The sequence below is a fragment of the Mobula hypostoma genome, chromosome 6 (genome assembly GCF_963921235.1).
Source record: "Mobula hypostoma chromosome 6, sMobHyp1.1, whole genome shotgun sequence".
Taxonomy (NCBI): domain Eukaryota; kingdom Metazoa; phylum Chordata; class Chondrichthyes; order Myliobatiformes; family Myliobatidae; genus Mobula; species Mobula hypostoma.
In genome coordinates, this window is record NC_086102.1 from 123,641,404 (window position 1) to 123,713,492 (window position 72,089).

The window sequence follows — 72,089 nt, forward strand, 5'->3', positions numbered from 1 at the left end:
ATCCACAATCACACCCTCCCCACAGTCATTCCAATAAATCCACAATCACACCCTCCCCACGGTCATCCCAATAATTCCATAATCACACCCTCCCCACCGTCATTCCAATAAATCCACAATCACACCCTCCTCACCATCATCCCAATAAATCCACAATCACACCCTCCCCACTGTCATTCCAACAAATCCACAATCACACCCTCCCCACCGTCATCCTAATACATCCACAATCACACCCTCCACACCGTCATCCCAATAAATCCACAATCACACCCTCCCCATCGTCATCCCAATAAATCCACAATCACACCCTCCCCACCTCAGTCCCAATAGATCCACAATCACACCCTCCGCACCGTCATCCCAATAAATCTAGAATCACACCCTCCCCACCGTCATCCTAATACATCCACAAACACACCCTCCCCACCGTCATCTCAATAAATCCACAATCACACCCTCCCCACCGTGATCCCAATACATCCATAATCACTCCCTTCCCACCGTCATCCCAATAAATCCCCAATCACACCCACCACACCGCCATCCCAATAAATCCACATTCACACCCTTCCCACCGTCATCCCAATAAATCCTCAATCACACCCTCCCCACCATAATCCCAATAAATCCACAATAACACCCTCCTCACCGTCGTCCCAATAAATCCACAATCACACCATCCCCACCGACATCCCATTAAATCCACAATCACACCCTCACCACAGTCATCCCAATACATCCACGATCACACCCTCCCCACGGTCATCCCAATAATTCCATAATCACACCTTCCCCACCGTCATTCCAACAAATCCACAATCACACCCTCCCCACCGTCATCCTAATGCATCCACAATCACACCCTCCCCACGGTCATCCCAATAAATCCACAATCACACCCTCCCCACAGTCATTCCAATAAATCCACAATCACACACTCCCCACAGTCATCCCAATACATCCACAATCACACCCTCCCCACCGCCATCCCAATAAATCCACAATCACACCCTCCCCACCGTCATCCCAATAAATCCACAATCACACCCTCACCACTGTCATCCCAATAGATCCACGATCACACCCTCCCCACGGTCATTCCAATAATTCCATAATCACACCCTCCCCAACGTCATTCCAACAAATCCACAATCACAGCCTCCCCACCGTCATCCTAATACATCCACAATCACACCCTCCACACCGTCATCCCAATAAATCCCCAATCATACACTCCCCAACGCCATCCCAATAAATCCACAATCACACCCTCCCCACCGTCATCCTAATGCATCCACAATCACACCCTCCCCACGGTCATCCCAATAAATCCACAATCACACCCTCCCCACAGTCATTCCAATAAATACACAATCACACCCTCCAGACCGTCATCCCAATAAATACCCAATCACACCCTCCCCAACGCCATCCCAATAAATCCACAATCACACCCTCCCCATTGTCAACCCAATAAATCCAGAATCACACCCTCCCCACCGTCATCCCAATAAATCCAGAATCACACCCTCCCCACCGCGATCCCAATACATCCACAATCACACCATCCCCACAGTCATCCCAGTAAATCCACAATCACACCCTCCCCACCGTCATCCCAATACATCCAACATCACACCCTCCCCACGGTCATCCCAATAATTCCATAATCACACCCTCCCACCGTCATCCCAATAAATCCACAATCACACCCTCCTCACCGTCATCCCAATAAATCCACAATCGCACCCTCCCCACCGTCATTCCAACAAATCCACAATCACACCGACACCACCGTCATCCTAATGCATCCACAATCACACCCTACCCACGGTCATCCCAATAAATCCACAATCACACCCTCCCCACAGTCATTCCAATAAATCCACAATCACACCCTCCCCACGGTCATCGCAATAATTCCATAATCACACCCTCCCCACCGTCATTCCAATAAATCCACAATAACACCCTCCTCACCGTCATCCCAATAAATCCACAATCACACCCACCCCACCGACATCCCATTAAATCCACAATCACACTCTCACCACCGTCATCCCAATATATCCACGATCACACCCTCCCCACGGTCATCCCAATAATTCCATAATCACACCCTCCCCACAGTCATTCCAACAAATCCACAATCACACACTCCCCACCGTCATCCCAATACATCCACAATCACACCCTCCACACCGTCATCCCAATAAATCCCCAATCAAACCCTCCCCACCGCCATCCCAATAAATCCACAATCACACCCTCCCCACCGTCATCCTAATGCATCCACAATCACACCCACCACACCGCCATCCCAATAAATCCACAATCACACCCTTCCCACCGTCATCCCAATAAATCCACAATCACACCCACCACACCGCCATCCCAATAAATCCACAATCACACCCTTCCCACCGTCATCCCAATAAATCCACAATCACACCCTCCACACTTCAGTCCCAATAAATCCACAATCACACCCTCCGCACCGTCATCCCAATAAATCCACAATCACACCCTCACCACCGTCATCCCAATAGATCCACGATCACACCCTCCCCACGGTCATTCCAATAATTCCATAATCACACCCTCCCCAACGTCATTCCAATAAATACACAATCACACACTCCCCACCATCATCCGAATACATCCACAATCACACCCTCCACACCGTCATCCCAATAAATACCCAATCACACCCTCCCCACCGCCATCCCAATAAATCCACAATCATACCCTCCCCATCGTCAACCCAATAAATCCAGAATGACACCCTCCCCACCGTCATCCCAATAAATCCAGAATCACACCCTCCCCGCCGCGATCCCAATACATCCACAATCACACCATCCCCACCGTCATCCCAATAAATCCCCAATCACACCCTCCCCACCTCAGTCCCAATAGATCCACAATCAAACCCTCCACACCGTCATCCCAATAAATCCACAATCACACCCTGCCCGCCGCCATCCCAAAACATCCACAATCACACTCTCCCCACCGTCATTCCAATACATCCACAATTACAAACTCCCGGCCGTCATCCCAATAAATCCACAATCAGACCCTCACCGCCATCATCCCAATAAATCCGCAATATCACCCACCCCACCGTCATCCCAATAAATCCCCAATCACACCCACCACACCGCCATCCCAATAAATCCGCAATAACACCCTCCACAGCGTCATCCCAATAAATCCACAATCACACCCTCCCCACCGTCACCCCAATAAATCCACAATAACACCCCCTTCACCGTCGTCCCAATAAATCCACAATCACACCCTCCCCACAGTCATCCCATTAAATCCACAATCACACCGTCCGCACCGTCATCCCAATACATCCACGATCACACACTACCCACGGTCATCCCAATAATTCCATAATCACACCCTCCCCACAGTCATTCCAATAAATACACAATAACACACTCCCCACCGTCTTCCCAATACATCCACAGTCACACCCTCCACACCGTCATCCCAATAAATACCCAATCACACCCTCCCCACCGCCATCCCAATAAATCCACAATCACACCCTCCCCATCGTCAACCCATAAATCCAGAATCACACCCTCTCCACCTCAGTCCCAATAGATCCACAATCACACCCTCACCACCGTCATCCCAATAAATCCACAATCACACCCTCCCCGCCGCGATCCCAATACATCCACAATCGGACTCTCACCGCCATCATCCCAATAAATCCGCAATATCACCCACCCCACCGTCATCCCAATAAATCCCCAATCACACGCACCACACCGCCATCCCAATATATCCACAATCACACCCATCCCACTGTCATCCCAATAAATCCGCAATAACACCCTCCACACCGTCATCCCAATAAATCCACAATCACACCCTCCCCATCGTCATCCCAATAAATCGACAATCACACCCTCCCCACCTCAGTCCAAATAGATCCACAATCACACCCTCCGCACCGTCATCCCAATAAATCTAGAATCACACCCTCCCCACCGTCATCCCAATACATCCACAATCATACCTTTCCCACTGTCATCCCAATGAATCCCCAAGCACACCCACCACACCGCCATCCCAATAAATCCACAATCACACCCTTCCCACCGTCATCCCAATACATCCACAATCACACCCTCCACACCGTCATCCCAAGAAATCCACAATCACACCCTCCCCACAGTCATTCCAATAAATCCACAATCACACCGTCCCCACCGTCATCCCAATAAATCCACAATCACACCCTCCCCACCGTAATCCCAATACATCCACAATCACACCCTCCACACCGACATCCCAATAAATCCCAAACCGCCCCCCACCGCCATCCCAATAAATCCACAATCACACCCTTCCCACCGTCATCCCAATAAATCCACAATCACACCCTCACCACTGTCATCCCAATAGATCCACGATCACACCCTCCCCACGGTCATTCCAATAATTCCATAATCACACCCTCCCCAACGTCATTCCAACAAATCCACAATCACAGCCTCCCCACCGTCATCCTAATACATCCACAATCACACCCTCCACACCGTCATCCCAATAAATCCCCAATCATACACTCCCCAACGCCATCCCAATAAATCCACAATCACACCCTCCCCACCGTCATCCTAATGCATCCACAATCACACCCTCCCCACGGTCATCCCAATAAATCCACAATCACACCCTCCCCACAGTCATTCCAATAAATACACAATCACACCCTCCAGACCGTCATCCCAATAAATACCCAATCACACCCTCCCCAACGCCATCCCAATAAATCCACAATCACACCCTCCCCATTGTCAACCCAATAAATCCAGAATCACACCCTCCCCACCGTCATCCCAATAAATCCAGAATCACACCATCCCCGCCGCGATCCCAATACATCCACAATCACACCATCCCCACAGTCATCCCAGTAAATCCACAATCACACCCTCCCCACCATCATCCCAATACATCCAACATCACACCCTCCCCACGGTCATCCCAATAATTCCATAATCACACCCTCCACACCGTCATCCCAATAAATCCACAATCACACCCTCCTCACCGTCATCCCAATAAATTCACAATCGCACCCTCCCCACCGTCATTCCAACAAATCCACAATCACACCGACACCACCGTCATCCTAATGCATCCACAATCACACCCTCCCCACGGTCATCCCAGTAAATCCACAATCACACCCTCCCCACAGTCATTTCAATAAATCCACAATCACACACTCCCCACCGTCATCCCAATACATCCACAATCACACCCTCCACACCGTCATCCCAATAAATCCCCAATCAAACCCTCCCCACCGCCATCCCAATAAATCCACAATCACACCCTCCCCACCGTCATCCTAATGCATCCACAATCACACCCACCACACCGCCATCCCAATAAATCCACAATCACACCCTTCCCACCGTCATCCCAATAAATCCACAATCACACCCACCACACCGCCATCCCAATAAATCCACAATCACACCCTTCCCACCGTCATCCCAATAAATCCACAATCACACCCTCCACACCTCAGTCCCAATAAATCCACAATCACACCCTCCCCACCGTCATCCCAATAAATCCACAATCACACCCTCACCACCATCATCCCAATAGATCCACGATCACACCCTCCCCACGGTCATTCCAATAATTCCATAATCACACCCTCCCCAACGTCATTCCAACAAATCCACAATCACAGCCTCCCCACCGTCATCCTAATACATCCACAATCACACCCTCCACACCGTCCTCCCAATAAATCCCCAATCATACACTCCCCAACGCCATCCCAATAAATCCACAATCACACCCTCCCCACCGTCATCCTAATGCATCCACAATCACACCCTCCCCACGGTCATCCCAATAAATCCACAATCACACCCTCCCCACAGTCATTCCAATAAATACACAATCACACACTCCCCACCATCATCCGAATACATCCACAATCACACCCTCCACACCGTCATCCCAATAAATACCCAATCACACCCTCCCCACCGCCATCCCAATAAATCCACAATCACACCCTCCCCATCGTCAACCCAATAAATCCAGAATGACACCCTCCCCACCGTCATCCCAATAAATCCAGAATCACACCCTCCCCGCCGCGATCACAATACATCCACAATCACACCATCCCCAACGTCATCCCAATAAATCCCCAATCACACCCTCCCCACCTCAGTCCCAATAGATCCACAATCAAACCCTCCACACCGTCATCCAAATAAATCCACAATCACAACCTGCCCGCCGCCATCCCAAAACATCCACAATCACACTCTCCCCACCGTCATTCCAATACATCCACAATTACAAACTCCCGGCCGTCATCCCAATAAATCCACAATCAGACCCTCACCGCCATCATCCCAATAAATCCGCAATATCACCCACCCCACCGTCATCCCAATAAATCCCCAATCACACCTACCACACCGCCATCCCAATATATCCACAATCACACCCATCCCACCGTCATCCCAATAAATCCGCAATAACACCCTCCACAGCGTCATCCCAATAAATCCACAATCACACCCTCCCCACCGTCATCCCAATAAATCCACAATAACACCCCCTTCACCGTCGTCCCAATAAATCCACAATCACACCCTCCCCACAGTCATCCCATTAAATCCACAATCACACCCTCCCCACCGTCATCCCAATACATCCACGATCACACACTACCCACGGTCATCCCAATAATTCCATGATCACACCCTCCCCAACGTCATTCCAACAAATCCACAATCACACCCTCCCCACCGTCATCCTAATACATCCACAATCACACCCTCCACACCGTCATCCCAATAAATCCCCAATCATGCACTCCCCAACACCATCCCAATAAATCCACAATCACACCCTCCCCACCGTCATCCTAATGCACCCACAATCACACCCACCCCACGGTGATCCCAATAAATCCACAATCACACCCTCCCCACAGTCATTCCAATAAATACACAATCACACACTCCCCACCGTCATCCCAATACATCCACAGTCACACCCTCCACACCGTCATCCCAATAAATACCCAATCACACCCTCCCCACCGCCATCCCAATAAATCCACAATCACACCCTCCCCATCGTCAACCCAATAAATCCAGAATCACACCCTCTCCACCTCAGTCCCAATAGATCCACAATCACACCCTCACCACCGTCATCCCAATAAATCCAGAATCACACCCTCCCCGCCGCGATCCCAATACATCCACAATCGGACTCTCACCGCCATCATCCCAATAAATCCGCAATATCACCCACCCCACCGTCATCCCAATAAATCCCCAATCACACGCACCACACCGCCATCCCAATATATCCACAATCACACCCATCCCACTGTCATCCCAATAAATCCGCAATAACACCCTCCACACCGTCATCCCAATAAATCCACAATCACACCCTCCCCATCGTCATCCCAATAAATCGACAATCACACCCTCCCCACCTCAGTCCCAATAGATCCACAATCACACCCTCCGCACCGTCATCCCAATAAATCTAGAATCACACCCTCCCCACCGTCATCCCAATACATCCACAATCATACCTTTCCCACTGTCATCCCAATGAATCCCCAAGCACACCCACCACACCGCCATCCCAATAAATCCACAATCACACCCTTCCCACCGTCATCCCAATACATCCACAATCACACCCTCCACACCGTCATCCCAATAAATCCACAATCACACCCTCCCCACAGTCATTCCAATAAATCCACAATCACACCGTCCCCACCGTCATCCCAATAAATCCACAATCACACCCTCCCCACCGTCATCCCAATACATCCACAATCACACCCTCCACACCGACATCCCAATAAATCCCAATCCGCCCCCACCGCCATCCCAATAAATCCACAATCACACCCTCCCCATCGTCATCCCAATAAATCCACAATCACACCCTCTCCACCTCAGTCCCAATAGATCCACAATCACACCCTCCCCACCGTCATCTCAATAAATCCACAATCACACCCTCCCCACCGTCATCCCAATAAATCCACAATCACACCCTCCCCACCGTCATCCCAATATATCCACAATAACACCCCCTTCACCGTCGTCCCAATAAATCCACAATCACACCCTCCCCACAGTCATCCCATTAAATCCACAATCACACCCTCCCCACCGTCATCCCAATACATCCACGATCACACACTACCCACGGTCATCCCAATAATTCCATGATCACACCCTCCCCAACGTCATTCCAACAAATCCACAATCACACCCTCCCCACCGTCATCCTAATACATCCACAATCACACCCTCCACACCGTCATCCCAATAAATCCCCAATCATGCACTCCCCAACACCATCCCAATAAATCCACAATCACACCCTCCCCACCGTCATCCTAATGCACCCACAATCACACCCACCCCACGGTGATCCCAATAAATCCACAATCACACCCTCCCCACAGTCATTCCAATAAATACACAATCACACACTCCCCACCGTCATCCCAATACATCCACAGTCACACCCTCCACACCGTCATCCCAATAAATACCCAATCACACCCTCCCCACCGCCATCCCAATAAATCCACAATCACACCCTCCCCATCGTCAACCCAATAAATCCAGAATCACACCCTCTCCACCTCAGTCCCAATAGATCCACAATCACACCCTCACCACCGTCATCCCAATAAATCCAGAATCACACCCTCCCCGCCGCGATCCCAATACATCCACAATCGGACTCTCACCGCCATCATCCCAATAAATCCGCAATATCACCCACCCCACCGTCATCCCAATAAATCCCCAATCACACGCACCACACCGCCATCCCAATATATCCACAATCACACCCATCCCACTGTCATCCCAATAAATCCGCAATAACACCCTCCACACCGTCATCCCAATAAATCCACAATCACACCCTCCCCATCGTCATCCCAATAAATCGACAATCACACCCTCCCCACCTCAGTCCCAATAGATCCACAATCACACCCTCCGCACCGTCATCCCAATAAATCTAGAATCACACCCTCCCCACCGTCATCCCAATACATCCACAATCATACCTTTCCCACTGTCATCCCAATGAATCCCCAAGCACACCCACCACACCGCCATCCCAATAAATCCACAATCACACCCTTCCCACCGTCATCCCAATACATCCACAATCACACCCTCCACACCGTCATCCCAATAAATCCACAATCACACCCTCCCCACAGTCATTCCAATAAATCCACAATCACACCGTCCCCACCGTCATCCCAATAAATCCACAATCACACCCTCCCCACCGTCATCCCAATACATCCACAATCACACCCTCCACACCGACATCCCAATAAATCCCAATCCGCCCCCACCGCCATCCCAATAAATCCACAATCACACCCTCCCCATCGTCATCCCAATAAATCCACAATCACACCCTCTCCACCTCAGTCCCAATAGATCCACAATCACACCCTCCCCACCGTCATCTCAATAAATCCACAATCACACCCTCCCCACCGTCATCCCAATAAATCCACAATCACACCCTCCCCACCGTCATCCCAATATATCCACAATAACACCCCCTTCACCGTCGTCCCAATAAATCCACAATCACACCCTCCCCACAGTCATCCCATTAAATCCACAATCACACACTCCCCACCGTCATGCCAATACATCCAACATCACACCCTCCCCACGGTCATCCCAATAATTCCATAATCACACCCTCCCCACCGTCATTCCAATAAATCCACAATCACACCCTCCTCACCGTCATCCCAATAAATCCACAATCACACCCTCCCCACCGTCATCCCAATACATCCACAATCACACCATCCCCACCGTCATCCTAATAAATCCACAATCACACCCTCTCCATCGTCATCCCAATACATCCACAATCACACCTTCCCCACAGTCATCCCAATAAATCCACAATCACACCCTCCCCATCGTCATCCCAATAAATCCACAATCACACCCTCCCCACCTCAGTCCCAATAGATCCACAATCACACCCTCCGCACCGTCATCCCAATAAATCTAGAATCACACCCTCCCACCGTCATCCCAATACATCCACAATCACACCCTTCCCACCGTCATCCCAATGAATCCCCAAGCACACCCACCACACCGCCATCCCAATAAATCCACAATCACACCCTTCCCACCGTCATCCCAATACATCCACAATCACACCCTCCACACCATCATCCCAATCAATCCAGAATCACACCCTCCCCACCGTCATCCTAATGCACCCACAATCACACCCTCCCCACGGTCATCCCAATAAATCCACAATCACACCCTCCCCACAGTCATTCCAATAAATACACAATCACACACTCCCCACCGTCATCCCAATACATCCACAGTCACACCCTCCACACCATCATCCCAATAAATACCCAATCACACCCTCCCCACCGCCATCCCAATAAATCCACAATCACACCCTCCCCATCGTCAACCCAATAAATCCAGAATCACACCCTCTCCACCTCAGTCCCAATAGATCCACCATCACACCCTCACCACCGTCATCCCAATAAATCCAGAATCACACCCTCCCCGCCGCGATCCCAATACATCCACAATCGGACTCTCAACGCCATTATCCCAATAAATCCGCAATATCACCCACCCCACCGTCATCCCAATAAATCCCCAATCACACGCACCACACCGCCATCCCAATATATCCACAATCACACCCATCCCACCGTCATCCCAATAAATCCGCAATAACACCCTCCACACAGTCATCCCAATAAATCCACAATCACACCCTCCCCATCGTCATCCCAATAAATCTACAATCACACCCTCCCCACCTCAGTCCCAATAGATCCACAATCACACCCTCCGCACCGTCATCCCAATAAATCTAGAATCACACCCTCCCCACCGTCATCCCAATACATCCACAATCATACCTTTCCCACTGTCATCCCAATGAATCCCCAAGCACACCCACCACACCGCCATCCCAATAAATCCACAATCACACCCTTCCCACCGTCATCCCAATACATCCACAATCACACCCTCCACACCGTCATCCCAATAAATCCACAATCACACCCTCCCCACAGTCATTCCAATAAATCCACAATCACACCGTCCCCACCGTCATCCCAATAAATCCACAATCACACCCTCCCCACCGTGATCCCAATACATCCACAATCACTCCCTTCCCACCATCATCCCAATAAATCCCCAATCACACCCACCACACCTCCATCCCAATAAATCCACAATCACACCCTCCCCACCGTCATCCCAATAAATCCACAATCACACCGTCCCCACCGTCATCCCAATAAATCCACAATCACACCCTCCCCATCGTCATCCCAATAAATCCACAATCAAACCCTCCCCACCTCAGTCTCAATAGATCCACAATCACACCCTCCGCACCGTCATCCCAATAAATCTAGAATCACACCCTCCCCACCGTCATCCCAATACATCCACAATCATACCCTTCCCACCGTCATCCCAATGAATCCCCAAGCACACACACCACACCGCCATCCCAATAAATCCACAATCACACCCTTCCCACGGTCATCCCAATACATCCACAATCACACCTTCCACACCGTCATCCCAATAAATCCACAATCACACCCTCCCCACAGTCATTCCAATAAATCCACAATCACACCGTCCCCACCGTCATCCCAATAAATCCACAATCACACACTCGCCACCGTCATCCCAAACCATCCACAATCACACCCTCCACACCGACATCCCAATAAATCCCCAAACCCCACCCCACCGCCATCCCAATAAATCCACAATCACGCCCTCCCCATCGTCATCCCAATAAATCCAAAATCACACCCTCTCCACCTCAGTCCCAATAGATCCACAATCACACCCTCCCCACCGTCATCTCAATAAATCCACAATCACACCCTCCCCACCGTCATCCCAATATATCCACAATCACACCCACCACACCGCCATCCCAATAAATCCACAATCACACCCTTCCCACCGTCATCCCAATAAATCCGCAATAACACCCTCCCCACCGTCATCCCAATAAATCCACAATCACACCCTCCCCATCGTCATCCCAATAAATCCACAATAACACCCCCTTCACCGCCATCCCAATAAATCCAAAATCACACCCTTCCCACCGTCATCCCAATAAATCCAGAATCACACCCTCCCCACCGTCATCCCAATACATCCACAATCACACCCACCACACCGCCATCCCAGTAAATCCACAATCACACCCTTCCCACCGTCATCTCAATAAATCCGCAATAACACCCTCCCCACCGTCATCCCAATACATCCACAATCACACCCTCCCCACCGTCATCCCAATAAATCCACAATAACACCCTCCTCACCGTCGTCCCAATAAATCCACAATCACACCCTCCCCACAGTCATCCCATTAAATCCACAATCACACCCTCCCCACCGTCATCCCAATACATCCACGATCACACCCTCCCCACGGTCATCCCAATAATTCCATAATCCCACCCTCCCCACCGTCATTCCAATAAATCCACAATTTCACCCTCCTCACCGTCATCCCAATAAATCCACAATCACACCCACCCGACCGTCATCCCAATAAATCCACAATCACACACTCCCCACGGTCATCCCAATAATTCCATAATCACACCCTCCCCACCGTCATTCCAATAAATCCACAATCACACCCTCCTCACCGTCATCCCAATAAATCCACAATCACACCCTCCCCACCGTCATCCCAATAAATCCCCAATCACACCCTCCCCACCTCAGTCCCAATAGATCCACAATCACACCCTCACCACCGTCATCCCAATGAATCCAGAATCACACCCTCCCCACCGCCATCCCAATACATCCACAATCACACCCTCCCCACCGTCATCTCAATAAATCCACAATCACACCCTCCCCACCGTCATCCCAATATATCCACAATCACACCCTTCCCAGCGTCATCCCAATTAATCCCCAATCAACCCACCACACCGCCATCCCAATAAATCCACAATCACACCCTTCCCACCGTCATCCCAATAATCCCCAATCACACCCACCACACCGCCATCCCAATAAATCTAGAATCACACCCTCCCCACCGTCATCCTAATACATCCACAAACACACCCTCCCCACCGTCATCTCAATAAATCCACAATCACACCCTCCCCACCGTGATCCCAAGAAATCCACAATCACTCCCTTCCCACCGTCATCCCAATAAATCCCCAATCACACCCACCACACCGCCATCCCAATAAATCCACAATCACACCCTTCCCACCGTCATCCCAATAAATCGCCAATCACACCCTCCCCACCATAATCCCAATAAATCCACAATCACACCATCCCCACCGACATCCCATTAAATCCACAATCACACCCTAACCACAGTCATCCCAATACATCCACGATCACACCCTCCCCACGGTCATCCCAATAATTCCATAATCACACCCTCCCAACCGTCATTCCAACAAATCCACAATCACACCCTCCCCACCGTCATATTAATACATCCACAATCACACCCTCCCCACCGTCATCCCAATGCATCCACAATCACACCCTCCCCACGGTCATCCCAATAAATCCACAATCACACCCTCCCCACAGTCATTCCAATAAATCCACAATCACACACTCCCCACCGTCATCCCAATACATCCACAATCACACCCTCCCCACCGCCATCCCAATAAATCCACAATCACACCCTCCCCATCGTCATCCCAATAAATCCAGAATCACACCCTCTCCACCTCAGTCCCAATAGATCCAAAATCACACCCTCCCCACCGTCATCCCAATAAATCCAGAATCACACCCTCCCCGCCGCCATCCCAATACACCCACAATGACACCATCCCCACCGTCATCCCAATAAATCCCCAATCACACCCTCCCCACCTCAGTCCCAATAGATCCACAATCACACCCTCACCACCGTCATCCCAATGAATCCAGAATCACACCCTCCCAACCGCCATCCCAAGACATCCACAATCACACCCTCCCCACCGTCATCTCAATAAATCCACACTCACACCTTCCCCACCCTCATCCCAATATATCCACAATCACACCCTTCCCACTGTCATCCCAATAAATCCCCAATCAACCCACCACACCGCCATCCCAATAAATCCACAATCACACCCTTCCCACCGTCATCCCAATAAATCCGCAATATCACCCACCCCACCGTCATCCCAATAAATCCCCAATCACACGCACCACACCGCCATCCCAATAAATCCGCAATAACACCCTCCCCACCGTCATCCCAATAAATCCACAATCACACCCTCCCCACCGTCATCCCAATAAATCCACAATAACACCCCCTTCACCTTCGTCCCAATAAATCCACAATCACACCCTCCCCACAGTCATCCCATTAAATCCACAATCACAGCCTCCCCCCGTCATCCCAATACATCCAACATCACACCCTCACCACCGTCATCCCAATAATTCCATAATCACACCCTCCCCACCGTCATTCCAATAAATCCACAATCACACCCTCCTCACCATCATCCCAATAAATCCACAATCACACCCTCCCCACTGTCATTCCAACAAATCCACAATCACACCCTCCCCACCGTCATCCTAATACATCCACAATCACACCCTCCACACCGTCATCCCAATAAATCCACAATCACACCCTCCCCATCGTCATCCCAATAAATCCACAATCACACCCTCCCCACGTCAGTCCCAATAGATCCACAATCACACTCTCCGCACCGTCATCCCAATAAATCTAGAATCACACCCTCCCCACCGTCATCCTAATACATCCACAAACACACCCTCCCCACCGTCATCTCAATAAATCCACAATCACACCCTCCCCACCGTGATCCCAATACATCCACAATCACTCCCTTCCCACCGTCATCCCAATAAATCCCCAATCACACCCACCACACCGCCATCCCAATAAATCCACAATCACACCCTTCCCACCGTCATCCCAATAAATCGTCAATCACACCCTCCCCACCATAATCCCAATAAATCCACAATAACACCCTCCTCACCGTCGTCCCAATAAATCCACAATCACACCATCCCCACCGACATCCCATTAAATCCACAATCACACCCTCACCACAGTCATCCCAATACATCCACGATCACACCCTCCCCACGGTCATCCCAATAATTCCATAATCACACCCTCCCCACCGTCATTCCAACAAATCCACAATCACACCCTCCCCACCGTCATCCTAATACATCCACAATCACACCCTCCCCACCGTCATCCCAATGCATCCACAATCACACCCTCCCCACGGTCATCCCAATAAATCCACAATCACACCCTCCCCACAGTCATTCCAATAAATCCACAATCACACACTCCCCACCGTCATCCCAATACATCCACAATCACACCCTCCCCACCGCCATCCCAATAAATCCACAATCATAACCTCCCCATCATCATCCCAATAAATACAGAATCACACCCTCTCCACCTCAGTCCCAATAGATCCAAAATCACACCCTCCCCACCGTCATCCCAATACACCCACAATCACACCATCCCCACCGTCATCCCAATAAATCCACAATCACACCCTCCCGACCGTCATCCCAATAAATCCACAATCACACACTCCCCACGGTCATCCCAATAATTCCATAATCACACCCTCCCCACCGTCATTCCAATAAATCCACAATCACACCCTCCTCACCGTCATCCCAATAAATCCACAATCACACCCTCCCCACCGTCATCCCAATAAATCCCCAATCACACCCTCCCCACCTCAGTCCCAATAGATCCACAATCACACCCTCACCACCGTCATCCCAATGAATCCAGAATCACACCCTCCCCACCGCCATCCCAATACATCCACAATCACACCCTCCCCACCGTCATCTCAATAAATCCACAATCACACCCTCCCCACCGTCATCCCAATATATCCACAATCACACCCTTCCCAGCGTCATCCCAATAAATCCCCAATCAACCCACCACACCGCCATCCCAATAAATCCACAATCACACCCTTCCCACCGTCATCCCAATAATCCCCAATCACACCCACCACACCGCCATCCCAATAAATCTAGAATCACACCCTCCCCACCGTCATCCTAATACATCCACAAACACACCCTCCCCACCGTCATCTCAATAAATCCACAATCACACCCTCCCCACCGTGATCCCAATACATCCACAATCACTCCCTTCCCACCGTCATCCCAATAAATCCCCAATCACACCCACCACACCGCCATCCCAATAAATCCACAATCACACCCTTCCCACCGTCATCCCAATAAATCGTCAATCACACCCTCCCCACCATAATCCCAATAAATCCACAATCACACCATCCCCACCGACATCCCATTAAATCCACAATCACACCCTAACCACAGTCATCCCAATACATCCACGATCACACCCTCCCCATGGTCATCCCAATAATTCCATAATCACACCCTCCCAACCGTCATTCCAACAAATCCACAATCACACCCTCCCCACCGTCATCCGAATACATCCACAATCACACCCTCCCCACCGTCATCCCAATGCATCCACAATCACACCCTCCCCACGGTCATCCCAATAAATCCACAATCACACCCTCCCCACAGTCATTCCAATAAATCCATAATCACACACTGCCCACCGTCATCCCAATACATCCACAATCACACCCTCCCCACCGCCATCCCAATAAATCCACAATCACACCCTCCCCATAGTCATCCCAATAAATCCAGAATCACACCCTCTCCACCTCAGTCCCAATAGATCCAAAATCACACCCTCCCCACCGTCATCCCAATAAATCCAGAATCACACCCTCCCCGCCGCCATCCCAATACACCCACAATGACACCATCCCCACCGTCATCCCAATAAATCCCCAATCACACCCTCCCCACCTCAGTCCCAATAGATCCACAATCACACCCTCACCACCGTCATCCCAATGAATCCAGAATCACACCCTCCCCACCGCCATCCCAAGACATCCACAATCACACCCTCCCCACCGTCATCTCAATAAATCCACACTCACACCTTCCCCACCCTCAACCCAATATATCCACAATCACACCCTTCCCACTGTCATCCCAATAAATCCCCAATCAACCCACCACACCGCCATCCCAATAAATCCACAATCACACCCTTCCCACCGTCATCCCAATAAATCCGCAATATCACCCACCCCACCGTCATCCCAATAAATCCCCAATCACACGCACCACACCGCCATCCCAATAAATCCGCAATAACACCCTCCCCACCGTCATCCCAATAAATCCACAATCACACCCTCCCCACCGTCATCCCAATAAATCCACAATAACACCCCCTTCACCTTCGTCCCAATAAATCCACAATCACACCCTCCCCACAGTCATCCCATTAAATCCACAATCACAGCCTCCCCCCGTCATCCCAATACATCCAACATCACATCCTCACCACGGTCATCCCAATAATTCCATAATCACACCCTCCCCACCGTCATTCCAATAAATCCACAATCACACCCTCCTCACCATCATCCCAATAAATCCACAATCACACCCTCCCCACTGTCATTCCAACAAATCCACAATCACACCCTCCCCACCGTCATCCTAATACATCCACAATCACACCCTCCACACCGTCATCCCAATAAATCCACAATCACACCCTCCCCATCGTCATCCCAATAAATCCACAATCACACCCTCCCCACCTCAGTCCCAATACATCCACAATCACACTCTCCGCACCGTCATCCCAATAAATCTAGAATCACACCCTCCCCACCGTCATCCTAATACATCCACAAACACACCCTCCCCACCGTCATCTCAATAAAAACACAATCACACCCTCCCCACCGTGATCCCAATACATCCACAATCACTCCCTTCCCACCGTCATCCCAATAAATCCCCAATCACACCCACCACACCGCCATCCCAATAAATCCACAATCACACCCTTCCCACCGTCATCCCAATAAATCGTCAATCACACCCTCCCCACCATAATCCCAATAAATCCACAATGACACCCTCCTCACCGTCGTCCCAATAAATCCACAATCACACCATCCCCACCGACATCCCATTAAATCCACAATCACACCCTCACCACAGTCATCCCAATACATCCACGATCACACCCTCCCCACGGTCATCCCAATAATTCCATAATCACACCCTCCCCACCGTCATTCCAACAAATCCACAATCACACCCTCCCCACCGTCATCCTAATACATCCACAATCACACCCTCCCCACCGTCATCCCAATGCATCCACAATCACACCCTCCCCACGGTCATCCCAATAAATCCACAATCACACCCTCCCCACAGTCATTCCAATAAATCCACAATCACACACTCCCCACCGTCATCCCAATACATCCACAATCACACCCTCCCCACCGCCATCCCAATAAATCCACAATCACACCCTCCCCATCATCATCCCAATAAATCCAGAATCACACCCTCTCCACCTCAGTCCCAATAGATCCAAAATCACACCCTCCCCACCGTCATCCCAATACACCCACAATCACACCATCCCCACCGTCATCCCAATAAATCCCCAATCACACCCTCCCCACCTCAGTCCCAATAGATCCACAATCACACCCTCACCACCGTCATCCCAATGAATCCAGAATCACACCCTCCCCACCGCCATCCGAATACATCCACAATCACACTCTCCACACCGTCATCTGAATAAATCCACACTCACACCTTCCCCACCGTCATCCCAATATATCCACAATCACACCCTTCCCACTGTCATCCCAATAAATCCACAATCAACCCACCACACCGCGATCCCAATAAATCCACAATCACACCCTTCCCACCGTCATCCCAATAAATCCGCAATAACACCCTCCCCACCGTCATCCCAATAAATCCACAATAACACCCCCTTCACCGTCGTCCCAATAAATCCACAATCACACCCTCCCCACAGTCATCCCATTAAATCCACAATCACACCCTCCCCACCGTCATCCCAATACATCCAACATCACACCCTCCCCACGGTCATTCCAATAATTCCATAATCACACCCTCCCCACCGTCATCCCAATAAATCCACAATCACACCCTCCTCACCGTCATCACAATAAATCCACAATCACACCCTCCCCACCGTCATCCTAATACATCCACAATCACACCCTTCCCACCGTCATCCCAATACATCCCCAATCATACACTCCCCAACGCCATCCCAATAAATCCACAATCACACCCTCCCCACCGTCATCCTAATGCATCCACAATCACACCCTCCCCACGGTCATCCCAATAAATCCACAATCACACCCTCCCCACCGTCATCGCAATATATCCACAATCACACCCTTCCCACCGTCATCCCAATAAATCCACAATCAACCCACCACACCGCGATCCCAATAAATCCACAACCACACCCTTCCCACCGTCATCCCAATAAATCCGCAATAACACCCTCCCCACCGTCATCCCAATAAATCCACAATAACACCCCCTTCACCGTCGTCCCAATAAATCCAGAATCACACCCTGCCCGCCGTGATCCCAATACATCCACAATCACACCATCCCCACCGTCATCCCAATAAATCCCCAATCACACCCTCCCCACCTCAGTCCCAATAGATCCACAATCAAACCCTCACCGCCATCATACCAATAAATCCGCAATATCACCCACCCCACCGTCATCCCAATAAATCCCCAATCACACCCACCACACCGCCATCCCAATATATCCACAATCACACCCATCCCACCGTCATCCCAATAAATCCGCAATAACACCCTCCACAGCGTCATCCCAATAAATCCACAATCACACCCTCCCCACCGTCATCCCAATAAATCCACAATAACACCCCCTTCACCGTCGTCCCAATAAATCCACAATCACACCTTCCCCACAGTCATCCCATTAAATCCACAATCACACCCTCCCCACCGTCATCCCAATACATCCACGATCACACCCTCCCCACGGTCATCCCAATAATTCCATAATCACACCCTCCCCAAGGTCATTCCAACAAATCCACAATCACACCCTCCCCACCGTCATCCTAATACATCCACAATCACACCCTCCACACCGTCATCCCAATAAATCCCCAATCATGCACTCCCCAAAGCCATCCCAATAAATCCACAATCACACCCTCCCCCACCGTCATCCTAATGCATCCACAATCACACCCTCCCCACGGTCATCCCAATAAATCCACAATCACACCCTCCTCACAGTCATTCCAATAAATACACAATCACACACTCCCCACCGTCATCCCAATACATCCACAGTCACACCCTCCACACCGTCATCCCAATAAATACCCAATCACACCCTCCCCACCGCCATCCCAATAAATCCACAATCACACCCTCCCCATCGTGAACCCAATAAATCCAGAATCACACACTCTCCACCTCAGTCCCAATAGATCCACAATCACACCCTCACCACCATCATCCCAATAAATCCAGAATCACACCCTCCCCGCCGCGATCCCAATACATCCACAATCACACCATCCCCACCGTCATCCCAATAAATCCCCAATCACACCCTCCCCACCTCAGTCCCAATAGATCCACAATCACACCCTCCACACCGTCATCCCAATAAATCCACAAACACACCCTGCCCGCCGCCATCCCAAAACATCCACAATCACACACTCCCCACCGTCATTCCAATACATCCACAATCACAAACTCCCAGCCGTCATCCCAATAAATCCACAATCAGACCCTCACCGCCATCATCCCAATAAATCCGCAATATCACCCACCCCACCGTCATCCCAATAAATCCCCAATCACACCCACCACACCGCCATCCCAATATATCCACAATCACACCCATCCCACCGTCATCCTAATAAATCCGCAATAACACCCTCCACACCGTCATCCCAATAAATCCACAATCACACCCTCCCCACCGTCATCCCAATAAATCCCCAATAAAACCCACTTCACCGTCGTCCCAATAAATCCACAATCACACCCTCCCCACAGTCATCCCATTAAATCCACAATCACACCCTCCCCACCGTCATCCCAATACATCCAACATCACACCCTCCCCACGGTCATCACAATAATTCCATAATCACACCCTCCCCACCGTCATTCCAATAAATCCACAATCACAACCTACCCACCGTCATCCCAATAAATCCACAATCACACCTTCCCCACCGTCATCCCAATAAATCCACAATCACACAATCCCCATCGTCATCCCAATAAATCCACAATCACACCCTCCCCACCTCAGTCCCAATAGATCCACAATCACACCCTCCGCACCGTCATCCCAATAAATCTAGAATCACACCCTCCCCACCGTCATCCCAATACATCCACAATCATACCCTTCCCACCGTCATCCCAATGAATCCCCAAGCACACCGACCACACCGCCATCCCAATAAATCCACAATCACACCCTCCCCACAGTCATTCCAATAAATCCACAATCACACCGTCCCCACCGTCATCCCAATAAATCCACAATCACACACTCGCCACCGTCATCCCAATACATCCACAATCACACCCTCCACACCGACATCCCAATAAATCTCCAAACCCCCCCCCACCGCCATCCCAATAAATCCACAATCACGCCCTCCCCATCGTCATCCCAATAAATCCACAATCACACCCTCCCCACCGTCATCCCAATATATCCACAATCACACCCTTCCCACCGTCATCCCAATAAATCCACAATCAACCCACCACACCACGATCCCAATAAATCCACAATCCCACCCTTCCCACCGTCATCCCAATAAATCCGCAATAACACCCTCCCCACCGTCATCCCAATAAATCCACAATAACACCCCCTTCACCGTCGTCCCAATAAATCCACAATCACACCCTCCCCACAGTCATCCCATTAAATCCACAATCACACCCTCCCCACCGTCATCCCAATACATCCAACATCACACCCTCCCCACGGTCATCCCAATAATTCCATAATCACACCCTCCCCACCGTCATCCCAATAAATCCACAATCACACCCTCCTCACCGTCATCCCAATAAATCCACAATCACACCCTCCCCACCGTCATCCCAATACATCCCCAATCATACACTCCCCAACGCCATCCCAATAAATCCACAATCACACCCTCCCCACCGTCATCCTAATGCATCCACAATCACACCCTACCCACGGTCATCCCAATAAATCCACAATCACACCCTCCCCACAGTCATTCCAATAAATCCACAATCACACACTCCCCACCGTCATCCCAATACATCCATAATCACACTCTCCACACCGTCATCCCAATAAATCCCTAATCACACCCTCCCCACCGCCATCCCAATAAATCCACAATCACACCCTCCACACCGTCATCCCAATAAATCCCCAATCACACCCACCACACCGCCATCCCAATAAATCCACAATCACACCCTTCCCACCGTCATCCTAATAAATCCACAATCACACCCTCCACACCTCAGTCCCAATAAATCCACAATCACACCCTCCCCACCGTCATCCCAATAAATCCACAATCACACCCTCACCACCGTCATCCCAATAGATCCACGATCACACCCTCCCCACGGTCATTCCAATAATTCCATAATCACACCCTCCCCAACGTCATTCCAACAAATCCACAATCACACCCTCCCCACCGTCATCCTAATACATCCACAATCACACCCTCCACACCGTCATCCCAATAAATCCCCAATCATACACTCCCCAACGCCATCCCAATAAATCCACAATCACACCCTCCCCACCGTCATCCTAATGCATCCACAATCACACCCTCCCCACGGTCATCCCAATAAATCCACAATCACACCCTTCCCACCGTCATCCCAATAAATCCACAATCAACCCACCACACCACGATCCCAATAAATCCACAATCCCACCCTTCCCACCGTCATCCCAATAAATCCGCAATAACACCCTCCCCACCGACATCCCAATAAATCCACAATAACACCCCCTTCACCGTCGTCCCAATAAATCCACAATCACACCCTCCCCACAGTCATCCCATTAAATCCACAATCACACCCTCCCCACCGTCATCCCAATAAATCCACAATCACACCCTCCTCACCGTCATCCCAATAAATCCACAATCACACCCTCCCCACCGTCATTCCAACAAATCCACAATCACACCCACACCACCGTCATCCTAATACATCCACAATCACACCCTTCCCACCGTCATCCCAATACATCCCCAATCATACACTCCCCAACGCCATCCCAATAAATCCACAATCACACCCTCCCCACCGTCATCCTTATGCATCCACAATCACACCCTACCCACGGTCATCCCAATAAATCCACAATCACACCGTCCCCACAGTCGTTCCAATAAATCCACAATCACACACTCCCCACCGTCATCCCAATACATCCACAATCACACCCTCCACACCGTCATCCCAATAAATCCCTAATCACACCCTCCCCACCGCCATCCCAATAAATCCACAATCACACCCTCCACACCGTCATCCCAATAAATCCCCAATCACACCCACCACACCGCCATCCCAATAAATCCACAATCACAGCCTCCACACCTCAGTCCCAATAAATCCACAATCACACCCTCCCCACCGTCATCCCAATAAATCCACAATCACACCCTCACCACCGTCATCCCAATAGATCCACGATCACACCCTCCCCACGGTCATTCCAATAATTCCATAATCACACCCTCCCCAACGTCATTCCAAAAAATCCACAATCACACCCTCCCCACCGTCATCCTAATACATCCACAATCACACCCTCCACACCGTCATCCCAATAAATCCCCAATCATACACTCCCCAACGCCTTCCCAATAAATCCACAATCACACCCTCCCCACCGTCATCCTAATGCATCCACAATCACACCCTCCCCACGGTCATCCCAATAAATCCACAATCACACCCTCCCCACAGTCATTCCAATAAATACACAATCACACACTCCCCACCGTCATCCCAATACATCCACAATCACACCCTCCACACCGTCATCCCAATAAATACCCAATCACACCCTCCCCACCGCCATCCCAATAAATCCACAATCACACCCTCCCCATCGTCAACCCAATAAATCCAGAATCACACCCTCCCCACCGTCATCCCAATAAATCCAGAATCACACCCTCCCTGCCGTGATCCCAATACATCCACAATCACACCATCCCCACCGTCATCCCAATAAATCCCCAATCACACCCTCCCCACCTCAGTCCCAATAGATCCACAATCAAACCCTCCACACCGTCATCCCAATAAATCCACAATCACACCCTGCCCGCCGCCATCCCAAAACATCCACAATCACACTCTCCCCACCGTCATTCCAATACATCCACAATCACAAACTCCCGGCCGTCATCCCAATAAATCCACAATCAGACCCTCACCGCCATCATCCCAATAAATCCGCAATATCACCCAACCCACCGTCATCCCAATAAATCCCCAATCACACCCACCACACCGCCATCCCAATATATCCACAATCACACCCATCCCACCGTCATCCCAATAAATCCGCAATAACACCCTCCACAGCGTCATCCCAATAAATCCACAATCACACCCTCCCCACCGTCATCCCAATAAATCCACAATAACACCCCCTTCACCGTCGTCCCAATAAATCCACAATCACACCCTCCCCACAGTCATCCCATTAAATCCACAATCACAGCTTCCCCACCGTCATCCCAATACATCCACGATCACACCCTCCCCACGGTCATCCCAATAATTCCATAATCACACCCTCCCCAAGGTCATTCCAACAAATCCACAATCACACCCTCCCCACCGTCATCCTAATACATCCACAATCACACCCTCCACACCGTCATCCCAATAAATCCCCAATCATGCACTCCCCAAAGCCATCCCAATAAATCCACAATCACACCCTCCCCACCATCATCCTAATGCATCCACAATCACACCCTCCCCACGGTCATCCCAATAAATCCACAATCACACCCTCCCCACAGTCATTCCAATAAATACACAATCACACACTCCCCACCGTCATCCCAATACATCCACAGTCACACCCTCCACACCGTCATCACAATAAATACCCAATCACACCCTCCCCACCGCCATCCCAATAAATCCACAATCACACCCTCCCCATCGTCAACCCAATAAATCCAGAATCACAGACTCTCCACCTCAGTCCCAATAGATCCACAATCACACCCTCACCACCGTCATCCCAATAAATCCAGAATCACACCCTCCCCGCCGCGATCCCAATCCATCCACAATCACACCATTCCCACCGTCATCCCAATAAATCCCCAATCACACCCTCCCCACCTCAGTCCGAATAGATCCACAATCACACCCTCCACACCATCATCCCAATAAATCCACAAACACACCCTGCCCGCCGCCATCCCAAAACATCCACAATCACACACTCCCCACCGTCATTCCAATACATAAACAATCACAAACTCCCAGCCGTCATCCCAATAAATCCACAATCAGACCCTCACCGCCATCATCCCAATAAATCCGCAATATCACCAACCCCACCGTCATCCCAATAAATCCACAATCACACCCACCACACCGCCATCCCAATATATCCACAATCACACCCATCCCACCGTCATCCCAATAAATCCGCAATAACACCCTCCACACCGTCATCCCAATAAATCCACAATCACACCCTCCCCACCGTCATCCCAATAAATCCACAATAACACCCACTTCACCGTCGTCCCAATAAATCCACAATCACACCCTCCCCACAGTCATCCCATTAAATCCACAATCACACCCTCCCCACCGTCATCCCAATACATCCAACATCACACCCTCCCCACGGTCATCCCAATAATTCCATAATCACACCCTCCCCACCGTCATCCCAATAAATCCACAATAACACCCACTTCACCGTCGTCCCAATAAATCCACAATCACACCGTCCCCACCGTCATCCCAATAAATCCACAATCACACACTCGCCACCGTCATCCCAATACATCCACAATCACACCCTCCACACCGACATCCCAATAAATCTCCAAACCCCCCCCACCGCCATCCCAATAAATCCACAATCACGCCCTCCCCATCGTCATCCCAATAAATCCACAATCACACCCTCTCCACCTCAGTCCCAATAGATCCACAATCACACCCTCCCCACCGTCATCTCAATAAATCCACAATCACACCCTCCCCACCGTCATCCCAATATATCCACAATCACACCCACCACACCGCCATCCCAATAAATCCACAATCACACCCTTCCCACCGTCATCCCAATAAATCCGCAATAACACCCTCCCCACCGTCATCCCAATAAATCCACAATCACACCCTCCCCACCGTCATCCCAATAAATCCACAATAACACCCCCTTCACCGTCGTCCCAATAAATCCACAATCACACCCTCCCCACAGTCATCCCATTAAATCCACAATCACACCCTCCCCACCGTCATCCCAATACATCCAACATCACACCCTCCCCACGGTCATCCCAATAATTCCATAATCACACCCTCCCCACCGTCATTCCAATAAATCCACAATCACACCCTCCTCACCGTCATCCCAATAAATCCACAATCACACCCTCCCCACCGTCATCCCAATACATACACAATCACACCATCCGCACCGTCATCCCAATAAATCCACAATCACACCCTCCCCATCGTCATCCCAATACATCCACAATCACACCTTTCACCACAGTCATCCCAATAAATCCACAATCACACCCTCCCCATCGTCATCCCAATAAATCCACAATCACACCCTCCCCACCTCAGTCCCAATAGATCCACAATCACACACTCCGCACCGTCATCCCAATAAATCTAGAATCACACCCTCCCCACCGTCATCCCAATACATCCACAATCACACCCTTCCCACCGTCATCCCAATAAATCTAGAATCACACCCTCCCCACCGTCATCCCAATACATCCACAATCACACCCTTCCCACCGTCATCCCAATAAATCCCCAAGCACACCCACCACACCGCCATCCCAATAAATCCACAATCACACCCTTCCCACCGTCATCCCAATACATCCACAATCACACCCTCCACACCGTCATCCCAATAAATCCACAATCAAGCCCTACCCACAGTCATTCCAATAAATCCACAATCACACCCTCCCCACCGTCATCCCAATAAATCCACAATCACACACTCACCACCGTCATCCCAATACATCCACAATCACACCCTCCACACCGTCATCCCAATAAATCCCCAATCACACCCTCCCCACCGCCATCCCAATAAATCCACAATCACACCCTCCTCACCGTAATCCCAATTCATCCACGATCACACCCTCCCCACCGTCATCCCAATAAATCCACAATCACACACTCGCCACCGTCATCCCAATACATCCACAATCACACCCTCCCCACCGTCATCCCATTAAATCCCCAATCACACCCTCCCCACCGCCATCCCAATAAATCCACAATCACACCCTCCCCATCGTCATCCCAATAAATCCACAATCACACCCTCACAAACGTCATCTCAATAAATCCACAATCACACCCTCCCCACCGTCATCCCAATATATCCACAATCACACCCACCACACCGCCATCCCAATAAATCCACAATCACACCCTTCCCACCGTCATCCCAATAAATCCGCAATAACACCCTCCCCACTGTCATCCCAATAAATCCACTATCACACCCTCCCCACCGTCATCCCAATAAATCCACAATAACACCCCCTTCACGATCGTCCCAATAAATCCACAATCACACCCTCCCCACAGTCATCCCATTAAATCCACAATCACACCCTCCCCACCGTCATCCCAATACATCCTACATCACACCCTCCCCACGGTCATCCCAATAATTCCATAATCACACTCTCCCCACCGTCATTCCAATAAATCCACAATCACACCCTCCTCACCGTCATCCCAATTAGTCCACAATCACACCCTCCCCACCGTCATCCCAATACATCCACAATCACACCTTCCCCACCGTCATCCCAATAAATCCACAATCACACCCTCCCCATCGTCATCCCAATACATCCACAATCACACCTTCCCCACAGTCATCCCAATAAATCCACAATCACACCCTCCCCATCGTCATCCCAATAAATCCACAATCACACCCTCCCCACCTCACTCCCAATAGATCCACAATCACAACCTCCGCACCGTCATCCCAATAAATCTAGAATCACACCCTCCCCACCGTCATCCCAATACATCCACAATCACACCCTTCCCACCGTCATCCCAATAAATCCCCAAGCACACCCACCACACCGCCATCCCAATAAATCCACAATAACACCCTCCACACCTCAGTCCCAATAAATCCGCAATCACACACTCCCCACCGTCATCCCAAGAAAACCAGAATCACACCCTCCCCACCGTAATGTCAATAAATCCACAATCACACCCTCCCCACCGTCATCCCAATAAATCCACAATCACACCCTCCCCACCGTCATCCCAATACATCCACGATCACACCCTCCCCACGGTCATCCCAATAATTCCACAATCACACCCTCCCCACCGTCATTCCTGTAAATCCACAATCACACCCTCCCCACCGTCATCCCAATACATCCACAATCACACCCTCCACACCGTCATCCCAATATATCCCCAATCATACCCTCCCCAACACCACCCCAATAAATCCACAATAACACGCTCCCCACCTCACTCCCAATAGATCCACAATCACACCCTCCCCACGGTCATCCCAATAAATCCACAATCACACCCTCCCCACCGTCATTCCAATAAATCCACAATCACACCCTCCCCACCGTCATCCCAATAAATCCAGAATCACACACACCACACCGCCATCCCAATAAATCCACAATCACACCCTTCCCACCGTCATCCCAATAAATCCGCAATAACACCCTCCCCACCGTCATCCCAATAAATCCACTATCACACCCTCCCCACCGTCATCCCAATAAATCCACAATAACACCCCCTTCACCGTCGTCCCAATAAATCCACAATCACACCCTCCCCACAGTCATTCCATTAAATCCACAATCACACCCTCCCCACCGTCATCCCAATACATCCAACATCACACCCTCCCCACGGTCATCACAATAATTCCATAATCACACCCTCCCCACCGTCATTCCAATAAATCCACAATCACACCCTCCTCACCGTAATCCCAATAAATCCACAATCACACCCTCCCCACGTCATCCCAATACATCCACAATCACACCTTCCCCACCGTCATCCCAATAAATCCACAATCACACCCTCCCCATCGTCATCCCAATACATCCACAATCACACCTTCCCCACAGTCATCCCAATGAATCCACAATCACACCCTCCCCATCGTCATCCCAATAAATCCACAATCACACACTCCCCACCTCAGTCCCAATAGATCCACAGTCACACCCTCCGCACCGTCATCCCAATAAATCTAGAATCACACCCTCCCCACCGTCATCCCAATACATCCACAATCACACCCTTCCCACCGTCATCCCAATAAATCCCCAAGCACACCCACCACACCGCCATCCCAATAAATCCACAATCACACCCTCCACACCTCAGTCCCAATAAATCCGCAATCACACACTCCCCACCGTCATCCCAATAAAAGCAGAATCACACCCTCCCCACCGTAATGCCAATAAATCCACAATCACACCCTCCCCACCGTTATCCCAATAAATCCGCAATCACACCCTCCTCACCGTCATCCCAATAAATCCACAATCACACCCTCCCCACCGTCATCCCAATACATCCACAATCACACCCTCCCCACCGTCATCCCAATACATCCACAATTACACCCATCCCACCGTCATTCCAGTAAATCCACAATCACACCCTCCCCACCGTCATCCCAATACATCCACAATCACACCCTCCACACCGTCATCCCAATAAATCCCCAATCATACCCTCCCCAACACCACCCCAATAAATCCACAATCACACACTCCCCACCGTCATCCCAATACATCCACAATCACACCCTCCCCACCATCATCCCAATAAATCCCCAATCACACCCTCCCCACCGCAATCCCAATAAATCCCGAATCACACCCTCCCCACCGTCATCCCAGTAAATCCAGAATCACACCCTCCCCATCTCCATCACTATAAATCCACAATCACACCCTCCCCACCGTGATCCCAATACATCCACAATTACAATCTTCCCACCGTCATCCCAATAAATCCCCAATCACACCCACCACACCGCCATCCCAATAAATCCACAATCACACCCTTCCCACCGTCAACCCAATAAATCCGTAATAACACCCTCCTCACCGTCGTCCCAATAAATCCACAATCACACCCTCCCCACCGTAATCCCAATAAATCCACAATAACACCCTCCTCACCGTCGTCCCATTAAATCCACAATCACACCCTCACCACCGTCATCCCAATACATCAACGATCACACCCTCCCCACGGTCATCCCAATAATTCCATAATCACACCCTCCCCACCGTCATTCCAATAAATCCACAATCACACCCTCCCCACCGTCATCCTAATACATCCACAATCAAACCCTCCACACCGTCATCCCAATAAATCCCCAATCATACACTCCCCAACGCCATCCCAATAAATCCACAATCACACCCTCCCCATCGTCATCCCAATAAATCCAGAATCACACCCTCTCCACCTCAGTCCCAGTAGATCCACAATGACACCCTCCCCACCGTCATCCCAATAAATCCAGAATCACACCCTCCCCGCCGCGATCCCAATACATCCCAAATCACACCATCCCCACCGTCATCCCAATAAATCCACAATCACACGCTCCCCACCGTCATCCCAATATATCCACAATCACACCCTCCCCACCATAATGCCAATAAATCCACAATCACACCCTCCTCACCGTCGTCCCAATAAATCCACAATCACACCCTCCCCACCGTCATCACAATAAATCCCCAATCACACCCACCCCACCGTTATCCTAATAAATCCACAATCACACCCTCCCGACCTTCATCCCAATAAATCCACAATCACACCCTCCCCACTGTCATCCCAATAATTCCACAATCACACCCTTCCCACCGTCATCCCAATACATCCACGATCACACCCTCCCCACGGTCATCCCAATAATTCCACAATCACACCCTCCCCACCGTCATTCCAGTAAATCCACAATCACACCCTCCCCACCGTCATCCCAATACATCCACAATCACACCCTCCACACCGTCATCCCAATAAATCCCCAATCATACCCTCCCCAACGCCACCCCAATAAATCCACAATAACACCCTCCCCACTGTCATCCCAATACATCCACAATCACACCCTCCCCACGGTTATCCCAATAAATCCACAATCACACCCTCCCCACCGTCATTCCAATAAATCCACAATCACACCCTCCCCACCGTCATCCCAATACATCCACAATCACACCCTCCCCACCATCATCCCAATAAATCCCCAATCACACCCTCCCCACCGTCATCCCAATAAATCCACAATCACACCCTCCCCACCGTCATCCCAAGAAATCCACAATCACACCCTCCCCACCGTCATCCCAAGAAATCCACAATCACGCCCTCCCCACCGCAGTCAGAAATAGATCCAAAATCACACCCTCCACACCGTCATCCCAATCAATCCAGAATCACTCCCTGCCCGCCGCCATCCCAAAACATCCACAATCACACACTCCCCACCATCATCTCAATAAATCCACAATCACACCCTCCACACCGCAATCCCAATAAATCCAAAATCACACCCTCCCCATCGTCATCCCAGTAAATCCACAATCACTCCCTCCCCGCCGCCATCCCAATACATCCACAATCACACACTCCCCACCGTCATCCCAATAAATCCACAATCACACCCTCCCCACCGCCATCACTATAAATCCACAATCCCCACCGCAATCCCAATACATCCACAATCACAACCTCCCCACCATCATCCCAATAAATCCACAATCACACCCTCCACACCGTTATCCCAATAAATCCACAATCACAACCTCCCCACCGTCATCCCAATAAATCCACACTCACTCCCTCCCCACCGCAGTCCCAACAGATCCACAATCACACCCTCCACACCGTCATCCCAATAAATCCAGAATCACACCCTCCCCGCCGCCATCCCAAAACATCCACAATCACACACTCCCCACCGTCATCTCAATAAATCCACCATCACACCCTCCCCGCCGCCATCCCAATACATCCACAGTCACACCATCCCGGCCGTCATCCAAATAAATCCACAATCAGACCCTCACCGCCATCATCCCAATAAAACCACAATCACACCCTCCCCACCGTGATACCAATAAATCCACAATCACACCCTCCCCACCGCCATCACTATAAATCCACAATCCCCACCACAATCCCAATACATCCACAATCACAACCTCCCCACCATCATCCCAATAAATCCACAATCACACCCTCCACACCGTCATCCCAATAAATCCACAATCACACCCTCCCCACCGTCATCCCATTAAATCCACAATCACACCCTCCCCATCGTCATCCCAATAAATCCAGAATCACACCCTCTCCACCTCAGTCCCAGTAGATCCACAATCACACCCTCCCCACCGTCATCCCAATAAATCCAGAATCACACCCTCCCCGCCGCGATCCCAATACATCCACAATCACACCATCCCCACCGTCATCCCAATAAATCCACAATCACACGCTCCCCACCGTCATCCCAATATATCCACAATCACACCCTCCACACCTCAGTCCCAATAAATCCGTAATCACACACTCCCCACCGTCATCCCAATAAAACCAGAATCACACCCTCCCCACCGTAATGCCAATAAATCCACAATCACTCCCTCCCCACCGTCATCACAATAAATCTCCAATCACACCCTCCCCACCGTCATCCTAATAAATCCACAATCACACCCTCCTCACCGTCGTCCCAATAAATCCACAATCACACCCTCCCCACTGTCATCCCAATAAATCCACAATAACACCCTCCCCACCGTCATCCCAATACATCCACAATCACACCCTCCCCACGGTCATCCCAATAATTCCACAATCACACCCTCCCCACCGTCATTCCAGTCAATCCACAATCACACCCTCCCCACCGTCATCCCAATACATCCACAATCACACCCTCCACACCGTCATCCCAATAAATCCCCAATCACACCCTCCCCAACGCCACCCCAATAAATCCACAATAACACCCTCCCCACCGTCATCCCAATAAATCCACAATCACACCCTCCCCACCGTCATTCCAATAAATCCACAATCACACCCTCCCCACCGTCATCCCAATACATCCACAATCACACCCTCCCCACCATCATCCCAATAAATCCCCAATCACACCCTCCCCACCGTCATCCCAATAAATCCACAATCACACCCTCCCCACCGTCATCCCAAGAAATCCACAATCACGCCCTCCCCACCGCAGTCAGAAATAGATCCACAATCACACCCTCCACACCGTCATCCCAATAAATCCAGAATCACACCCTGCCCGCCGCCATCCCAAAACATCCACAATCACACACTCCCCACCGTCATTCCAATACATCCACAATCAGACCCTCACCGCCATCATCCCAATAAATCCACAATCACACACTCCCCACCGTCATCCCAATAAATCCAAAATCATACCCTCTCCGCCGCCATCCCAATAAATCCACAATCACACACTCCCCACCGTCATCCCAATACATCCACAATCACACCCTCCCCACCATCATCCCAATAAATCCCCAATCACACCCTCCCCACCGCAATCCCAATAAATCCACAATCACACCCTCCCCATCGTCATCCCAGTAAATCCACAATCACTCCCACTCCACCTCAGTCCCAATAGATCCTCAATCACACCCTCCCCACCGCCATCCCAGTAAATCCAGAATCACACCCTCCCCGCCGCCATCCCAATACATCCACAATCACACACTCCCCACCGTCATCCCAATAAATCCACAATCACACCCTCCCCACCGCCATCACTATAAATCCACAATCCCCACCGCAATCCCAATACATCCACAATCACAACCTCCCCACCATCATCCCAATAAATCCACAATCACACCCTCCACACCGTTATCCCAATAAATCCACAATCACACCCTCCCCACCGTCATCCCAATAATTCCACACTCACTCCCTCCCCATCGCAGTCCCAATAGATCCACAATCACACCCTCCACACCGTCATCCCAATAAATCCAGAATCACACCCTCCCCGCCGCCATCCCAAAACATCCACAATCACACACTCCCCACCGTCATCTCAATAAATCCACAATCACACCCTCCCCGCCGCCATCCCAATACATCCACAATCACACCATCCCGGCCGTCATCCAAATAAATCCACAATCAGACCCTCACCGCAATCATCCCAATAAAACCACAATCACACCCTCCCCACCGTGATCCCAATAAATCCACAATCACACACTCCCCACCGTCATCCCAATGAATCCAAAATCATACCCTCCCCGCCGCCATCCCAATAAATCCACAATCACACACTCCCCTCCGTCAACCCAATACATCCACAATCACACCCTCCCCGCCATCATCCCAATAAATCCGCAATCACACACTCCCCGCCGTCATCCGAATACATCCACAATCACACCCTCCCCGCCGTCATCCCAATAAATCCACAATCAAACCCTCCCCGCCGTCATCCCAATAAATCCACAATCACACCCTCCCCCCCTACATCACTATAAATCCACAATCACACCCTCCCTACCGCAATCCCAATACATCCACAATCACAACCTCCCCACCATCATCCCAATAAATCCACAATCACACCCTCCCCACCGTCATCCCAATAAATCCACAATCACACCCTCCCCACTGTCATCCCAAGAAATCCACAATCACGCCCTCCCCACCGCAGTCCCAATAGATCCACAATTATACCCTCCCCACCGTCATCCCAATAAATCCAGAATCATACCCTCCCCGCCGCCATCCCAATAAATCCACAATCACAGACTCCCCACCGTCATCCCAATACATCCACAATCACACCCTCCCCACCATCATCCCAATCAATCCAAAATCATACCCTCCCCGCCGCCATCCCAATAAATCCACAATCACAGACTCCCCACCGTCATCCCAATACATCCACAATCACACCCTCCCCACCATCATCCCAATAGATCCTCAATCACACCCTCCCCACCGTCATCCCAGTAAATCCAGAATCACACCCTCCCCATTGTCATCCCAGTAAATCCACAATCACACCCACTCCACCTCAGTCCCAATAGATCCTCAATCACACCCTCCCCACCGTCATCCCAGTAAATCCAGAATCACACCCTCCCCGCCGCCATCCCAATACATCCACAATCACACACTCCCCACCGTCATCCCAATAAATCCACAATCACACCCTCCCCACCGCCATCACTATAAATCCACAATCCCCACCACAATCCCAATACATCCACAATCACACCCTCCCCACCATCATCCCAATCAATCCAAAATCATACCCTCCCCGCCGCCATCCCAATAAATCCACAATCACAGACTCCCCACCGTCATCCCAATACATCCACAATCACACCCTCCCCACCATCATCCCAATAGATCCTCAATCACACCCTCCCCACCGTCATCCCAGTAAATCCAGAATCACACCCTCCCCATTGTCATCCCAGTAAATCCACAATCACACCCACTCCACCTCAGTCCCAATAGATCCTCAATCACACCCTCCCCACCGTCATCCCAGTAAATCCAGAATCACACCCTCCCCGCCGCCATCCCAATACATCCACAATCACACACTCCCCACCGTCATCCCAATAAATCCACAATCACACCCTCCCCACCGCCATCACTATAAATCCACAATCCCAATACATCCACAATCACAACCTCCCCACCATCATCCCAATAAATCCACAATCACACCCTCCACACCGTCATCTCAATAAATCCACAATCACACCCTCCCCGCCGCCATCCCAATACATCCACAATCACACCCTCCCGGCCGTCATCCCAACAAATCCACAATCAGACCCTCACCGCCATCATCCCAATAAAACCACAATCACACCCTCACAACCGTGATCCCAATAAATCCACAATCACACCCTCCCCACCGTGATCCCAATAAATCCACAATCACACACTCCCCACCGTCATCCCAATGAATCCAAAATCATACCCTCCCCGCCGCCATCCCAATAAATCCACAATCACACACTCACCACCGTCAACCCAATACATCCACAATCACACCCTCCCCGCCGTCATCCCAATAAATCCACAATCACACCCTCCCCGCCATCATCCCAATAAATCCACAATCACACACTCCCCGCCGTCATCCGAATACATCCACAATCACACCCTCCCGCCGTCATCCCAATAAATCCACAATGAAACCCTCCCCGCCATCATCCCAATAAATCCACAATCACAACCTACCCGCCGTCATCCCAATAAATCCACAATCACACCCTCCCCATCCTCATCCCAATAAATCCACAATCACACCCTCCCCACCTCAGTCCCAATAGATGCACAATCACACCCTCCCCACCATCATACAAATAAATCCAGAATCACACCCTCCCCACGGTCATCCCAATAATTCCACAATCACACCCTCCCCACCGTCATTCCAGTCAATCCACAATCACACCCTCCCCACCGTCATCCCAATACATCCACAATCACACCCTCCACACCGTCATCCCAATAAATCCCCAATCACACCCTCCCCAACGCCACCCCAATAAATCCACAATAACACCCTCCCCACCGTCATCCCAATAAATCCACAATCACACCCTCCCCACCGTCATTCCAATAAATCCACAATCACACCCTCCCCACCGTCATCCCAATACATCCACAATCACACCCTCCCCACCATCATCCCAATAAATCCCCAATCACACCCTCCCCACCGTCATCCCAATAAATCCACAATCACACCCTCCCCACCCTCATCCCAATACATCCACAATCACACCCTCCCCACCGTCATCCCAAGAAATCCACAATCACACCCTCCCCACCCTCATCCCAATAAATCCACAATCACACCCTCCCCACCGTCATCCCAATAAATCCACAATCACGCCCTCCCCACCGCAGTCAGAAATAGATCCACAATCACACCCTCCACACCGTCATCCCAATAAATCCAGAATCACACCCTGCCCGCCGCCATCCCAAAACATCCACAATCACACACTCCCCACCGTCATTCCAATACATCCACAATCACAAACTCCCAGCCGTCATCCCAATAAATCCACAATCAGACCCTCACCGCCATCATCCCAATAAATCCACAATCACACACTCCCCACCGTCATCCCAATAAATCCAAAATCATACCCTCTCCGCCGCCATCCCAATAAATCCACAATCACACACTCCCCACCGTCATCCCAATACATCCACAATCACACCCTCCCCACCATCATCCCAATAAATCCCCAATCACACCCTCCCCACCGCAATCCCAATAAATCCACAATCACACCCTCCGCATCGTCATCCCAGTAAATCCACAATCACACCCTCCCCACCGTCATCCCAGGAAATCCACAATCACTCCCACTCCACCTCAGTCCCAATAGATCCTCAATCACACCCTCCCCACCGCCATCCCAGTAAATCCAGAATCACACCCTCCCCGCCGCCATCCCAATACATCCACAATCACACACTCCCCACCGTCATCCCAATAAATCCACAATCACACCCTCCCCACCGCCATCACTATAAATCCACAATCCCCACCGCAATCCCAATACATCCACAATCACAACCTCCCCACCATCATCCCAATAAATCCACAATCACACCCTCCCCACCGTCATCCCAATAAATCCACAATCACACCCTCCCCACCGCAGTCCCAATAGATCCACAATTACACCCTCCCCACCGTCATCCCAATAAATCCAGAATCAGACCCTCACCGTCATCATCCCAATAAATCCACAATCACACACTCCCCACCGTCATCCCAATCAATCCAAAATCATACCCTCCCCGCCGCCATCCCAATAAATCCACAATCACAGACTCCCCACCGTCATCCCAATACATCCACAATGACACCCTCCCCACCATCATCCCAATAAATCCCCAATCACACCCTCCCCATTGTCATCCCAGTAAATCCACAATCACACCCACTCCACCTCAGTCCCAATAGATCCTCAATCACACCCTCCCCACCGTCATCCCAGTAAATCCAGAATCACACCCTCCCCGCCGCCATCCCAATACATCCACAATCACACACTCCCCACCGTCATCCCAATAAATCCACAATCACACCCTCCCCACCGCCATCACTATAAATCCACAATCCCCACCACAATCCCAATACATCCACAATCACAACCTCCCCACCATCATCCCAATAAATCCACAATCACACCCTCCACACCGTCATCCCAATAAATCCACAATCACACCCTCCCCACCGTCATCCCAATAAATCCACAATCACTCCCTCCCCACCGCAGTCCCAATGGATCCACAATCACACCATCCACACCGTCATCCCAATAAATCCAGAATCACACCCTCCCCGCCGCCATCCCAAAACATCCACAATCACACACTCCCCACCATCATCTCAATAAATCCACAATCACACCCTACCCGCCGCCATCCCAATACATCCACAATCACACCCTCCCGGCCGTCATCCCAACAAATCCACAATCAGACCCTCACCGCCATCATCCCAATAAAACCACAATCACACCCTCACAACCGTGATCCCAATAAATCCACAATCACACCCTCCCCACCGTGATCCCAATAAATCCACAATCACACACTCCCCACCGTCATCCCAATGAATCCAAAATCATACCCTCCCCGCCGCCATCCCAATAAATCCACAATCACACACTCACCACCGTCAACCCAATACATCCACAATCACACCCTCCCCGCCGTCATCCCAATAAATCCACAATCACACCCTCCCCGCCATCATCCCAAAAAATCCACAATCACACACTCCCCGCCGTCATCCGAATACATCCACAATCACACCCTCCCGCCGTCATCCCAATAAATCCACAATCAAACCCTCCCCGCCGTCATCCCAATAAATCCACAATCACAACCTACCCGCCGTCATCCCAATAAATCCACAATCACACCCTCCCCATCCTCATCCCAATAAATTCACAATCACACCCTCCCCACCTCAGTCCCAATAGATGCACAATCACACCCTCCCCACCATCATACAAATAAATCCAGAATCACACCCTCCCCGCCGCCATCCCAATACATCCACAATCACACCCTCCCCACCGTCATCTCAATAAATCCCCAATCACACCCTCCCTACCGTCATCCCAGTAAATCCAGAATCACACCCTCCCCACCTCCATCACTATAAATCCACAATCACACCCTCCCTACCGCAATCCCAATACATCCACAATCACAACCTCCCCACCATCATCCCAATAAATCCACAATCACACCCTCCCCACCGACATCCCAATAAATCCACAATCACACCCTCCCCACTGTCATCCCAAGGAATCCACAATCACGCCCTCCCCACCGCAGTCCCAATACATCCACAATCACACCCTCCACACCGTCATCCCAATAAATCCAGAATCACACCCTGCCCGCCGCCATCCCAACACATCCACAATCACACACTCCCCACCGTCATTCCAATACATCCACAATCACAAACTCCCGGCCGTCATCCCAATAAATCCACAATCAGACCCTCACCGCCATCATCCCAATAAATCCACAATCACACATTCCCCACCTTCATCCCAATGAATCCAAAATCATACACTCCCCGCCGTCATCCCAATAAATCCACAATCACACACTCCCCACCGTCATCCCAATACGTCCACAATCACACCCTCCCCACCATCATCCCAATAAATCCCCAATCACACCCTCCCCACCGCAATCCCAATAAATCCACAATCACACCCTCCCCATCGTCATCCCAGTAAATCCACAATCACACCCACTCCACCTCAGTCCCAATAGATCCTCAATCACACCCTCCCGACCGTCATCCCAGTAAATCCAGAATCACACCCTCCCCGCCGCCATCCCAATACATCCACAATCACACACTCCCCACCGTCATCCCAATAAATCCACAATCACACCGTCCCCACCGCCATCACTATAAATCCATAATCCCCACCGCAATCACAATACATCCACAATCACAACCTCCCCACCATCATCCCAATAAATCTACAATCACACCCTCCACACCGTCATCCCAATAAATCCACAATCACACCCTTCCCACCGTCATCCCAATAAATCCACAATCACTCCCTCCCCACCGCAGTCCCAATAGATCCACAATCACACCCTCCACACCGTCATCCCAATAAATCCAGAATCACACCCTCCCCGCCGCCATCCCAAAACATCCACAATCACACCCTCCCGGCCGTCATCCCAATAAATCCACAATCAGACCCTCACCGCCATCATCCCAATAAAACCACAATCACACCCTCCCCACCGTGATCCCAATAAATCCACAATCACACACTCCCCACCGTCATCCCAATGAATCCAAAATCATATCCTCCCCACCGCCATCCCAATAAATCCACAATCACACACTCCCCACCGTCAACCCAATACATCCACAATCACACCCTCCCCGCCGTCATCCCAATAAATCCACAATCACACCCTCCCCGCCATCATCCCAATAAATCCACAATCACACACTCCCCGCCGTCATTCGAATACATCCACAATCACACCCTCCCCGCCGTCATCCCAATAAATCCACAATCAAACCCTCCCCGCCGTCATCCCAATAAATCCACAATCACAACCTACCCGCCGTCATCCCAATAAATCCACAATCACACCCTGCCCATCGTCATCCCAATAAATCCACAATCACACCCTCCCCACCTCAGTCCCAATAGATGCACAATCACACCCTCCCCACCATCATACAAATAAATCCAGAATCACACCCTCCCCGCCGCCATCCCAATACATCCACAATCACACCCTCCCCACCGTCATCTCAATAAATCCCCAATCACACCCTCCCCACTGTCATCCCAATACATCCACAATCACACCCTCCACTCCGTCTTCCCAATAAATCGACAATCACACCCTCCCCACCGTCATCCCAATACATCCACCATCACACCCTCCCTACCGTCTTCCCAATAAATCCACAATCACGCCCTCCCCACCGCCATCCCAATACATCCACAATCACACCCTCCCCACCGTCATCCCAATAAATCCACAATCACACATGCACCGCCGTCATCCCAATAAATCCACAATCACACCCTCCCCACAGTCATCCCAATAAATCCACAATCACACCCTCCCCACCATCATCCCAATAAATCCACAATCACACCCTCCCCACCGTCATCCAAATAAATGCACAATCACACGCTCCCCGCCGTCATCCGAATACATCCACAATCACACCCTCCCCGCCGTCATCCCAATAATCCACAATCAAACCCTCCCCGCCGTCATCTCAATAAATCCACAATCACAACCCACCCGCCGTCATCCCAATGAATCCACAAACACACCCTCCCCGCCGCCATCCCAATACATCCACAATCGCACCCTCCCCACCGTCATCTCAATAAATCCCCAATCACACCCTCCCCACTGTCATCCCAATACATCCACAATCACACCATCCACTCCGTCTTCCCAATAAATCGACAATCACACCATCCCCACCGTCATCCCAATACATCCACCATCACACCCTCCCTACCGTCTTCCCAATAAATCCACAATCACGCCCTCCCCACCGCCATCCCAATACATCCACAATCACCCCCTCCCCACCGTCATCCAAATAAATGCACAATCACACCCTCCCCACCGTCATCCCAATAAATGCACAATCACACATGCACCGCCGTCATCCCAATAAATCCACAATCACACCCTCCCCACCATCATCCCAATAAATCCACAATCACACCCTCCCCACCGTCATCCAAATAAATGCACAATCACACCCTCCCCACCGTCATCCCAATAAATGCACAATCACACATGCACCGCCGTCATCCCAATAAATCCACAATCACACCCTCCCCGCTGTCATCCTAATACATCCACAATCACACCCTCCCCACCATCATCCCAATAAATCCACAATCACACCCTCCCCGCCGTCATCCCAATAAATCCACAATCAAACCCTCCCCGCCGTCATCTCAATAAATCCACAATCACAACCCACCCGCCGTCATCCCAATGAATCCACAAACACACCCTCCCCGACGTCATCCCAATAAATCCACAATCACACCCTCCCCACCTCAGTACCAATAAATCCTCAATCACACCCTTCCCACCGTCATCCCAATAAATCCAGAATCACACCCTCCCCACAGTCATCCCAATAAATCCACAATCACACCCTCCCCACCGTCATTCCAGTCAATCCACAAATCACACCCTCCCCACGGTCATCCCAATAAATCCACAATCACACCCTCCCCGCCGCCATCCCAATACATCCACAATCACACCCTCCCCACCGTCATCTCAATAAATCCCCAATCACACCCTCGCCACTGTCATCCCAATACATCCACAATCACACCCTCCACTCCGTCTTCCCAATAAATCGACAATCACACCCTCCCCACCGTCATCCCAATACATCCACCATCACACCCTCCCTACCGTGTTCCCAATAAATCCACAATCACGCCCTCCCCACCGCCATCCCAATACATCCACAATCACACCCTCCCCACCGTCATCCCAATAAATCCACAATCACACATGCACCGCCATCATCCCAATAAATCCACAATCAGACCCTCACCGCCATCATCCCAATAAATCCACAATCACACATTCCCCACCTTCATCCCAATGAATCCAAAATCATACCCTCCCCGCCGTCATCCCAATAAATCCACAATCACACACTCCCCACCGTCATCCCAATACGTCCACAATCACACCCTCCCCACCATCATCCCAATAAATCCCCAATCACACCCTCCCCACCGCAATCCCAATAAATCCACAATCACACCCTCCCCATCGTCATCCCAGTAAATCCACAATCACACCCACTCCACCTCAGTCCCAATAGATCCTCAATCACACCCTCCCGACCGTCATCCCAGTAAATCCAGAATCACACCCTCCCCGCCGCCATCCCAATACATCCACAATCACACACTCCCCACCGTCATCCCAATAAATCCACAATCACACCGTCCCCACCGCCATCACTATAAATCCACAATCCCCACCGCAATCACAATACATCCACAATCACAACCTCCCCACCATCATCCCAATAAATCTACAATCACACCCTCCACACCGTCATCCCAATAAATCCACAATCACACCCTTCCCACCGTCATCCCAATAAATCCACAATCACTCCCTCCCCACCGCAGTCCCAATAGATCCACAATCACACCCTCCACACCGTCATCCCAATAAATCCAGAATCACACCTTCCCCGCCGCCATCCCAAAACATCCACAATCACACCCTCCCGGCCGTCATCCCAATAAATCCACAATCAGACCCTCACCGCCATCATCCCAATAAAACCACAATCACACCCTCCCCACCGTGATCCCAATAAATCCACAATCACACACTCCCCACCGTCATCCCAATGAATCCAAAATCATATCCTCCCCACCGCCATCCCAATAAATCCACAATCACACACTCCCCACCGTCAACCCAATACATCCACAATCACACCCTCCCCGCCGTCATCCCAATAAATCCACAATCACACCCTCCCCGCCATCATCCCAATAAATCCACAATCACACACTCCCCGCCGTCATTCGAATACATCCACAATCACACCCTCCCCGCCGTCATCCCAATAAATCCACAATCAAACCCTCCCCGCCGTCATCCCAATAAATCCACAATCACAACCTAGCCGCCGTCATCCCAATAAATCCACAATCACACCCTGCCCATCGTCATCCCAATAAATCCACAATCACACCCTCCCCACCTCAGTCCCAATAGATGCACAATCACACCCTCCCCACCATCATACAAATAAATCCAGAATCACACCCTCCCCGCCGCCATCCCAATACATCCACAATCACACCCTCCCCACCGTCATCTCAATAAATCCCCAATCACACCCTCCCCACTGTCATCCCAATACATCCACAATCACACCCTCCACTCCGTCTTCCCAATAAATCGACAATCACACCCTCCCCACCGTCATCCCAATACATCCACCATCACACCCTCCCTACCGTCTTCCCAATAAATCCACAATCACGCCCTCCCCACCGCCATCCCAATACATCCACAATCACACCCTCCCCACCGTCATCCCAATAAATCCACAATCACACATGCACCGCCGTCATCCCAATAAATCCACAATCACACCCTCCCCACAGTCATCCCAATAAATCCACAATCACACCCTCCCCACCGTCATCCCAATAAATCCACAATCACACCCTCCCCACCGTCATCCAAATAAATGCACAATCACACGCTCCCCGCCGTCATCCGAATACATCCACAATCACACCCTCCCCGCCGTCATCCCAATAATCCACAATCAAACCCTCCCCGCCGTCATCTCAATAAATCCACAATCACAACCCACCCGCCGTCATCCCAATGAATCCACAAACACACCCTCCCCGCCGCCTTCCCAATACATCCACAATCGCACCCTCCCCACCGTCATCTCAATAAATCCCCAATCACACCCTCCCCACTGTCATCCCAATACATCCACAATCACACCATCCACTCCGTCTTCCCAATAAATCGACAATCACACCATCCCCACCGTCATCCCAATACATCCACCATCACACCCTCCCTACCGTCTTCCCAATAAATCCACAATCACGCCCTCCCCACCGCCATCCCAATACATCCACAATCACCCCCTCCCCACCGTCATCAAAATAAATCCACAATCACACATGCACCGCCGTCATCCCAATAAATCCACAATCACACCCTCCCCACCATCATCCCAATAAATCCACAATCACACCCTCCCCACCGTCATCCAAATAAATGCACAATCACACCCTCCCCACCGTCATCCCAATAAATGCACAATCACACATGCACCGCCGTCATCCCAATAAATCCACAATCACACCCTCCCCGCTGTCAACCTAATACATCCACAATCACACCCTCCCCACCATCATCCCAATAAATCCACAATCACACCCTCCCCGCCGTCATCCCAATAAATCCACAATCAAACCCTCCCCGCCGTCATCTCAATAAATCCACAATCACAACCCACCCGCCGTCATCCCAATGAATCCACAATCACACCCTCCCCGACGTCATCCCAATAAATCCACAATCACACCCTCCCCACCTCAGTACCAATAAATCCTCAATCACACCCTTCCCACCGTCATCCCAATAAATCCAGAATCACACCCTCCCCACAGTCATCCCAATAAATCCACAATCACACCCTCCCCACCGTCATTCCAGTCAATCCACAAATCACACCCTCCCCACGGTCATCCCAATAAATCCACAATCACACCCTCCCCGCCGCCATCCCAATACATCCACAATCACACCCTCCCCACCGTCATCTCAATAAATCCCCAATCACACCCTCGCCACTGTCATCCCAATACATCCACAATCACACCCTCCACTCCGTCTTCCCAATAAATCGACAATCACACCCTCCCCACCGTCATCCCAATACATCCACCATCACACCCTCCCTACCGTGTTCCCAATAAATCCACAATCACGCCCTCCCCACCGCCATCCCAATACATCCACAATCACACCCTCCCCACCGTCATCCCAATAAATCCACAATCACACATGCACCGCCATCATCCCAATAAATCCACAATCACACCCTCCCCACAGTCATCCCAATAAATCCACAATCACACCCTCCCCACCGTCATCCAAATAAATGCACAATCACACCCTCCCCACCGTCATCCCAATAAATCCACAATCACACCCTCCCCACCGTCATCCAAATAAATGCACAATCACAACCTCCCCACCGTCATCCCAATAAATGCACAATCACACATGCACCGCCGTCATCCCAATAAATCCACAATCACACCCTCCCCGCTGTCAACCTAATACATCCACAATCACACCCTCCCCACCATCATCCCAATAAATCCACAATCACACCCTCCCCGCCGTCATCCGAATGCCTCCACAATCACACGCTCCCCGCCGTCATCCGAATACATCCACAATCACACCCTCCCCGCCGTCATCCCAATAAATCCACAATCAAACCCTCCCTACCGTCATCCCAATAAATCCCCAATCACAACCTCCACACCGTCATCCCAATAAATCCACAATCGCACCCTCCCCACCGTCATCCCAATAATTCCACAATCACACCCTCCCCAGCGTCATCGCAATAAATCCACAATCACATCCTCCCCACCATCTGCCCAATAAATCCACAATCACACCCTCCCCACCGTCATCCCAATAAATCCACAATCACACCCTCCCGAACGTCATCCCAATAAATCCACAATCACACCCTCCCCTCCGTCAACCCAATACATCCACAATCACACCCTCCCCACGGCCATCCCAATAAATCCACAATCACACCCTCCCCACCGCCATCCCAAAAAATCTACAATCACACCCTCCCCACCGTCATCCCAATACATCCACAATCACACCCTCCCCACCTTCATCACAATACATCCACAATCACTCCCTCCCCACCGTCATTCCAATAAATCCATAATCACAGCCTCCCCCCCGTCATCCCAATACATCCACAATCACACCTCCCCACCGTCATCCCAATAATTCCACAATCACACCCTCCCCACGGTCATCCCAATAAATCCACAATCACACCCTCCCCGCCGCCATCCCAATAAATCCACAATCACACCCTCACCGCCGTCATCCCAATCCATCCACAATCACACCCTCCCCGCCACCATCCCAATACATCCACAATCACTCCCTCCCCACCGTCATTCCAATAAATCCATAATCACAGCCTCCCCACCGTCATCCCAATACATCCACAATCACACCTCCCCACCGTCATCCCAATACTTCCACAATCACACCCTCCCCACCGTCATCCCAATACATCCACAGTCACACCCTCCCCACTATCAACCCAATAAATCCACATTCACACCCTCCCCTCCGCCAACCCAATAAATCCACATCACACCCTCCCCTCTGCCATCCCAATAAATCCACAATCACACCCTCCCCAGCGTCATCCCAATAAATCCACCATCACAGCCTCCCCACTGTCATACCAATAAATCCCCAATCACACCCTCCCCACCGTCATCCCAATAAATCCACATTCACAACCTCCACACCGTCATCCCAATAAACCCACAATCACACCCTCCCCACCGTCATCCCAATACATCCACAATCACACCCTCCCATCCGTCATCCCAATAAATCCACAATCCCACCCTCCCCACCGTCATCCCAATAAATCCACAATCACACCCTCCCCACTGCCATCCCAAAAAATCTACAATCACACCCTCCCCACCATCATCCCAATACATCCACAATCACACCCTCCCCACCGCCATCCCAATAAATCCACAATCCCACCCTCCCCATCGTCATCCCAATAAATCCACCATCACACCCCCCCCAGCGTCACCCCAATAAATCCACCATCACACCCTCCCCACCGTCATCCCAATAAATCCACCATCACACTCTCCCCACCGTCATCCCAATACATTCACAATCACACTCTCCCATCCGTCATCCCAATAAATCCACAATCACACCCTCCCCACCGTCATCCCAATAAATCCAGAATCACACGCTCCCCACCGTCATCCCAATAAATCCACAATCACACCCTCCCCACCATCATCCCAATAAATCCACAATCACACCCTCCCCACCGTCATCCCATAACATCCACAATCACACTCTCCCCACCGTCATCCCAATAGATCCACAATCACACCCTCCCCACCGTCATCCCAATAAATTCACAATCACACCCTCCCCACCGTCATCCCAATAAATCCACAATCACACCATCCAGACCGTCATCCCAATAAATCCACAATCACACCCTCCCCACCCTCATCCCAATAAATCCACAATCACACCCTCTACCCGCCATCCCAATAAATCTACAATCACACCCTCCCCACCGTCATCCCAATACATCCACAATCACAGCCTCCCTACCGTCATCCCAATAAATCCACAATCACACCCTCCCCACCGTCATCCCAATACATCCTCAATCACACACTCCCCTCCGTCAACCCAATACATCCACAATCAAACCCTCCCCGCCGTCATCCCAATAAATCCACAATCACACCCTCCCCGCCATCATCCCAATAAATCCACAATCACACACTCCCCGCCGTCATCCGAATACATCCACAATCACACCCTCCCCGCCGTCATCCCAATAAATCCACAATCAAACCCTCAGCGCCGTCATCCCAATAAATCCACAATCACTCCCTCCCCCCCTCCATCACTATAAATCCACAATCACACCCTCCCTACCGCAATCCCAATACATCCACAATCACAACCTCCCCACCATCATCCCAATAAATCCACAATCACACCCTCCCCACCGTCATCCCAATAAATCCACAATCACACCCTCCCCACTGTCATCCCAAGAAATCCACAATCACGCCCTCCCCACCGCAGTCCCAATAGATCCACAATTACACCCTCCCCACCGTCATCCCAATAAATCCAGAATCAGACCCTCACCGTCATCATCCCAATAAATCCACAATCACACACTCCCCACCGTCATCCCAATCAATCCAAAATCATACCCTCCCCGCCGCCATCCCAATAAATCCACAATCACAGACTCCCCACCGTCATCCCAATACATCCACAATCACACCCTCCCCACCAGCATCCCAATAAATCCCCAATCACACCCTCCCCACCGCAATCCCAATAAATCCACAATCACACCCTCCCCATTGTCATCCCAATAAATCCACAATCACACCCACTCCACCTCAGTCCCAATATATCCCCAATCACACCCTCCCCACCGTCATCCCAGTAAATCCAGAATCACACCCTCCCCACCGTCATCCCAATAAATCCACAATCACACCCTCCCCACCGCCATCACTATGAATCCACAATCCCCACCACAATCCGAATACATCCACAATCACAACCTCCCCACCATCATCCCAATAAATCCACAATCACACCCTCCACACCGTCATCCCAATAAATCCACAATCATACCCTCCCCACTGTCATCCCAATAAATCCACAATAACTCCCTCCCCACCGCAGTCCCAATAGATCCACAATCACACCCTCCACACCGTCATCCCAATAAATCGAGAATCACACCCTCCCCGCCGCCATCCCAAAACATCCACAATCACACACTCCCCACCGTCATCTCAATAAATCCACAATCACACCCTCCCCGCCGCCATCCCAAGAAATCCACAATCAGACCCTCACCGCCATCATCCCAATAAAACCACAATCACACCCTCCCCACCGTGATCCCAATAATTCCACAATCACACCCTCCCCACCGTGATCCCAATAAATCCACAATCACACACTCCCCACCGTCATCCCAATGAATCCAAAATCATACCCTCCCCGCCGCCATCCCAATAAATCCACAATCACACACTCACCACCGTCAACCCAATACATCCACAATCACACCCTCCCCGCCGTCATCCCAATAAATCCACAATCACACCCTCCCCGCCATCATCCCAATAAATCCACAATCACACACTCCCCGCCGTCATCCCAATAAATCCACAATCACAACCTACCCGCCGTCATCCCAATAAATCCACAATCACACCCACCCCATCGTCATCCCAATAAATCCACAATCACACCCTCCCCACCTCAGTCCCAATAGATGCACAATCACACCCTCCCCACCATCATACAAATAAATCCAGAATCACACCCTCCCCGCCGCCATCCCAATACTTCCACAGTCACAGCCTCCCTACCGTCATCCCAATAAATCCACAATCACACCCTCCCCACCGTCATCCCAATACATCCTCAATCACACACTCCCCTCCGTCAACCCAATACATCCACAATCAAACCCTCCCCGCCGTCATCCCAATAAATCCACAATCACACCTCCCCACCGTCATCCCAATAATTCCACAATCACACCCTCCCCACGGTCATCCCAATAAATCCACAATCACACCCTCCCCGCCGCCATCCCAATAAATCCACAATCACACCCTCACCGCCGTCATCCCAATCCATCCACAATCACACCCTCCCCGCCACCATCCCAATACATCCACAATCACTCCCTCCCCACCGTCATTCCAATAAATCCATAATCACAGCCTCCCCACCGTCATCCCAATACATCCACAATCACACCTCCCCACCGTCATCCCAATACTTCCACAATCACACCCTCCCCACCGTCATCCCAATACATCCACAGTCACACCCTCCCCACTATCAACCCAATAAATCCACATTCACACCCTCCCCTCCGCCAACCCAATAAATCCACATCACACCCTCCCCTCTGCCATCCCAATAAATCCACAATCACACCCTCCCCAGCGTCATCCCAATAAATCCACCATCACAGCCTCCCCACTGTCATACCAATAAATCCCCAATCACACCCTCCCCACCGTCATCCCAATAAATCCACATTCACAACCTCCACACCGTCATCCCAATAAACCCACAATCACACCCTCCCCACCGTCATCCCAATACATCCACAATCACACCCTCCCATCCGTCATCCCAATAAATCCACAATCCCACCCTCCCCACCGTCATCCCAATAAATCCACAATCACACCCTCCCCACTGCCATCCCAAAAAATCTACAATCACACCCTCCCCACCATCATCCCAATACATCCACAATCACACCCTCCCCACCGCCATCCCAATAAATCCACAATCCCACCCTCCCCATCGTCATCCCAATAAATCCACCATCACACCCCCCCCAGCGTCACCCCAATAAATCCACCATCACACCCTCCCCACCGTCATCCCAATAAATCCACCATCACACTCTCCCCACCGTCATCCCAATACATTCACAATCACACTCTCCCATCCGTCATCCCAATAAATCCACAATCACACCCTCCCCACCGTCATCCCAATAAATCCAGAATCACACGCTCCCCACCGTCATCCCAATAAATCCACAATCACACCCTCCCCACCATCATCCCAATAAATCCACAATCACACCCTCCCCACCGTCATCCCATAACATCCACAATCACACTCTCCCCACCGTCATCCCAATAGATCCACAATCACACCCTCCCCACCGTCATCCCAATAAATTCACAATCACACCCTCCCCACCGTCATCCCAATAAATCCACAATCACACCATCCAGACCGTCATCCCAATAAATCCACAATCACACCCTCCCCACCCTCATCCCAATAAATCCACAATCACACCCTCTACCCGCCATCCCAATAAATCTACAATCACACCCTCCCCACCGTCATCCCAATACATCCACAATCACAGCCTCCCTACCGTCATCCCAATAAATCCACAATCACACCCTCCCCACCGTCATCCCAATACATCCTCAATCACACACTCCCCTCCGTCAACCCAATACATCCACAATCAAACCCTCCCCGCCGTCATCCCAATAAATCCACAATCACACCCTCCCCGCCATCATCCCAATAAATCCACAATCACACACTCCCCGCCGTCATCCGAATACATCCACAATCACACCCTCCCCGCCGTCATCCCAATAAATCCACAATCAAACCCTCAGCGCCGTCATCCCAATAAATCCACAATCACACCCTCCCCCCCTCCATCACTATAAATCCACAATCACACCCTCCCTACCGCAATCCCAATACATCCACAATCACAACCTCCCCACCATCATCCCAATAAATCCACAATCACACCCTCCCCACCGTCATCCCAATAAATCCACAATCACACCCTCCCCACTGTCATCCCAAGAAATCCACAATCACGCCCTCCCCACCGCAGTCCCAATAGATCCACAATTACACCCTCCCCACCGTCATCCCAATAAATCCAGAATCAGACCCTCACCGTCATCATCCCAATAAATCCACAATCACACACTCCCCACCGTCATCCCAATCAATCCAAAATCATACCCTCCCCGCCGCCATCCCAATAAATCCACAATCACAGACTCCCCACCGTCATCCCAATACATCCACAATCACACCCTCCCCACCATCATCCCAATAAATCCCCAATCACACCCTCCCCACCGCAATCCCAATAAATCCACAATCACACCCTCCCCATTGTCATCCCAATAAATCCACAATCACACCCACTCCACCTCAGTCCCAATATATCCCCAATCACACCCTCCCCACCGTCATCCCAGTAAATCCAGAATCACACCCTCCCCACCGTCATCCCAATAAATCCACAATCACACCCTCCCCACCGCCATCACTATGAATCCACAATCCCCACCACAATCCGAATACATCCACAATCACAACCTCCCCACCATCATCCCAATAAATCCACAATCACACCCTCCACACCGTCATCCCAATAAATCCACAATCATACCCTCCCCACCGTCATCCCAATAAATCCACAATAACTCCCTCCCCACCGCAGTCCCAATAGATCCACAATCACACCCTCCACACCGTCATCCCAATAAATCGAGAATCACACCCTCCCCGCCGCCATCCCAAAACATCCACAATCACACACTCCCCACCGTCATCTCAATAAATCCACAATCACACCCTCCCCGCCGCCATCCCAAGAAATCCACAATCAGACCCTCACCGCCATCATCCCAATAAAACCACAATCACACCCTCCCCACCGTGATCCCAATAATTCCACAATCACACCCTCCCCACCGTGATCCCAATAAATCCACAATCACACACTCCCCACCGTCATCCCAATGAATCCAAAATCATACCCTCCCCGCCGCCATCCCAATAAATCCACAATCACACACTCACCACCGTCAACCCAATACATCCACAATCACACCCTCCCCGCCGTCATCCCAATAAATCCACAATCACACCCTCCCCGCCATCATCCCAATAAATCCACAATCACACACTCCCCGCCGTCATCCCAATAAATCCACAATCACAACCTACCCGCCGTCATCCCAATAAATCCACAATCACACCCACCCCATCGTCATCCCAATAAATCCACAATCACACCCTCCCCACCTCAGTCCCAATAGATGCACAATCACACCCTCCCCACCATCATACAAATAAATCCAGAATCACACCCTCCCCGCCGCCATCCCAATACTTCCACAGTCACAGCCTCCCTACCGTCATCCCAATAAATCCACAATCACACCCTCCCCACCGTCATCCCAATACATCCTCAATCACACACTCCCCTCCGTCAACCCAATACATCCACAATCAAACCCTCCCCGCCGTCATCCCAATAAATCCACAATCACACCCTCCCCGCCATCATCCCAATAAATCCACAATCACACACTCCCCGCCGTCATCCGAATACATCCACAATCACACCCTCCCCGCCGTCATCCCAATAAATCCACAATCAAACCCTCAGCGCCGTCATCCCAATAAATCCACAATCACACCCTCCCCCCCTCCATCACTATAAATCCACAATCACACCCTCCCTACCGCAATCCCAATACATCCACAATCACAACCTCCCCACCATCATCCCAATAAATCCACAATCACACCCTCCCCACCGTCATCCCAATAAATCCACAATCACACCCTCCCCACTGTCATCCCAAGAAATCCACAATCACGCCCTCCCCACCGCAGTCCCAATAGATCCACAATCACACCCTCCACACCGACATCCCAATAAATCCAGAATCACACCCTCCCCGCCGCCATCCCAACAGATCCACAATCACACACTCCCCACCGTCATCCCAATACATCCACAATCACACCCTCCCCACCATCATCCCAATAAATCCCCAATCACACCCTCCCCACCGCAATCCCAATAAATCCACAATCACTCCCTCCCCACCGCAGTCCCAATAGATCCACAATCACACCCTCCACACCGTCATCCCAATAAATCCAGAATCACAGCCTCCCCGCCGCCATCCCAAAACATCCACAATCACACCCTCCCGGCCGTCATCCCAATAAATCCACAATCAGACCCTCACCGCCATCATCCCAATAAAACCACAATCACACCCTCCCCACCGTGATCCCAATAAATCCACAATCACACACTCCCCACCGTCATCCCAATGAATCCAAAATCATATCCTCCCCACCGCCATCCCAATAAATCCACAATCACACACTCCCCACCGTCAACCCAATACATCCACAATCACACCCTCCCCGCCGTCATCCCAATAAATGCACAATCACACCCTCCCCGCCATCATCCCAATAAATCCACAATCACACACTCCCCGCCGTCATCCGAATACATCCACAATCACACCCTCCCCGCCGTCATCCCAATAAATCCACAATCAAACCCTCCCCGCCGTCATCCCAATAAATCCACAATCACAACCTACCCGCTGTCATCCCAATAAATCCACAATCACACCCTCCCCATCGTCATCCCAATAAATCCACAATCACACCCTCCCCACCTCAGTCCCAATAGATGCACAATCACACCCTCCCCACCATCATACAAATAAATCCAGAATCACACCCTCCCCGCCGCCATCCCAATACATCCACAATCACACCCTCCCCACCATCATACAAGTAAATCCAGAATCACACCATCCCCGCCGCCATCCCAATACATCCACAATCACACCCTCCCCACCGTCATCTCAATAAATCCCCAATCACACCCTCCCCACTGACATCCCAATACATCCACAATCACACCCTCCACTCCGTCTTCCCAATAAATCGACAATCACACCCTCCCCACCGTCATCCCAATACATCCACCATCACACCCTCCCCACCGTCTTCCCAATAAATCCACAATCACGCCCTCCCCACCGTCATCCCAATAAATCCACAATCACACATGCACCGCCGTCATCCCAATAAATCCACAATCACACCCTCCCCACAGTCATCCCAATAAATCCACAATCACACCCTCCCCACCGTCATCCCAATAAATCCACAATCACACCCTCCCCACCGTCATCCAAATAAATGCACAATCACACCCTCCCCACCGTCATCCCAATAAATCCACAATCACACCCTCCCCACCGTCATCCAAATAAATGCACAATCACACCCTCCCCACCGTCATTCCAATAAATGCACAATCACACATGCACCGCCGTCATCCCAATAAATCCACAATCACACCCTCCCCGCGGTCAACCTAATACATCCACAATCACACCCTCCCCACCATCATCCCAATAAATCCACAATCACAGACTCCCCACCGTCAACCCAATACATCCACAATCACACCCTCCCCACCATCATCCCAATAAATCCCCAATCACACCCTCCCCACCGCAATCCCAATAAATCCACAATCACACCCTCCCCATTGTCATCCCAGTAAATCCACAATCACACCCACTCCACCTCAGTCCCAATAGATCCCCAATCACACCCTCCCCACCGTCATCCCAGTAAATCCAGAATCACACCCTCCCCGCCGCCATCCCAATACATCCACAATCACACCCTCCCCACCGTCATCCCAGTAAATCCAGAATCACACCTTCCCGCCGCCATCCCAATACATCCACAATCACACCCTCCCCACCGTCATCCCAATAAATCCACAATCACACCCTCCCCACCGCCATCACTATAAATCCACAATCCCCACCACAATCCCAATACATCCACAATCACAACCTCCCCACCATCATCCCAATAAATCCACAATCACACCCTCCACACCGTCATCCCAATAAATCCACAATCATACCCTCCCCGCCGCCATCCCAATAAATCCACAATCACACACTCCCCACCGTCATCCCAATACATCCACAATCACACCCTCCCCACCATCATCCCAATAAATCCCCAATCACACCCTCCCCACCGCAATCCCAATAAATCCACAATCACTCCCTCCCCACCGCAGTCCCAATAGATCCACAATCACACCCTCCACACCGTCATCCCAATAAATCCAGAATCACAGCCTCCCCGCCGCCATCCCAAAACATCCACAATCACACCCTCCCGGCCGTCATCCCAATAAATCCACAATCAGACCCTCACCGCCATCATCCCAATAAAACCACAATCACACCCTCCCCACCGTGATCCCAATAAATCCACAATCACACACTCCCCACCGTCATCCCAATGAATCCAAAATCATATCCTCCCCACCGCCATCCCAATAAATCCACAATCACACACTCCCCACCGTCAACCCAATACATCCACAATCACACCCTCCCCGCCGTCATCCCAATAAATCCACAATCACACCCTCCCCGCCATCATCCCAATAAATCCACAATCACACACGCCCCGCCGTCATCCGAATACATCCACAATCACAACCTCCCCGCCGTCATCCCAATAAATCCACAATCAAACCCTCCCCATCGTCATCCCAATAAATCCACAATCACACCCTCCCCACCTCAGTCCCAATAGATGCACAATCACACCCTCCCCACCATCATACAAATAAATCCAGAATCACACCCTCCCCGCCGCCATCCCAATACATCCACAATCACACCCTCCCCACCGTCATCTCAATAAATCCCCAATCACACCCTCCCCACTGTTATCCCAATACATCCACAATCACACCCTCCACTCCGTCTTCCCAATAAATCGACAATCACACCCTCCCCACCGTCATCCCAATACATCCACAATCACACCCTCCCCACCGTCATCCCAATACATCCACCATCACACCCTCCCCACTGTCTTCCCAATAAATCCACAATCACGCCCTCCCCACCGTCATCCCAATAAATCCACAATCACACATGCACCGCCGTCATCCCAATAAATCCACAATCACACCCTCCCCACAGTCATCCCAATAAATCCACAATCACACCCTCCCCACCGTCATCCCAATAAATCCACAATCACACCCTCCCCACCGTCATCCAAATAAATGCACAATCACACCCTCCCCACCGTCATCCCAATAAATCCACAATCACACCCTCCCCACCGTCATCCAAATAAATGCACAATCACACCCTCCCCACCGTCATCCCAATAAATGCACAATCACACATGCACCGCCGTCATCCCAATAAATCCACAATCACACCCTCCCCGCTGTCAACCTAATACATCCACAATCACACCCTCCCCACCATCATCCCAATAAATCCACAATCACACCCTCCCCGCCGTCATCCGAATACCTCCACAATCACACGCTCCCCGCCGTCATCCGAATACATCCACAATCACACCCTCCCCGCCGTCATCTCAATGAATCCACAATCACAACCCACCCGCCGTCATCCCAATGAATCCACAAACACACCCTCCCCGACGTCATCCCAATTAATCCACAATCACACCCTCCCCACCTCAGTCCCAATAAATCCTCAATCACACCCTTCCCACCGTCATCCCAATAAATCCAGAATCACACCCTCCCCACAGTCATCCCAATAAATCCACAATCACACCCTCCCCACCGTCATTCCAGTCAATCCACAATCACACCCTCCCCACGGTCATCCCAATAAATCCACAATCACACCCTCCCCGCCGCCATCCCAATAAATCCACAATCACACCCTCACCGCCGTCATCCCAATCCATCCACAATCACACCCTCCCCGCCACCATCCGAATACATCCACAATCACCCCCTACCCACCGCCATCCCAATAAATCCACAATCACAACCTCCACACCGTCATCCCAATAAATCCACAATCGCACCCTCCCCACCGTCATCCCAATAAATCCACAATCACACCCTCCCCAGCGTCATCGCAATAAATCCACAATCACATCCTCCCCACCATCTGCCCAATAAATCCACAATCACACCCTCCCCACCGTCATCCCAATAAATCCACAATCACACCCTCCAGAACGTCATCCCAATAAATCCACAATCACACCCTCCCCTCCGTCAACCCAATACATCCACAATCACACCCTCCCCACCGCCATCCCAAAAAATCTACAATCACACCCTCCCCACCGTCATCCCAATACATCCACAATCACACCCTCCCCACCTTCATCACAATACATCCACAATCACTCCCTCCCCACCGTCATTCCAATAAATCCATAATCACAGCCTATCCACCGTCATCCCAATACATCCAGAATCACACCTCCCCACCGTCATCCCAATAATTCCACAATCACACCCTCCCCACGGTCATCCCAATAAATCCACAATCACACCCTCCCCGCCGCCATCCCAATAAATCCACAATCACACCCTCACCGCCGTCATCCCAATCCATCCACAATCACACCCTCCCCGCCACCATCCCAATACATCCACAATCACTCCCTCCCCACCGTCATTCCAATAAATCCATAATCACAGCCTCCCCACCGTCATCCCAATACATCCACAATCACACCTCCCCACCGTCATCCCAATAATTCCACAATCACACCCTCCCCACCGTCATCCCAATACATCCACAGTCACAGCCTCCCCACTATCAACCCAATAAATCCACATACACACCCTCCCCTCCGCCAACCCAATAAATCCACATCACACCCTCCCCTCCGCCATCCCAATGCATCCTCAATCACGCCCTCCCCACCGCCATCCCAATAAATCCACAATCACACCCTCCCCAGCGTCATCCCAATAAATCCACCATCACAGCCTCCCCACTGTCATCCCAATAAATCCCCAATCACACCCTCCGCACCGTCATCCCAATAAATCCACATTCACAACCTCCACACCGTCATCCCAATAAACCCACAATCACACCCTCCCCACCGTCATCCCAATACATCCACAATCACACCCTCCCATCCGTCATCCCAATAAATCCACAATCCCACCCTCCCACCGTCATCCCAATAAATCCACAATCACACCCTGCCCACTGCCATCCCAAAAAATCTACAATCACACCCTCCCCACCATCATCCCAATACATCCACAATCACACCCTCCCCACCACCATCCCAATAAATCCACAATCCCACCCTCCCCATCGTCATCCCAATAACTCCACCATCACACCCACCCCAGCGTCACCCCAATAAATCCAGCATCACACCCTCCCCACCGTCATCCCAATAAATCCACAATCACACCCTCCCCACCGCCATCCCAAAAAATCTACAATCACACCCTCCCCACCATCATCCCAATACATCCACAATCACACCCTCCCCACCGCTATCCCAATAAATCCACAATCCCACCCTCCCACCGTCATCCCAATAAATCCACAATCACACCCTGCCCACTGCCATCCCAAAAAATCTACAATCACACCCTCCCCACCATCATCCCAATACATCCACAATCACACCCTCCCCACCACCATCCCAATAAATCCACAATCCCACCCTCCCCATCGTCATCCCAATAACTCCACCATCACACCCACCCCAGCGTCACCCCAATAAATCCAGCATCACACCCTCCCCACCGTCATCCCAATAAATCCACAATCACACCCTCCCCACCGCCATCCCAAAAAATCTACAATCACACCCTCCCCACCATCATCCCAATACATCCACAATCACACCCTCCCCACCGCTATCCCAATACATCCACAATCACACCCTCCCCACCGTCATCCCAATACATCCACAATCACACCCCCCCCAGCGTCACCCCAATAAATCCACCATCACACCCTCCCCACCGTCATCCCAATAAATCCACCATCACACTCTCCCCACCGTCATCCCAATACATTCACAATCACACTCTCCCATCCGTCATCCCAATAAATCCACAATCACACCCTCCCCACCGTCATCCCAATAAATCCAGAATCACACCCTCCCCACCGTCATCCCATAACATCCACAATCACACTCTCCCCACCGTCATCCCAATAGATCCACAATCACACCCTCCCCACCGTCATCCCAATAAATTCACAATCACACCCTCCCCACCGTCATCCCAATAAATCCACAATCACACCATCCCCACCGTCATCCCAATAAATCCACAGTCACACCCTCCCCACCCTCATCCCAATAAATCCACAATCACACCCTCTACCCGCCATCCCAATAAATCTACAATCACACCCTCCCCACCGTCATCCCAATAAATCCACAATCACAGCCTCCCCACCGTCATCCCAATAAATCCACAATCACACCCTCCCCACCGTCATCCCAATACATCCACAATCACACCCTCCCCACCGTCATCCCAATAAATCCACAATCACATCCTCCCCACCGTCATCCCAATAAATCCACAATCACACACTCCCAACCGGTATCCCAATAAATCCACAATCACATCTTCCCCAGCGTCATCCCAATAAATACACAATCACACCCTCCTCATGGTCATCCCAATAAATCCACAATCACACCCTCCCCACCGTCATCCCAATAAATCCAATATCACACCCTCCCCACCGTCATCCCAATACATGCACAGTCACACCCTCCCCTCAACCAACTCAATAAATCCACATCACACCCTGCCCTCTGCCATCCCAATACATCCTCAATCACGCCCTCCCCACCGCCATCCCAATACATCCACAATCACCCCCTCCCCACCGCCATCCCAATAGATCCACAATCACACCCTCCCCAGCGTCATCCCAATAAATCCACCATCACAGCCTCCCCACTGTCATCCCAATAAATCCCCAATCACACCCTCCCCACCGTCATCCCAATAAATCCACATTCAGAACCTCCACACCGTCATCCCAATAAATCCACAATCACACCCTCCCCACCGTCATCCCAATACATCCACAATCACACCCTCCCCTCCGTCATTCCAATAAATCCACAATCCCACCCTCCCCACCGTCATCCCAATAAATCCACAATCACACCCTCCCCACTGCCATCCCAAAACATCTACAATCACACCCTCCCCACCATCATCCCAATACATCCACAATCACACCCTCCCCACCGCCATCCCAATAAATCCACAATCCCACCCTCCCCATAGTCATCCCAATAAATCCACCATCACACCCACCCCAGCGTCACCCCAATAAATCCACCATCACACCCTCCCCACCGTCATCCCAATAAATCCACAATCACACCCTCCCCACCGCCATCCCAAAATATCTACAATCACACCCTCCCCACCATCATCCCAATACATCCACAATCACACCCTCCCCACCGCTATCCCAATACATCCACAATCACACCCTCCCCACCGTCATCCCAATACATCCACAATCACACCCCCCCAGCGTCACCCCAATAAATACACCATCACACCCTCCCCACCGTCATCCCAATAAATCCACCATCACACTCTCCCCACCGTCATCCCAATACATTCACAATCACACCCTCCCATCCGTCACCCCAATAAATCCACAATCACACCCTCCCCACAGTCATCCCAATAAATCCAGAATCACACCCTCCCCACCGTCATCCCAATAAATCCACAATCGCACCATCCCCACCGTCATCCCAATAAATCCACAATCACACCCTTCCCACCCTCATCCCAATAAATCCACAATCACACCCTCTACCCGCCATCCCAATAAATCCACAATCACACCCTCCCCACCGTCATCCCAATAAATCCACAATCACACCCTCCCCACCGTCATCCCAATAAATTCACAATCACACCCTCCCCACCGTCATCCCAATAAATCCACAATCACACCATCCCCACCGTCATCCCAATAAATCCACAATCACACCCTCCCCACCCTCATCCCAATAAATCCACAATCACACCCTCGACCCGCTATCCCAATAAATCTACAATCACACCCTCCCCACAGTCATCCCAATAAATCCACAATCACAGCTTCCCCACCGTCATCCCAATAAATCCACAATCACACTCTCCCCACCATCATCCCAATACATCCACAATCACTCCCTCCCAACCGTCATCCCAATAAATCCACAATCACACCCTCCCCACCGTCATCCCAATAAATCCACAATCACTCCCCATCGTCATCCCAATAAATCCACAATCACACACTCCCCACCGGTATCCCAATAAATCCACAATCACACCTTCCCCAGCGTCATCCCAATAAATACACAATCACACCTTCCCCATCGTCATCCCAATAAATCCACAATCACACCCTCCCCACCGTCATCCCAATAAATCCAATATCACACCCTCCCCACTGTCATCCCAATACATGCACAGTCACACCCTCCCCTCCGCCAACTCAATAAATCCACATCACACCCTCCCCTCCGCCATCCCAATACATCCTCAATCACGCCCTCCCCACCGCCATCCCAATACATCCACAATCACCCCTCCCCACTGCCATCCCAATAAATCCACAATCACACCCTCCCCAGCGTCATCCCAATAAATCCACCATCACAGCCTCCCCACCGTCATCCCAATACATCCACAATCAAACCCACCCCACCGTCAACCCAATAAATTCACAATCACACCTTCCCCACCTTCATCCAAATACATCCACAGTCACACCCTCACCACTGTCATCCCAATAAATCCCCAATCACACCCTCCCCACCTTCATCCCAATAAATCCACATTCACAACCTCCCCACCGTCATCCCAATACATCCACAATCACACCCTCCCATCCGTCATCCGAATAAATCCACAATCACACCCTCCCCACCGTATTCCCAATAAATCCACAATCCCACCCTTCCCACCGTCATCCCAATAAATCCACAATCACACCCTCCCCACTGCCATCCCAAAAAATCTACAATCACACCCTCCCCACCATCATCCCAATACATCCACAATCACACCCTCCCCACCACCATCCCAATAAATCCACAATCCCACCATCCCCATCGTCATCCCAATAAATCCACCATCACAACGCCCCCAGCGTCACCCCAATAAATCCACCATCACACCCTCCCCACCGTCATCCCAATAAATCCACAATCACACCCTCCCCACCGCCATCCCAAAAAATCTACAATCACACCCTCCCCACCATCATCCCAATACATCCACAATCACACTCTCCCCACCGCCTTCCCAATACATCCACAATCACACCCTCCCCACTGTCATCCCAATACATCCACAATCACACCCGCCCAGCGTCACCCCAATACATCCACAATCACACCCTCCCATCCGTCATCCCAATTAATCCACAATCACACCCTCCCCACCGTCATCCCAATAAATCCACAATCACACCCTCCCCACCGTCATCTCAATACATCCACAATCACACCCTCCCCACCGTCATCCCAATAAATCCACAATCACACCCTCCCCACCGTCATCCCAATAAATCCACAATCACACCCCATCGTCATCCCAATAAATCCACAGTCACACACTCCCCACCGTCATCCCAATAAATCCACAATCACACCTTCCCCGGCGTCATCCCAATAAATACACAATCACACCCTCCCCATGGTCATCCCAATACATCCACAATCACACCCTCCCCACCGTCATCCCAATACATACAGAATCACACCCTCCCTACCGTCATCCCAATGAATCCACAATCACACCCCCCCCACCGTCATCCCAATACATACAGAATCACACCCCCCGCCACCGTCATCCCAATAAATCCACAATCACACCCTCCCCACCGTCATGCGAATAAATCCACAATCACACCCTCCCCGCCGTCATCCCAATAAATCCACAATCACACCCTCCCCACCGTCATGCGAATAAATCCACAATCACACCCTCCCCGCGGTCATCCCAATAAATGCACAATCACACCCTCCCCACCGTCATCCGAATAAATCCACAATCACACCCTCCCCACTGTCATCCCAATACATCCACAATCACACCCCCCCAGCGTCACCCCAATAAATCCACCATCACACCCTCCCCACCGTCATCCCAATACATCCACAATCACACCCTCCCATCCGTCATCCCAATAAATCCACAATCACACCCTCCCCAGCGTCACCCCAATAAATCGACCATCACACCCTCCCCACCGTCATCCCAATAAATCCACCATCACACACTCCCCACCGTCAACCCAATACATTCACAATCACACCCTCCCATCCGTCATCCCAATAAATCCACAATCACACCCTCCCCACCGTCATCCCAATAAATCCAGAATCACACCCTCCCCACCGTCATCCCAATAAATCCACAATCACACCATCCCCACCGTCATCCAAAAAATCCACAATCACACCCTTCCCACCCTCATCCCAATAAATCCACAATCACACCCTCTACCCGCCATCCCAATAAATCCACAATCACACCCTCCCCACCGTCATCCCAATAAATCCACAATCACACCCTCCCCACCGTCATCCCAATAAATCCACAATCACACCCTCGCCATCGTCATCCCAATAAATTAACAATCACACCCTCCCCACCGTCATCCCAATAAATCCACAATCACACCATCCCCACCGTCATCCCAATAAATCCACAATCACACCCTCCCCACCCTCATCCCAATAAATCCACACTCACACCCATCGTCATCCCAATAAATCCACAATCACACACTCCCCACCGGTATCCCAATAAATCCACAATCACACCTTCCCCAGCGTCATCCCAATAAATACACAATCACACCCTCCCCATGGTCATCCCAATAAATCCACAATCACACCCTCCCCACCGTCATCCCAATAAATCCTATATCACACCCTCCCCACCGTCATCCCAATACATGCACAGTCACACCCTCCCCTCCGCCAACTCAATAAATCCACATCACTCCCTCCCCTCCGCCATCCCAATACATCCTCAATCACGCCCTCCCCACCGCCATCCCAATACATCCACAATCACCCCTCCCCACCGCCATCCCAATAAATCCACAATCACACCCTCCCCAGCGTCATCCCAATAAATCCACCATCACAGCCTCCCCACCGTCATCCCAATACATCCACAATCAAACCCACCCCACCGTCAACCCAATAAATTCACAATCACACCCTCCCCACCTTCATCCAAATACATCCACAGTCACACCCTCCCCACTGTCATCCCAATAAATCCCCAATCACACCCTCCCCACCGTCATCCCAATAAATCCACATTCACAACCTCCCCACCGTCATCCCAATACATCCACAATCACACCCTCCCATCCGTCATCCCAATAAATCCACAATCACACCCTCCCCACCGTCTTCCCAATAAATCCACAATCCCACCCTCCCCACCATCATCCCAATAAATCCACAATCACACCCTCCCCACTGCCATCCCAAAAAATCTACAATCACACCCTCCCCACCATCATCCCAATACTTCCACAATCACACCCTCCCCACCACCATCCCAATAAATCCACAATCCCACCCTCCCCATCGTCATCCCAATAAATCCACCATCACACCCCCCCCAGCGTCACCCCAATAAATCCACCATCACACCCTCCCATCCGTCATCCCAATAAATCCACAATCACACCCTCCCCACCGTCATCCCAATAAATCCACAATCACACCCTCCCCACCGTCATCCCAATACATCCACAATCACACCATCCCCACCGTCATCCCAATAAATCCACAATCACACCCTCCCCACCGTCATCCCAATTAATCCACAATCACTCCCCATCGTCATCCCAATAAATCCACAATCACACACTCCCCACCGTCATCCCAATAAATCCACAATCACACCTTCCCCAGCGTCATCCCAATAAATACACAATCACACCCTCCCCGTGGTCATCCCAATACATCCACAATCACACCCTCCCCACCGTCATCCCAATAAATCCACAATCACACCCTCCCCACCGTCATCCGAATAAATCCACAAACACAACCCCCAACGTCATCCCAATAAATCCACAATCACACCCTCCCCACCGTCATCCCAATACATACAGAATCACACCCTCCCCACCGTCATCCCAATAAATCCACAATCACACCCTCCCCACCGTCATGCGAATAAATCCACAATCACACCCTCCCCGCCGTAATCCCAATAAATCCGCAATCACACCCTCCCCGCCGTCATCCCAATAAATGCACAATCACACCCTCCCCACCGTCATCCCAATACATCCACAATCACACCCCCCCAGCGTCACCCCAATAAATCCACCATCACACCCTCCCCACCGTCATCCCAATAAATCCACCATCACACCCTCCCCACCGTCATCCCAATACATCCACAATCACACCCTCCCATCCGTCACCCCAATAAATCCACAATCACACCCTCCCCACCGTCATCCCAATAAATCCACAATCACTCCCTCCCCACCGTCATCCCAATAAATCCACAATCACACCCTCCCCACCGACATCCCAATAAATCCAGAATCACACCCTCCCGGCCGTCATCCCAATAAATCCACAATCAGACCCTCACCGCCATCATCCCAATAAAACCACAATCACACCCTCCCCACCGTGATCCCAATAAATCCACAATCACACCCTCCCCACCTCAGTCCCAATAGATGCACAATCACACCCTCCCCACCATCATACAAATAAATCCAGAATCACACCCTCCCCGCCGCAATCCCAATACATCCACAATCACACCCTCCCCACCGTCATCTCAATAAATCCCCAATCACACCCTCCCCACCGTCATCCCAGTAAATCAAGAATCACACCCTCCCCACCATCATCCCAATAAATCCACAATCACACACTCCCCACCGACATCCCAATAAATCCACAATCACACCCTCCCCACTGTCATCCCAAGAAATCCACAATCACGCCCTCCCCACCGCAGTCCCAATAGATCCACAATCACACCCTCCACACCGACATCCCAATAAATCCAGAATCACACCCTCCCCGCCGCCATCCCAACACATCCACAATCACACACTCCCCACCGTCATTCCAATACATCCACAATCACAAACTCCCGGCCGTCATCCCAATAAATCCACAATCAGACCCTCACCGCCATCATCCCAATAAATCCACAATCACACATTCCCCACCGTCATCCCAATCAATCCAAAATCATACCCTCCCCGCCGCCATCCCAATAAATCCACAATCACACACTCCCCACCGTCATCCCAATAAATCCACCATCACACTCTCCCCACCATCATCCCAATACATTCACAATCACACCCTCCCATCCGTCATCCAAATAAATCCACAATCACACCCTCCCCACCGTCATCCCAATAAATCCAGAATCACACCCTCCCCACCGTCATCCCAATAAATCCACAATCACACCCTTCCCACCCTCATCCCAATAAATCCACAATCACACCCTCCCCACCGCAGTCCCAATAGATCCACAATCACATCCTCCACACCGTCATCCCAATAAATCCAGAATCACACCCTCCCCGCCGCCATCCCAAAACATCCACAATCACACCCTCCCGGCCGTCATCCCAATAAATCCACAATCAGACCCTCACCGCCATCATCCCAATAAAACCACAATCACACCCTCCCCACCGTGATCCCAATAAATCCACAATCACACACTCCCCACCGTCATCCCAATGAATCCAAAATCATATCCTCCCCACCGCCATCCCAATAAGTCCACAATCACACACTCCCCACCGTCAACCCAATACATCCACAATCACACCCTCCCCGCCGTCATCCCAGTAAATCCACAATCACACCCTCCCCGCCATCATCCCAATAAATCCACAATCACACCCTCCCCGCCGCCATCCCAATACATCCACAATCACACCCTCCCCACCGTCATCTCAATAAATCCCCAATCACACCCTCCCCACCGTCATCCCAGTAAATCAAGAATCACACCCTCCCCACCTCCATCACTATAAATCCACAATCACACCCTCCCTACCGCAATCCCAATACATCCACAATCACAACCTCCCCACCATCATCCCAATAAATCCACAATCACACCCTCCCCACTGTCATCCCAATAAATCCACAATCACACCCTCCACACCGTCATCCCAATAAATCCAGAATCACACCCTCCCCGCCGCCATCCCAACACATCCACAATCACACACTCCCCACCGTCATTCCAATACATCCACAATCACAAACTCCCGGCCGTCATCCCAATAAATCCACAATCAGACCCTCACCGCCATCATCCCAATAAATCCACAATCACACATTCCCCACCGTCATCCCAATCAATCCAAAATCATACCATCCCCACCGTCATCCCAATAAATCCACAGTCACACCCTCCCCACCCTCATCCCAATAAATCCACAATCACACCCTCTACCCGCCATCCCAATAAATCTACAATCACACCCTCCCCACCGTCATCCCAATAAATCCACAATCACAGCCTCCCCACCGTCATCCCAATAAATCCACAATCACACCCTCCCCACCGTCATCCCAATACATCCACAATCACTCCCTCCCCACCGTCATCCCAATAAATCCACAATCACATCCTCCCCACCGTCATCCCAATAAATCCACAATCACACACTCCCAACCGGTATCCCAATAAATCCACAATCACATCTTCCCCAGCGTCATCCCAATAAATACACAATCACACCCTCCTCATGGTCATCCCAATAAATCCACAATCACACCCTCCCCACCGTCATCCCAATAAATCCAATATCACACCCTCCCCACCGTCATCCCAATACATGCACAGTCACACCCTCCCCTCAACCAACTCAATAAATCCACATCACACCCTGCCCTCTGCCATCCCAATACATCCTCAATCACGCCCTCCCCACCGCCATCCCAATACATCCACAATCACCCCCTCCCCACCGCCATCCCAATAGATCCACAATCACACCCTCCCCAGCGTCATCCCAATAAATCCACCATCACAGCCTCCCCACTGTCATCCCAATAAATCCCCAATCACACCCTCCCCACCGTCATCCCAATAAATCCACATTCAGAACCTCCACACCGTCATCCCAATAAATCCACAATCACACCCTCCCCACCGTCATCCCAATACATCCACAATCACACCCTCCCATCCGTCATTCCAATAAATCCACAATCCCACCCTCCCCACCGTCATCCCAATAAATCCACAATCACACCCTCCCCACTGCCATCCCAAAACATCTACAATCACACCCTCCCCACCATCATCCCAATACATCCACAATCCCACCCTCCCCATAGTCATCCCAATAAATCCACCATCACACCCACCCCAGCGTCACCCCAATAAATCCACCATCACACCCTCCCCACCGTCATCCCAATAAATCCACAATCACACCCTCCCCACCGCCATCCCAAAACATCTACAATCACACCCTCCCCACCGCCATCCCAATAAATCCACAATCCCACCCTCCCCATAGTCATCCCAATAAATCCACCATCACACCCACCCCAGCGTCACCCCAATAAATCCACCATCACACCCTCCCCACCGTCATCCCAATAAATCCACAATCACACCCTCCCCACCGCCATCCCAAAATATCTACAATCACACCCTCCCCACCATCATCCCAATACATCCACAATCACACCCTCCCCACCGCCATCCCAATACATCCACAATCACACCCTCCCCACCGTCATCCCAATACATCCACAATCACACCCCCCCAGCGTCACCCCAATAAATACACCATCACACCCTCCCCACCGTCATCCCAATAAATCCACCATCACACTCTCCCCACCGTCATCCCAATACATTCACAATCACACCCTCCCATCCGTCACCCCAATAAATCCACAATCACACCCTCCCCACAGTCATCCCAATAAATCCAGAATCACACCCTCCCCACCGTCATCCCAATAAATCCACAATCGCACCATCCCCACCGTCATCCCAATAAATCCACAATCACACCCTTCCCACCCTCATCCCAATAAATCCACAATCACACCCTCTACCCGCCATCCCAATAAATCCACAATCACACCCTCCCCACCGTCATCCCAATAAATCCACAATCACACCCTCCCCACCGTCATCCCAATAAATTCACAATCACACCCTCCCCACCGTCATCCCAATAAATCCACAATCACACCATCCCCACCGTCATCCCAATAAATCCACAATCACACCCTCCCCACCCTCATCCCAATAAATCCACAATCACACCCTCTACCCGCTATCCCAATAAATCTACAATCACACCCTCCCCACAGTCATCCCAATAAATCCACAATCACAGCTTCCCCACCGTCATCCCAATAAATCCACAATCACACTCTCCCCACCATCATCCCAATACATCCACAATCACTCCCTCCCGACCGTCATCCCAATAAATCCACAATCACACCCTCCCCACCGTCATCCCAATAAATCCACAATCACTCCCCATCGTCATCCCAATAAATCCACAATCACACACTCCCCACCGGTATCCCAATAAATCCACAATCACACCTTCCCCAGCGTCATCCCAATAAATACACAATCACACCTTCCCCATCGTCATCCCAATAAATCCACAATCACACCCTCCCCACCGTCATCCCAATAAATCCAATATCACACCCTCCCCACTGTCATCCCAATACATGCACAGTCACACCCTCCCCTCCGCCAACTCAATAAATCCACATCACACCCTCCCCTCCGCCATCCCAATACATCCTCAATCACGCCCTCCCCACCGCCATCCCAATACATCCACAATCACCCCTCCCCACTGCCATCCCAATAAATCCACAATCACACCCTCCCCAGCGTCATCCCAATAAATCCACCATCACAGCCTCCCCACCGTCATCCCAATACATCCACAATCAAACCCACCCCACCGTCAACCCAATAAATTCACAATCACACCCTCCCCACCTTCATCCAAATACATCCACAGTCACACCCTCACCACTGTCATCCCAATAAATCCCCAATCACACCCTCCCCACCTTCATCCCAATAAATCCACATTCACAACCTCCCCACCGTCATCCCAATACATCCACAATCACACCCTCCCATCCGTCATCCGAATAAATCCACAATCACACCCTCCCCACCGTATTCCCAATAAATCCACAATCCCACCCTTCCCACCGTCATCCCAATAAATCCACAATCACACCCTCCCCACTGCCATCCCAAAAAATCTACAATCACACCCTCCCCACCATCATCCCAATACATCCACAATCACACCCTCCCCACCACCATCCCAATAAATCCACAATCCCACCATCCCCATCGTCATCCCAATAAATCCACCATCACAACGCCCCCAGCGTCACCCCAATAAATCCACCATCACACCCTCCCCACCGTCATCCCAATAAATCCACAATCACACCCTCCCCACCGCCATCCCAAAAAATCTACAATCACACCCTCCCCACCATCATCCCAATACATCCACAATCACACTCTCCCCACCGCCTTCCCAATACATCCACAATCACACCCTCCCCACTGTCATCCCAATACATCCACAATCACACCCGCCCAGCGTCACCCCAATACATCCACAATCACACCCTCCCATCCGTCATCCCAATTAATCCACAATCACACCCTCCCCACCGTCATCCCAATAAATCCACAATCACACCCTCCCCACCGTCATCTCAATACATCCACAATCACACCCTCCCCACCGTCATCCCAATAAATCCACAATCACACCCTCCCCACCGTCATCC